This window comes from Columba livia, chromosome 8, assembly GCF_036013475.1.
Source record: "Columba livia isolate bColLiv1 breed racing homer chromosome 8, bColLiv1.pat.W.v2, whole genome shotgun sequence".
Lineage (NCBI taxonomy): Eukaryota > Metazoa > Chordata > Aves > Columbiformes > Columbidae > Columba > Columba livia.
In genome coordinates, this window is record NC_088609.1 from 2,624,944 (window position 1) to 2,685,891 (window position 60,948).

A 60,948-nucleotide genomic window follows, 5' to 3' on the forward strand; every position below is an offset into this window, starting at 1 on the left:
CAGACTACATCCCACCTCTCATTTGAGCCAGACCAAAAATTCCCCAGATCCTCCACAGAAGCACAAAAAACCTGAGCAGAAATGTAGGACATGGTGGAAGGGCCCCATACAAACAGCATACCTGTGTATAGTGAGTGTGGAACAGGCTAGTTTCATCTTTCTGGTTGGGGTGGGGGAGATTTCAAGTGGATTTAACAGCTCTCAGCAGCTATTTGATCTGTTGACTTGGAGAGGAGCTGAAGCAGACCAATGCTAAACATGCCCAACATCCATCTTCCCAGGGTTAGACCCAACCAGCACACAAAGTCATAATTTCCTTTATGTATCTGGGGAGCTCCCCCAGAAATCACTTGGAGAGCAGGACAGAAAAGATTCTTGGGATGTAAGAAACCAACAGAGGGTAATTTTTGAGGTGGGACATCTTTGCTCAGCTACAAAGAAGAGGCACGCTACCAGCCCTGATGCTGGGTCAACAGCTGCTGAGCATTGCTCAGCAGAGTCACTTGGAGAGGAAGAATCAGAAACACAAGAGGAAAGTTTGGATTATGTCTGGTGCTCCAGCAGTGTGAAGCAACACATCTGCTCTCACCACCCTACTTCAGTCTCTCCATATTGAAAATGGACATAATTGTCATCACCTGCCCCAGAGGTGTGTTGCAAGGGTTAACTCCTTAATCTACCCATCCAAAACAGCACATACCATGAAGAGCTTCGGTGCCCAGTGTCAGCACCGTTTACAAATCACACCCAAACTCCTGGACCAGGCCTCTGGGAATCAACAGAAAGAACACGGCGAGGTACCACTGCCAGCCTACAGAATCAGCAACAGAGCAGAGAGCAGCAGTCACACCACCACTGGCCCAGGCTTCACGTGTCACTGATTGACTCAAGTTTTAATTATGCCCCTATATCTCCCCATCTCCCAAAACACAAAGCTTTCAGCCAGGCAGTTCCTGCCAGCCAAAATTTCATAAAGAGCAGCTAGTGACTAAGACAGCCCAACCTTCAAGTCAGATGCTAACAGCTTTGGACAAGTGTGGGATTTTTACACCCCTATCTACAGGAAAATCTGATGTTTAGTGCCCTGGCTGTGAGCAGGTCACTCTTAAACCCCTGAACATCCCATGCAAAAAAATAAAAAAGAAAAAAAAAAAAGGAAAAAAAGCATGCCGGAGGGGAATTGTACTGGCTCTAATCCCTTCTGCCATTCTGCATATTCATGGAACATTGTCATAACACATCAGCGGGACAAAAGGTCTGTCGGCACCTCCTCCTCATTCCTTTGATAAACCACGAGACAAATGCTGAGTAAACACTTGGAATCCATTCACTGCACTATTCTCATCGGGATGAGAAAGGGCTCCTCTTTCTTGCAGGCCCAGAGCTGCTCAGCCTAATAAAGTACGGCCCACGGCCCGTGAAAAGAGAGGCCTATGGATGATGAAAACATGGATTATCTCATTTCACCCTCCTTGTATCAGACTCTGCTCACATTCTGAGTGCACTTGGTCTGACACGCAATTACACACACCAAAAAAAAATTATAATAAAATTAAATAAAAAAAAAAAGAAGGCGGGGAAAGGGGTGTTTAGCAAACGGAGGAACTGTCTGTGAAATGTCACAGATGACCTTTCCTTAGTGGGAAAGTAATTTGTTTCTGCCCCAGCCATCGTTAGGAGTGTTCTCATTAATATCAGCATTACCCCAAATATTGCTGTTATTGGGAGAAGAAGTAGCACTTAATACAAAGCTTTGCAGGTCACTTTAGTGGCTTGATTCAAGCTGGTGATGAACCCCTGAGAAGTCAATTGGGTGTTACTGAGCACCCCATAAACGTGTCCCCGTCCATGCCACTGTCTTGGCTCTTTGCTGCCTGCATGGCAGCCAGTATAGGCAAAGCTGCTTCTCCTCACATGGCTGTAAATCAGGAGTCCTGAAGTTGACCAAGTACCCAGAGAAGGACAAGTGGCTTCTGTGCCCACAGAGGGATGTGGGCACCTCAGTGGTTTGGCATCTCGGGGTACCGGGAGGGAAAGAACAACACAAGCCCAGCAGCTCAGGGCATGAGATTTCTCATGCTGGAGGTCAATGAGCCCCAGCATAGAGATGAAACCATCCAGCTCCATCAGCCTGGCTTGGAGCCCATCAGAGCAGAGAGTAGGCTGGGAGAAACAGAGCTCCTTCAGCCTTTATTCACATCCCCCAGACAGGCAGAGAGACCAGAGACACATTGTCAGGTAACCAATAACACCCCAAAAAAAGCAGCATAAAAGTTCTCCTTACCATTAGGTGTTCAGTGACTTCACCAGGGTTACACAGGACATCGATCACCGAAGTTATCCCCATGCATTTCCCAACACCTACAGCAGTCTCCTCCATTGCCCAGTTTTCTGGAGGCTGAACTAAAAATGCCTGCAATGAAAACAAACAAACCCCAAACTTTAACAACCCCAAACAGAGCAAAGAGCTGTTCTTTTGAAAAAATCATCTGAAAGAAATATTTTCCATTGAAATACTAATTTTTTTTTGGAAGAATATGAGCAATTTTCAAAGTGAAAATTAATTTCAGAGGTAGTACATGGGAATGATCACACTTAATGCAATTGTTCCCATGATAGAAAACAAGACATTATGGATTGCTGCCAAATGATTAAGAAACAATAAATAGACTGCTGATTAACTAGAGCCTCTTCTCTTTCAAATAAATGGCTCATAAACCTGTCCACTAACTGAGGGACGAGTGTATTGGTTGTAAACAGTGTATTCAATGCTTTTGTTTCTAGAAAATCCTGAAGTGTCCAACAACTGGCAAGAACAAGTCAGCAGTTGTTCCTTGGCCTAGCACATTACTTGTGAACGTTGCTGCTCAAATATTTGCATTTTACAAGGTGTTTGTTACAAAAGCTCCACGAGGACTCAGGTCAGTCTCACAGCAGCTCCAGTCGCTCGCTGGGCTGGAGTAAAACCCATGTGAGCCCCCAGCCAAGCGAGCGATGCTCTTTGTTTTCCCCAGGCAGGCAACTCTTCTCCCTAAGAAACCAAGATGCAAAAGCAAGTGTGAAACTTGCAGGGCTTCCAAGAGACTGTTTATTTTGCTGCCCAAAAGCAATTTCTAGGCTAGACTGTATTTGCACATGTAACGGCTGCACTTCCCTGCCACAGGACAGGTGATGAGCAGCCTGCTGCCTGCCACCTGCTAACATCAACGTCCAATTCACACAGCAATACAGCACAGCACTTCATTACAGTCTTAGACTAGTGCAGTGAATTCCTTGCTTAGATTTTTATTTCCCAGTTGCAGCACTACTAAAAGAAATAATCAGTAATGTTAAGCCCAGATCCTCTGAGATTACTTCGGCACGTAATTCCCATTCATGTCCAAATGACCTCAACCATCTTTGGGATACAAGCCTCGGAGAACTCATCGCTCAATATTTCTTGCAGACACAAGTCTCCGTGTAGCTTCTCCACGTACCCAGCAGCACCTCCAGCCTACAAAGCTTCAGGGCTCTGAATTCAGCCTCACTGGTGATAAACATTGGTTTTCAGCATGCAAAGGTGCAGAGCAATGTCTCCACTGCAGCCACTTGTACTATATGCCCTGGGACCCATCTGGGAGACACATCAGTTTTGAAGAGGAACCGGAATAAATCTCCGCCTGTTCTGGGTGGTTTTCCAGGGTGAGACCACATCTGGAATATTGTGTCTGTGGCCCCTCAGTTCCAGCAGGACAGGGAACTGCTGGAGAGAGTCCAGCGCAGCCACCAAGATGCTGCAGGGAGTGGAGCATCTCCCGTGTGAGGAAAGGCTGAGGGAGCTGGGGCTCTGGAGCTGGACAAGAGGAGACTGAGGGGTGACTCATTAATGTTTATCAATATATAAAGGGTGAGTGTCAGGAGGATGGAGCCAGGCTCTTCTCGGTGACAACCAGTGACAGGACAAGGGGTAATGGGTTCAAACTGGAACACAAGAGGTTCCACTTAAATTTGAGAAGAAACTTCATCCCAGTGAGGGTGGCAGAGCCTGGCCCAGGCTGCCCAGGGGGGTTGTGGAGTCTCCTTCTGTGCAGACATTCCAACCCGCCTGGACACCTTCCTGTGTAACCTCATCTGGGTGTTCCTGCTCCATGGGGGGATTGCACTGGATGAGCTTTCCAGGGCCCTTCCAATCCCTGACATTCTGTGATTCTGTGACTGCCACATGCTTTGCTTCAAGTCCCAGTGCTCCTTCAACTTTCCCCAATGTCAGGATATGGGCATCTGCCCTACAAACACATTCACCTGGGCTTTAAGCCCAAACTAAGGCTGATCCAAGGCTGCTCAGTGCTTTGCAGAGTAGGAGGCTTCATACAATTTGTTCCTGCCTATTGCTCTCTGGGACTGACTCTGGTACCCTTGAGAGCTGCTGGGTCCTGGAGAAGGGTCAGAATTTGTTCCTTGAAGATTGACAGGGAGTTTTTCCATCGATTCCTGCAGGGGATTGGTACCCACTGCATCCTGTCAGCAGCGCTCAGGTTAGCGCACCCAGCCTTAAATTGACAGCATTCTTCTCAAAACCCAATAAGTAATTGGAGGATCTGCTAATAGGGCTTGTCAAAATCAATTGGGGTTAAACACCTTTAGCTACAATAACAGTCATCTGACCCCAGGTTCCAGAAACTGCCGGGCTCAGAGGAACCTCGGGGGGTTATTCCTGGCTTCCCACTGCTTTGAGACAGATAAAAGAGCAGACGATGCAGAGCTGGTAATCCGTTCAACCCATCCCAACCATGCACTGAAGTGACAGCTCCCAGAGTTTCTGCAGAGCTGGCTCCTCCCGGGAATTGTGTGCAGAGGGGCCAATTTGTTCATCAAAACCTGGGCAACCAGAGTTTTCTTAAATTCAATTGCCTGAAGGAGAAGGCAAATAGCATTTAAGCAGAGGAAAGTGCATTAAAACCACATCTTTGATACAATGGCTGATATACCCCACGCTGCCAACGCCTGAAATGATAATATTTTTTTTCTTAAATAAATAGCTCAGCAGCAGGATTCCAGCCCCCCCCACCCCCCCAGCACAGGGAGGTTTCACGCTACAGCGGCTGCATTTCCAGCCCTCCAGGCCAAATCACTTCATGCTTCCCCCTCTTTGCTGGGCTCATCACCAAGGGTGGACCAGCTCTGGAGAGCCCAACAGCAGTGCCCACACTGTGCTGAGGATCCACAACATCCAGAGGGCACTTTCAGGTGATGTTTCCCAGCAGCTCCCAGGATGGAGGTGTAGAAACACCAGTTAGCATCATCAACCTTCCTGGATTGGTGCAAAGGGCTTGTCCAGCCCTTGGGAACTGATTGCTTTTAGATACCTCCCAGGCCTTGACACAGAGGAAGGCAGAGCAGGATGGGTTGGGAAGCAAAACAAATACTCAGGATTTGGGGCACCTACACAACCCAAAGGGCCTCTTGGTGTTCCTCCACCTGTGGGATGCACCACCACCTCCTCCTTCCTCGCAGCTTTTCATCTGTGCTTTCCCCCCCCCTCCATCTGGGCAGCATCTGTGATTGTGGGGGCACTGAGGACCTCAGAAGAGGGTCCGTGGGTATCCCAGGGAGGCTCCTTGGGGTCCTGAGACCCTAAGCTAGACAGAAATGATGCAAGGGAAGGGGACACAGCTTTCATGCTGTGCCCCAGGCAGGATACTTGGTGGCTGGCTGCTGGGTTGTCCCTTTGTTATCAGCAGCTAGCTTCACCCTTCAGTATAACATGTGGTATTTCAATTAAGTCTATAATGAGGGATTTCAAATTGTTCCACCTAGGCTCAAAATTTCTGTGAAAGTATGAGACAGTCAAAGAAAAGCATCCCTTGCCATGCCTCTGAACTGCAGAGAAAACTGCTTTCAGGCTGCCCTCCCTGCAGATTTCAGCTTGTCCTGCTTCTACCAAGATCCTAATAAGGTTGTCTCTTCCACACCAGTTGGGCATTTCAATTTCCCACGTTGGCTGGGGCCCAAAAATCCAGTAGCAGGGTGAAAATGAACAATACAGAGAATGAACAATTATCCCAGCATTTCCAAATGGGCACCTGTGAGGGTGGAGGGAGAACAGTGGTGATATCTGAGCAGAAAAGGAGATGAAGGGAAAGATGCCAAGGAATACTAACAGGAGAAAATGGGAAGGAAGTAACTAAAAGTCAGGGAAGGGATTCTACCTGTGAGGGATGTCACACCATGGACACCTGCATTGTCACCAAGAGCCTGCTCCAGATTTCCTCCAAGTCACTCCCCGCCTCTCTCCTGTGAGCCCAGCCCCACCTGGTAAAGACCAAACACCCACATGTGGGATCTCAGCATGTGAAACCTTCACCCCCAAAAAGCGATTATGGTCCCGGTGGAGGAAAAAGAGCTTTTCAGGGGGATCATCACAAATTCAACACAAAGAGATGCTGAGGAATACCTGGGGAAGACCAGCAGCAAAGGTGCCTGCCTGACCCTGGGGAACAGCAATACTTGGTCCTCCTTGAGTATGGGGTGCAGCCAGGACCAACCATGCAGTTACACACACATTGAGGGCTGTTAGTTATCTTAAATCCCAAAGAAAGTATTAAAAAATAAAATTGTAAGGTGTCTCTGCATCCAGAATCATCTCCCCTGGAGCCCAGAGGTGCTGGAGGGGGGTTACCTAGACCATGTGCGTGCTGGTGTAAATCAGAGGTTGCAGCCACCCAAACAAGAGGTAAAATTGTTCTGCTGTGATTACTTTATTCCCCAGGTAACATCCGAGGGGATCAGGCTTCAGGCAGCATCCTTTGGCTGGTCCTGGCTATGTGGATATGGACAGACAGGACAAGTGCTGGATGCTCCTCTTTGCCCATCCTCAGGCATGGGAGGAGGGCAGCTCTCAAGTTTGGTCCTCTTGTTCTGGGCTCACACAAGCGATGGGAAGAACCACTGGTTCCCAGACCTCTCCTGAATCACTGTGGCAAGGGAAGCATGTCCCCCTGTGCAGGAAGGGCTCGGTGGGCATCAGGGAAAGGGGACACCTGCCACACCACTGCTTGGGACAGAAGGCAGCTCACATGCGTTGCATTTTATAGAGTAAAAGTGGATCCTCCTGGTCCAACACACTTCTGGTGCCAGCAGCAAGAGCCCTCTGCAGGGAGGCTAGCCTGCACCTCCACCTGGCCCCTCTTTACCAAAACCCCAACAATAGCAAATGTGAAGGGAAATTCAGAACGAGTGGAAGGGCTCTGTACGGCCCCACTCAAAGGAGACTCCTATTTCTAAAGAAAGTCTAAACCAACTGTCATCGGCCAAGGGGTGCATTGTCCCTCGGAGCAGCGGCTGGTGCCACATAAGAGGTATTCAGTCTAAATTAACTCTCCCTGTAATACCTGAGCAAACATTTTCAGCTTGAGACTTAATATCCCTGGACATGTCTGCTGTCTCCCAGGTGAATCCCCAGATAAACAAGGTCAGTTCAGCTCTAATGCAGCTGTAAAAAGCTGTCAGTCAGCCCAGGAGGTCTGGCTGCAAGGTCAAACCAGTTCTGAAGGTTGCTGGGCCAAACCTGCCTGTCATTCATTTTAAGAGCATGAAGGTTTGTTTTCTTATCACAATGTCAGGGATCCCAAATTTAGGATTAGCTGTCAGCCATCACAACACTGTTCTTTTTAAAAACAAAACAACACCCACACACAACAACCCCTGAAAAAGCCCAAACGTGCATGCATGCTTCCCCATCCCCAAATAAATCTGTGTGCTGAGCCTGCCTGCAGCTGGAAGGTGAAAAGAAACATGCCCTTCAAGAAAAGAGAAAAAAAGACATTTCCAAACATTGTTTGACATTTTCTGGCACAAAAGAACCCCCAAAAGCACAGAGTAATATCCTTCAGTTAAAATACACACTTGAATTATATCTCCACCTGAATAATCTGCTTCTGAGAAGCCTCTTTGTCCAGAGAAATAGGAGAGAGGCAGGGCAGCCTCCATCTCAAGGGGAACAAGTGGAAGCTGTCCTGAGCCAGCTGTGTGCAGAACAGCTTTGCGTGGGACGAATCCTTGGTGCCACGTGTGAAAGGAATGCATAGTCTCTCCCAGACCCCACCAGCTGTGTAAGCATGGGGACCAGTTTGTCTCTCTGCATCCTTTCTCCCAGCTACACATCACACATGACCAGATGACACTCTGGGAACAAGGACCAAATCAAACAACCTTGGCTTGGTCCTCCCACCACCCTTCTAGTAACAGCAGCTCATCACAGAGGTAACATCCACAATCTGAGGGATGAAGGGGGGACATACAGATGTGGTCCCCAGGAAAAAAAGACCTCCATGGTACTTCTCTAACCACAACACCGTTTAAGGAGAAACTCTGCCTGGGGTGGTTACTGTGGGAATAAGTCCACAACGAGGGATGTTAAAGGACATCTTAAGGCGGTTCATCCCTTTCATAAGTACATCAATGTCTATCATAAAACTCACTTGAGCTTTTTCCTCCCACCAGCTCCTATGTCAACTGGGTTCAGCACTTCACCTTCTGCTGCTAAAAGCAGCATAAGTCAATCTGTGGCCACTTTATTCCTTTTGGGGGGTATCCACATTATTCCTCCTCTTCTCCCTTGGTGTTCAGACACAGCATTGATCCTGCAGATGTTTGGATGTGGTGTTTCTGCTAGTGCAGGGACCATCCAGGGCAGCCCAAGGCATGTGCCAGGGACCCTGCCTGCAGATGAAGAGCAGGAGGATTTATTCAGGAGGGATGGATGAGGAGCAGGGAGCTGCCCCAGCACTTCAGAACAAAAATGACAAAAAAGCTCCTTGGAGGAGGAACTATCAGACTGTGCACAAAGAGGTGAACCTGAAGAGACTTATGCCAGGAATGCCTGGAGTGAGACAGGCTCACAACTGACAGCATCACCCTCCCTCCACAGCAGATGTTGTGGCAAAGAGCAGGATAAGTACCTTCACCTTAGCCCCTGGCGTCGTCACACACCAGTGGAGGTTTGGTGTCCCAGTCCTCAGCTTGTGTTGTCATGCTGCAGCCATCTATGGAGACTAGTGGACCAGGCGGACTTTGCTGTGATACTTCAAAGAGATATATTGACCTCTGCTCCCATCACTAAGCAGATCCAGAGGTGCCCCAAACTCCACCAAGGACCCAGTCAGTGTTCCCAGGACAGCAGAGAGAGCAGGTAACCATTGTCTCTTCGGGGCACGAGTCTTCGCTCTCCAAGGTTGTCAAAAGACTCTCTTCGCCCACAGTGCATCTCTAGGTTTTGCTAGTAAGCGGCTATTTCAGCATGTAAATGACTAAGGAAAGCATCTCAGCCACCAGGATGATTCATGGGGAGAGATCATCTGAATGGCAGAATATTCATGTGCAACTATAGAAAGCCTTGGATCCCAATGAAATAACAAATTAAGAAATCACCATCCTTGGTGCCCACAGCTCCATACTACACTTCATTGCCATATCCCCCCCAAAAGGATTAGTTTTTAAGCAGGACCATTTGATTCTCCATCTAACTGCATAGCACAGGAGATGATCCATGGTATAGCTGCGAGAGCAGTTGGGCCAGGAAAGGCTCCTTTGGGTTTTTTTCAGCCAAAGTAAGTGAATTAATTATCTATGGACTTAAACAAAATTCAGTTGACACCACCTGCTGCCCATCCTGGAGCAAACTTCCCAAATGATTATCTCATGGTGAAAGAAACCTCCAGAACGCAAATAGACAACAAAACCCTGTAGAATGCCAAGGGTGACCCTCATCATCTGCAGGGCTATAGTATTTCCCCAGAAAGATTCTCCTCCGTGCCGTCCACCACAAGAACATCCCACAGCCAGCTCACAATATATAAAATTGTCGTATTTTTGTTGTTCTTTCAATTTTCAAGGCATGTTAATAATTTCAAAACAAAGAGAAGAGATACCATGTTCAAACATCCCAAATATTTCAAACTCAGCTTTGTTTCCCCAGAACTGTGTTTTTTCAACATTTAAACCAGTAATCTTTTTCAGATCCACGCAGGACCTTATCTAGATACAACATTTATCTTCCTGATCTCAAAGCCAAGGAGAAAACAGCCATTTTTTAAAAATTCTGCTCCTGCAAGACAATACTGTCACAACATTTGCCACTGCTTCCAACCCAGGCTGTCCGGGCACTCGGGTATCGGGCTTTCCTCATGCTGCAGCTCAGCTTAAAAGATCTGATTCTGTTTCACCCCATTACATCATGCTCTCAGCATCCTAAGAAAACAAACCAATCAACCAACTCCCACACCACAAACAGCCACTTAACCAAAAATCCGCTTCTTGCTGAGAGCTGTGAGAAACTCTCCCAGGTTGTCCCAGAGAGGTCTCAGGAGCTGCTGTCACCAGCTCCTTGCTCTGCTGGAGATCGCTGCATCCACTGAAGAAGGGGAATGATCTACCCTGCCACCTACTTCTTAGCCTAACTCATCACCACTTGACCATCAGAGCCCTTATTCATTCCTACAGCAGCTAACGTGTAGGTGTTGCTCCATCTTCTCACCTCTCTACTTCTCATGAATTTCTGCTGAATACAGATCCACTCTCCAGCAAAGGCACTGGAGCTAGTACTGATGCACTGCAGTGGTGGAGAAGCCTTGGCCAAAGACCAGCTCTCTTTCCCAAACGATGTCATTCTCCATCCTGGAGCGTAGCACAACGGATGTTTTCACCACCACCACCAAACACAACGCTCAGAGCAACACAAACACACTCACGGTTTACAAAGCATGTTCCTCGCCTCTCCTCCTGCCTTGCCTGCTTGAGTTCAGAGATGGCCAACAACTATTAAACACATCTAAGTAAATGTTAGTAGATTGCTTCTAATAGGAAACAAAAATGTTTTGAGCAAAGCTAATTGCCGGGAAATAAGGTCATTCCAATATTTCAGCAGGGGGTTATAAATCTCTAGGTTCCTGCCTCCTTCCAGCATTAAGGTTTTACAGATGTTGCTGTCAGAAGGAGAAGAATGATTTCAGATGGTTGTTTCCACTTTACATTAAAAAAAAGGCAGATACTGCCGAGTTTTCTTTCTACAAGAAAAACACACAAGTCTCAACAAACCAAATAAAGAAAATCTGCACTGGGACTCCTAAAATCTTATAAAGGTACAAATTACTCAACACACTGACAACTGGCAAACTTTAAAACGTAATTCCACTTGGCCAATTGCATTGACTGCTAAAATGCTGCTTCCAGTCCTCTGCTTCTTTTTACCCTTCTCTGCCACCAAATGTTCACTGTACATGGAGAGGGACCCTCCAGCATCACAAGGAGGTCAGGAAACAATCCAGTCCTTCCAGGGCTGGAAGAGGAGAAAGAGAAGGGGTTAAGCAGCCATGGAGGAAAGCGCTGTTCTCTACAAAACCTAGACACAAATGCAACCACCAAGAGGTCTCGGAGAGGGAAGAAAGCATCTATTAAGCACAAGAGGAAGCTTAGAGAAGAGAATAAGTCATGGTGGCTGCCTCTGAGTTGGCTGTGCAGGGGAGTTAACTATTTGCATGGGAAATACCCATCAAAGGGGCTGGCTCAGGTCCTTTTTCCTCACGCAGAATACCTGACAAGCTCTTGAGAGCCCCCAGACACCTCCAGTCTTAGGGTGAAGCTCCCCTCCCGCCCCATGCTGACAGCCCACAGTGCATACTGTACATGGACACAGGGTGTGCTCATCTCTTTGGAAACCATTTCTCAAACAGGAAAAAATCTTGTTAAAAAAAAATAAGAGCAAGGTCTATCAAATTGAAGTGCTCGGCTACATGAAGAATTCTCTCCCTGGATAAAACAGGGGAAGCGTGGAGAAGACCAAAGGCAGACAGACCCTCCAGGAAGGTGCCCACTGAGTTTCTCATCACTTTGTTAATTGAGGTAATGTAGGCATCAGGCAGGAAGATTACGCTATGGCTCCTGCTTAGCACCACCACAAGATCTCGGTCACCTCCCCAACCGAGCTGGCGTCCACACTGTCAGCAGCGTCTGCACCAGGAACCGGTCACACGAGGACTCAAGCTGGCTTCAGACGCCCGTGTCCAAAACTGCTGCTACAAAAGGCGAGGTGGCTCAAAGCGTGATGGGGATACATACACAAAAGCACCCCAGTTTTCTCGGCTTTAACTCACTGAGCTGATTTCACATTCGTGGGTATCAGTGTCACATATTGCAGCGTGCTAATGTGACCTTTTTCTCCAGAAAAGCACTATCCACTCATTCTCCTTCAACTTTACTTACTTTTAACTCCTTGACATGATCTAAAAAGGAGGAACCCACACTTTCCTCCCCCCATGCCTGTTACCCTCGGTGACCTCCTTGGGGCTCAGTGGCATCTCCCCCAAGGCACCAGCCTTGCTCCAAACACGCCTGATACAAGCCAAGGGGCCAGAACCTCTCACAAGAGGCATTTGGGCTGCTTTATTTTTCCCATCCAGCAGAAGCTGTGCCTCTCCTGCTGAGAAGCCTGGAGCCAGCTCTGAAGACTGTGAGTCTGTTCCAGATTTACACTATTTTTCCTTAAGCTCTGAGATCGCCACTGGGCTGTCTCTCATCCTGCTTTTGGCACCTTCTTGCATTTTAAACTGCAATTATACCCGCCTCCAAAAAAACATATCCAGGCAAGGGAGCGTCCAGTTCAGCTCTTCTTACATTCCCAGGACACCAGTATGACTTCTCCAACCATTGTGGGGTTATAACTTTGGATCTGATTTCCACAAGACCCAAGTGGCACCCCTAAAAAATAAGCCAAGCCAGTAATAATCCACCAGGACACAAGAGCTGAAGTCCAATATCTCTCTCATTCAAGCAGAGGGACTCATGTCTATCTTGGAAACCAGACAACCACCACGTATGAGGAAGCAGGTACGTGTCCATCTTAAATCTCATGATACTCACACATGGCTGGACCCCAACCAGAAGGAGGATGTATGGGGCTGTATTCATGAAACCCACATGGCTGTTCTTCTCATTTCTCACCACGTGGGATGCTTTGCAGGACCCACGGGTGGTGATTTTATTTAGGATAGCTGGACCATGGACCCATACTTGTATTTGGAGAAGATAAAGGTGCCGGGATGGCCCATTTCAGGATCAGCCTGTTCAAGCGCAGAGGCCAGCGTGGCATCCCCAGGTGTCCCTGCGTGGCAGGTCAGCACCTCCCAAGCCACGGGCTCAGCAAACCCACCAGCAAAGACAACACTCGCCACCTCCCCGCAGGGGATCGCACCAGCTCCTTGCAGGAGGGCCAGTTTGAGTGTCAGGTGTGCACCCTGGGGTGCCCATTTCAGAAAGGTTCCTCCCCCCCAAATATAAATACCAGCCCCAACTGCAGGTTCCTCCTCAGCTCGCCACGTTCTTCCAGCACAAGTGCCAAGACAAGTCCACGTGAGGCTCCGTAATCGGCGGTTTGTTGGTCTCCCGGGGCCAGTGAAAGCCCAGATTAGACTTTACAGCTGACTTGAACGCACAAGCAACCGAGCTCTGTTAGGGCCACAAGCAACTGTGGAATGATTTAGGAGATAGGCCCTTGAAGTTGCCAATTATTTATCTAGTTGATGACTCAGACAAGCAGTTTTACTATCCAAACCTTGGGGGGAAACATGTGGAACTAATCAGGCTACACTTAAAAAAAAAAAATACATATAAAATAAATTGCACGATGCACACAATACCAAACATGATTTTTCCTTCCAAATAGGCACCGTATCTAAGTGAGATGCGTTCTGTTGCTTATTTATTATTCTTTTGCTTTTAAAGGGCAATGAATGGCAGCAGAAGATGTTTCTGCAAGCACAACAAACCAATCTATTCACAAAGAAAGGCAATGGCTGTTTATTCAGCAGGTCCCTTCTATTCATAATGTTGCCATCTGAAAACCAGAATGTCACTAGCAGTAATAATAAACCAACACATTTGTGATTACCCTAGAAATACACCAATTTAGGTGTTAAACCAACCAACATAAACAAGAGTTATGCTAATAGGTACCTTGCATTTGTTGCCTGTTAGACTAAAAAGGGAGACAAGGTGCTTTGTTAGTTTAACGTTGGCTGGGTGACTTGGGGTCCTCTTTGTTTCGTGCCCCAGCACCCTTGAGAGACTCACTTTAGCTCAGCTCATCAGAAGCTGGATGCTCAACTCCAACAGAGATGCACATTTTTGGGATCTTGTGGGATTTGGGACCACTGCACCACACAGCGATGTCCGGAGCCCTCACGCTCACCCAGCCAGGCTCTGTGCCATGGTAACCCCTACTTCCAAATGTCTGCATACGGATAAAAACTGAAACTTCGCTTAAAAATTACAAATGTTTGCTGGAATTCCATTCTGGGGGAGGGTGACTCAAGCACCAACTACATTAAAACAACGTGCACAGAAACAGGTCTGAAAACTGTTGCACCCAGCATCAGAGAGGACAGAGACTTGAGTCAGCTTAAGTCAGACTCAGCTTCACACCAGCTCCGCTCCAAGCTCTCGCATCCCTCTCCAGCACCAGGGCAGCACATCCCCTGTCCCACCAGCCACCACCGCCCCTTGGGACCCCAGGGCTTGACTCTGAGCCAGAGGCTCCTGCTTGCCTGCCCATTCAGCTGCCTCCTCCTTGACGCAGAGCCTCTCAGATAATATCAGGCCAAGGCAACTAAGTACCCCCCTGGGCCCAGCAAACCAGATTTTCTGAGTGACCTGCCCAGATCACCTCTCATCAGCCTCACACACCGGTTGGTTCCAGGCATCTTCCTCTACAAAAGTCACCAGGTATTGTCTTGGAGCCAGACAGTTCCTCCTTCCTTGTGTTCACCAAAAGACTGACCGTGTCGTTTCTGGAGCCATTCATTTCACACATGCTCCAGCGATTCACAGCCCCACACCAGCATCAGGTCACTCCAACACTTACCCTTCCACCGTGCCCATCCTGTTTGCTTTCTCTTTAGGATTTGCCTTCTTTGACCAGGCAAATACTGAAGAGCGAGCAAAAGCACACCTGAAAACAGAGCAACCACCTCATGCAGCATCCAAGAGACTTATTTTTATTAAAGGGGGACAACTGGTATTCAGGCTGACTTAAAAGGTTGAGCAACATGCTGCAACTGCCATTTCAGGGGAGAAAGACAAAGGGAGAGGGCATTTGGATTCAAACTAAACCCTTGCAGCAGGTACCCATCAACATGTACACTAAGGTCACACAAGGGAGGCAGGTCCTTTCAAAGTAACAGGACAGCTTGGGGCTTTCTTTACCTTCAGAAAGGCTTTTTCACTCTGCTGACTGTGGCATCCCCATGGATGCCCACCTGATTAACCCATCCCCAGACAGGCTCTCACCCCTACAACACACAGCCCTGTACTGGCACTGCACTAGCATACTGTCCCCTATGTACATGACCTACTGGGGGGTCAGGCTCACGCAGCCTCTCAACCCATCCTTTCCACCTCCATGTACCTGTGGACACTCAATTTTAAGCCATATAAACCCGTAAAGACGTCTGATTTCCTTTGTTCACACCATTGTATGTTTCAAAGCAGCACAGATCAAGCCTGAGATGACAAGTTTGCTACTGGGGAGCGGTGGGTCTGTCCCCATGGCTGGACACAGCAGCAGCAGAGCCACCAGGTCCCACTGCAGCAGCACAGCATAGTGGCAAAGAGTTCTCATTTCTGTCACCCCTCTCAGGGCTTAGAAAAACACCCTTTTGAGGCAGAAAAGCCATAACAGTGTCTCTTGTACATGAGACAGAGAGCAGGGCTGGTGCTGCTGTGGGTGGGGACAATATGGGGTCACGGTCTTTCTGTCACAGATCCGCTGTGCATCCCAGAGCCCTGCAAAGGAATGGACAGGGTTTCCTCCTGCAGGTCACTTGCCCATTGCGTAGAGCTTGCTGCAACTTAAAACTGAGCTCAAAAAAGACAAAGTAACATGGCTCCTCCTCAGAACACGTGCTGGTACACAGGCAGAGCTGAGTCCTGGCAGGCAGAGCTGGTCACCAGCCCCATAAACCAGGGCAGCTCCTCCAGCAAGGTTCACCAGCTTGCTGCAGGTTGTCTGGCAACTCATTTAACCTTCAGCATTTCTCTTCCACCTCTCATCCTTTGCTCATTTTCTTAGTTTAATCCCAGAATGTCAGGGGTTGGAAGGGCCCTGGAAAGCTCATCCAGTGCAATCCCCCCATGGAGCAGGAACACCCAGATGAGGTTACACAGGAAGGTGTCCAGGCGGGTTGGAATGTCTGCAGAGAAGGAGACTCCACAACCCCCCTGGGCAGCCTGGGCCAGGCTCTGCCACCCACACCAAGAAGAAGTTTCTTCTCAAATTTAAATGGAGCCTCTTGTGTTCCAGTTTAAATCCATGAGTTTAAGTCTGGTAGCAACGCTCCCTTAAGGCTTGCAATACAGAAATTAGAGGGACTCGGGTAGGATTTTTTTTTCCCCCTATAGATGCAATTCTAAGAGATAATACAGAAATCTGAGTCTGCTTCAAAAGGCAAAAACAACCTTCCTACTCCTTGTGGTTATTGGACAGAAAAAAACAAACAAACAAAAAAAAGGGAAATCAGAAAGTAGACTGAAAAATACAAGCTTCAGATGACTTCTAACCAAGTTTCATGCTCTCTGAGTGCCTAGTAGGTTTTCCAGTCACACAGGCTTTGGGCCACCAAGGTTCTTTTGAGTAAATTCAAACTCCTCCATAACCTATGAGTTTTGGGAAAGGGACCAACAAACAGCACAGCAAAGCCCCACAACTGATGGAGGCCTCTACCCAAGGGACACCAAGGTTTTGTGCTCTAACTCTGCCTCCAGTGACACCCAAAAAAACCAAGGAAAGTACTCAGACACAGGTCATCAACGCTGCCTAAAAGCACCCCCAGCACATTCCCCACTCACAAAGTCCAAAGCAGCAGCTTTGCCCCAACCAACACAGAAATAACTAAAACCAGAGCTCTCACCTCTACTCTTTCCTTGGATCCCAAAGCAGGGGCTGCAGGACCAGCTCTTCTCTCCCTGGGTGTGAAGCCCTGAACAGCAGTTTGCAGTTCTGCAGCAATTTCTAGAGATACCCAGTTAGCAAGTGTCCCTCTGTCCTCACCCACCTGGGCTGAGTTCCCTGCTGGAACCAATTAGACCAATTAGCAGCACATCAGAGTTACCCTTCATTTGTAGCAAGGACTGTCACCTGTGGGTTTTTGCCAATGCTCTTACCCATTTCTGTGCCCTTCAGCATCTCCTTGGCTCTTTGTAGGAGGTCTTCTCTCCCCACTTTTATCCTTCTCCCCCAAAGCTCATGTTTTTATGGGGCTGTGCAGGTGAGAGAGGGAACAGCAGGGTAGATAATTGAGGAGTTAATGAATTGCTCATGAGGAAGAATAACAACAAAGCTAAATTAAGGCTCTTCATATGTCTCCTGTCATTAGGTGCTGTGCTGCCCCTCTGCCTGCTCAGACAGCAAAAACCTGCTCTCCCAAAGGACTCAAAGTCTCCCTTCTCCAGAGTAATCCCTATTGCAGCCTCAGTTAAGGGATGAGTAATTTTTTCACTCATTTCCAAAATTATTTCTTCATTTCCTTTTATGCTTCTTCTTATTATTAGGGTCCCTTGGGCCTTATCATTTTAATTAACTGATGCTCTCATTAACTTCTGAAAACACGTGTTATCTGAAGCCTCGTTTTCTAGTCTTTATTCTGCAGCAGAGACAGACATAAGCAGGTTGGACACGACCGCTGAGAGGTGTCACATCCCTCAAGGGCGACTGGGCTCCCAGGCTGGTTTTGCTTCTCACAATCTGCCCACACTGTGTTAACTGGTTTGTGAGGCATTTCCCTTCCAGCATGAGCCTTAAAAAATGGCATTGATGAATTTCCCGGGAGAAAAAATGGCTACTTTAAATACTTTGGAAAACAGAACTTGTTCAACATCCTGACCTAAACACCTGGAATAACTTCGAGGGTAAATGACTCTCAGCTCATTGAACTGACACAGTGAAGTTCTCCTAAACTTCAGTAAATCTGTCCTTCCTAAGCAACCGAATGCATCTGGTGCTCCTCCTCAGAGCCTATCCGTCAGCCAAAAATACCTGTTTCTTTATGGGAATTTTTTTAAAGTTATACAAAAATGAAAACAAAATGATTTTTTTTCAGACAAGTTAGGTCTTTCGATATATGGGAAATACTGTACAGCTTATGAACGATGCTTTCAGGCTGCATCCTCTCCTCCGTGAGACTTGCACCCCTCCTTGTGGCAGATTGAAGCAATTGTGTGAGCAAAACCCTCTGCTGGGCTTTGGCTTCCAAAAAGAGCTCAACTAACCACCCAAGATGGGCGTTCAGCTCTGGCATTGAGCATCGTCTTCTCCAGGTTGTTCAGCTCTGGCACTGAGCATCGTCTTCTCCAGGTTGTTCAGCTCTGGCATTGAGCATCGTCTTGTCCAGGTTGTTCAGCTCTGGCATTGAGCATCGTCTTCTCCAGGTTATTCAGCTCTGGCATTGAGCATCGTCTTGTCCAGGTTGTTCAGCTCTGGCATTGAGCATCGTCTTCTCCAGGTTATTCAGCTCTGGCATTGAGCATCGTCTTGTCCAGGTTGTTCAGCTCTGGCATTGAGTATCATCTTCTCCAGGTTGTTCAGCTCTAGCATTGAGCATCGTCTTCTCCAGGTTGAGAACATCTCTAAGTTAGAGCTATAAACAACTTCTCCTTCTCACTAGAAGTCAACTATAAGCATGCGTTTCAAACATAATTAAACTGAAGGGTGTAGATTTGTGTGACACATTGGAAGAGTTAAAATACCCAATCTTAATGTTTGTTTAAAGGTTACTTCTGGATGAAAGCTGGTTAGAGAATACATAACAGATGCTGAAGGCATCCATTATGTATTTTTGCAATTAGCAGAAAATCTTAGTACTTTCCTTAAAGAACATACATAATTTTGTGGGATGTTTATTGCTGGAAGCAATCTGCTTTCGCTGGCAAGAACGGCATCCAAGAGCCCAGAGGAGCTTCACAAGAAGTCACACATGGTGAGTCAAATGCCATCCTTGCTTCAGCAACAGCACTTAAAATCCTCAGCTCTCTGTCACAAGGAAGCGGTCAAATGCACTTTCGTTCCGCAGAAAATTTTAAATTAGAAAGAACATGGTAAAATTATCCCTGTTTCTATTTTCCATTGACATTTTGATTACCCAGCAAAAACGTGGCTGCTCATTATATTTCCATTTGAGAAACACAATCAGGATGTTTCGTGCCATTGTTGTCTTCCGTGCCCAAGGTTTCTCGCGTGGTTTGGCTCCCAGCTCCCCTGTTGCAGTAGGGAGATACTACCATACCTTGGGAAACCTTGTCCATCCAGGATGGAAAGTAAGGAAGCCACTACAGCTCCCAGAGAGCATCCACCTCTCACAGCAGTTTGTGTCTTTAGAGTATGAGATGGGGCAGCAGCTTAACTTGAGACTCTGACAGTCCTGCCCCTGAAATAAAAGCGCTGGTGATTTCCATCATATCCAAACAAAACCACAGGAGGTGCTCAGACCAGGACAGAGGTATTTGGATAGGAACACAGTGTGGAGCTCAGGATACTTGGTGTACACAGCTGTGGACTTCAGCTGGTTCTAGTTTAATCAGACAACAGGAATAACACCCCAAACAGCAACCTAAAGAGAGAAAGCTGTGCTCAGTCAGGAAAGGGGAGCACTGCATATTGTATCCTCCAAATATCTTGATATATCACAGAATGTCAGAATGTCAGGGGTTGGAAGGGCCCTGGAAAGCTCATCCAGTGCAATCCCCCCATGGAGCAGGAACACCCAGATGAGGTCACACAGGAAGGTGTCCAGGCGGGTTGGAATGTCTGCACAGAAGGAGACTCCACAACCCCCCTGGGCAGCCTGGGCCAGGCTCTGCCACCCTCACCAGGAAGAAGTTTCTTCTCAAATTTAAGTGGAACCTCTTGTGTTCCAGTTTGAACCCATTACCCCTTGTCCTGTCACTGGTTGTCACCGAGAAGAGCCTGGCTCCATCCTCCTGACACTCTCCCTTTCCATCTTGATCCCCAGGAATGAGTCCCCCCTCAGTCTCCTCTTGTCCAGCTCCAGAGCCCCAGCTCCCTCAGCCTTTCCTCACACGGGAGATGCTCCACTCCCTTCAGCATCTTGGTGGCTGCGCTGGACTCTCTCCAGCAGGGGCCACAACTGCACACTGGTAGTCCATGAAGAGCTCCATCATAGATTCAGCTCCGCTCCTAAGACTTGATCCCAGTGAGAAGCTATCCTGAAATCTCTTTTCACATCTCATGGCACTAAATACAAGTCCCTGTTGAGAACAGAGTTGAGGTTTGTGCAAGCAGAGCTGCTGAACGAGATTACCATTTCCACGTACTATCCGCACATCATTACGCTTTGGCAGTCACGCAGCAACCCGTGCCGTTTCTTACCATGAAGAAACTGCATTGTGCTGAAAAGCCCTGCAGAATAAAGCAGATAATATCTTTTGGGATGGTGCCTTGTATTTTCCAAGAGCTGTCTCACTGCAGCAGCTGTTACAAGAAAGTAAACCAAACCCTCCTATTTGTAAATCAGAAAGAAAAAGCACAACGCAAACTGGTATTTGGTTTAGGACTGTATGGTTCACACAGCGCTTAAGGAGCATTTTAGACAAAAGCAAGCTTTCTGCCAAAAATTCAAGGGGAAAAAGAACATTTCTGCTTTGCTGTCTGAATGCAGTTAGAAACCAAGCCGACAAAATAGCCTGGCATTGCTGCCCACTGTGAAATAAGCCGTGCGTCTCGTTCTTTACAAGCACAGCTCAATTTGTCTTCATCCTGCCCAGTTTAGCTTTTGCAGCTTTACCCTAAGGAGAAATTCCTGTCCCCACAACCCCTACTTTTGCTTTAATTTCTACCCAATATAATCACGAAATAGCTAGACCAAATCATGCACCGCTGCTGTGTGGAACAGATCTGTACCTAAAGCTGAAATCTGAGTAGTGAAGCCAAACTCATTTAACCTCTTCCAGCATCTTTCCTTCAGTTCTCCATCATCTCACTTGCTCCCATCGAAGCGTAACAGGGCACTGCTAGTTTAATGTCTAGCGACCAAGGGGCTTTTTATGCAATTGCTGCTAAGTACTGTGTCAAAGATGGACACATCTGATCTCACTCGTATAAAAGAGCACGGGTACTACACAGAGATTTTCTGTAGTTGGAAAAAAATAGCTTTGTCAGTTTTGTAACAGATTATGTCCCAAGCCCAATGGCAGAAACAGTAGTAGGTTCTGAATGCTCCAACTGAAGACACTCAAAGATTTCTGCAAGGAACAGAGATTGGGAAGAGCATCCCACTCCCCATCCCAAAGAGCATCTGCAATTCAGAAAGGTCAGAAAATGGCATGAAAATGCAGGAATAAGGAGGATGGAGAACACATGAGCTGAAGTTAGAAAACTCAGTAAAAACACCTATTGTTACCAACAAAAATACAGACCACAGGCTGAAAACCACTAAGCAATATATGAAAAACAAAGGAGAGCAGCAAGATTAAATTCATCTATGCCCCCGTCTCCATTGGAAGATTTATAAAGGCCTGCAGATAAAAAGAGTGTGAGAACTAGTGCTGTAAGAATCTACTAGTCTTAATGTTCTTGTTACTGTCCCCTTTTGTTACCTGATTAGCTGAATCCTCTTTGCAGCATCTTGCAGTTTCCATTATTAGCTGTTAAGGCCAGGATGTTGGGACTCTGGCACAGCCCCGGGTGCCCAGTCTCCAAGTCCCGCTGTCCCACATCTTGAAGAAACAACCTAATCCTGCCAAGGGGTCAAGTGTTGCCCCCCTGGAGCAGGCAGCCAAGCTGAGTAGACACAGATCAGAGCTTCAGAAACATCTGTATCGCAACAGGGACCAAACTGCTACTGAACTTCAGGCTAAACAGAAAAGTAACCCCCTAAACTGCAGCTTTCCTAAACGCCGGCAGCTAGAAACTGCCAACCGGTAACGGCAATTGGCAGCTCCAGTGTGAACTGAGGCTTTTTGTCGTTTAATTCTCCTGTTCCCCCCAGTCCACGCAGACGAACCCACTGCTGGAAGACACGGCATTTTGCACAAGACCTTGGAACTCCCTCATGAACCATCTCTTCTTACTGAGAACAAGTGTTGCTAGTGGGGAATATCTTCCATGAGGCAATTCTGAACGGCACGGTCATGGTCTTCTCCACAAGTGTCTCCTTCGCTTGCCGCCACCCCAAAAACTTGGCATCTTTTGAGGAGGGTTCTTCAGTTCAAGTGTCCCACTTGTGTGAGTGGGAAGTCCCTAAGGAGACTCCACTGCCTCAGGACAAGCTTTGAGAAGGTTTTACAAAAAACCATTTGGTCTAACATAGTTTTACCAGCAGAAAGAGACTCAAATTGCTGCAACCCCCCTGCTTTTCTCATCCCTTCACAGACCGGTTCTGTAAGTCTTTCCAGAGGAAGGTTTCAAGTTCAATGTGATGCTTCCTGACAACCTGTATGTGAATAATATGAGGATGAATTTTAAAATAAGCCCAGCAACCAAATGCTCAACTATACAAATAGAGTAATTTGACAAAGAGATCAAGAAGAGGTACCAATTCCACAGGCATTTGATTGATGTTATCCTGTGCCCAACAGGCTCTTCAGGAGTTCAGTTTTGCTATAGAAAGCTGAAGTTTTATACACACAACTGTGTTTATACAGGCTCACAAAATAGATAACACTAATAAATACACTTTATATAGAAATATATATATAAAATATCCCTTGTGACAGATAACCATAAGCCAAACACCCGTATTAAGCCACAGAACAAAGTTTATTGTATCTTCTCAAATTCTTTGTACAGTTTTGCTGCTAAACAGACACAACACAGCGGCATGTTGCCTTTAATCTTTATTTCAATCCTAAGTCCAACTTGAAAGAATTGGTAACACATTTAATGGCATCTTCAATAAATAAAATGACCCAAAAAATCTAGTCTTCGCACAGACACATTACAATCCACTCCAAATTCGATATTGCCAAAACATTTTGTTCTAAAAACTTGTCCGAAGGCGTTTTTTTGTTTGTTTCAGCGCTTAAATACACAGAAAAGTATATGATGAGAGAAAACAGATACTCGATTCTGAACAGAACTTGTAAAAAGCAGTAACTTAAAAACAAAAGATAATTAAATCTCTCTAAGTAGATTAAAGAATCCAGTTTGAGGTCTGTTTGGAAAAAATCCTGATTTTAACCTTCATATCAAAACACGTAGTTTTGCCAGATCCTATTCTATGTCAGCACACTTATACAATAAGAATTCAATGCCATGATTTCATTTTTAAGGGGAAATTCACAAAGCGAAAGCATTAACCTCCCACGCTCACTAAAGTAGCCGTGGTCCGTATATTGTGCAGCGGTAAGAGGCCATTTGTGCTCGGTCCATCCTTTGAGCTCCTACCATAGTGGAAAAGAGACTGTAGTTCACCCTTTGTTTCTGCATCCCAGTGCAGGAGCCTCAGGAACCTCAGCGAGCTGAGAATTCCTGCAAATACAACCCTTCCCGCACAGATCGGATTGCAGGATGAGGACCAAGGCGTCTGATTCTCATTAGAAGCCAGGCTTTATTTAAAGCTTTTCTTAGAGAAAACCATCACTGAAGAAAAGCTGACGCCCAAATTGCAATTCCCTGTGATTTCCAACATCTATTAGTATATCGCAAACCAATTACAGTGTCAGTTGCTGTAGGAAGAACCATTCTATCACTAAAATTAGTTAAAACACTCATCTTCAAGCCTTCTGGAGCCTTCTTCAGTGAGAGCTTAGGGCATGCAAGGAATGCACAGTTGGGCCCCCCCAGACCTATGCATAGTATATAGGGGAGAGAAAAGGTTACTTTAAACAGAAGGCAGAATTACACCACATCTGTGCAAACATTTAAACCAGTTTGTTTCATCTGGTCGCTTATCCCAACCACTTGTCTTGACTGTACTTGGCTAATTCAAGAGAACGTGATGAAGCACAACCCAATTTATTTAAGGGAATGGAACTTTTTTTCTGCGGGTGTCTTCCCCTCAGCTGACCCCATGGTAACAAAAGTGCAATAATTTACAATCTTTTCAAACAAACAGCTATTAAAATAACACAACTTCAGGGAAACCAATTCACTAGTTTCACCATAAAAATATTTCCCCAGGTAACAAACCTTAAAGCATTTGGTAACACAGTATTTCAATAATAATACAGAGAATCCCTTCCACTTGTTAAAAAAGAACTGTTATTTTACACTATTGAAGAGTTTCGCAATCTTGTGAAGACCGTGCTGTAATTAAGAATATAACTCTCATTTTAAATACATGAGTATGGAAATACTGGCCTGACTGAAATGATAGTCTCAAGCTTTTGCAAATAAAGACAAGGTAAAGGCCAGGGCCATGTCAGCCAGGTACTCGAGAACTTAAAAGACAGTTTATATCCAGAGTCATACGAAAGCACCACTTCTCATACTTTGTCAACCTGTTGCTGAACAGCATATTAAATGGTTTTGTGAGAACTGCTAAAGCAGATTCTCATACTAACAGTAGAGAATTCAGGTTTGGGGACAACAGGGAACTTTGACAAAATTGTCTGAAAAATTTCTGCTAAATTTGGTCCAAGCATCCAAAAACCAACCAAGGGCATGCACGTCCCTCATTGCTTAATGATGATCTTTAGTTATCCTTAAAACAAAAAAGTGTATGGCAATAAGGAATAAGGGCTGCCCACGATAGGCACAGAATAAATAGTCCCTTCAGAAAGACATTTCAACTGTGGTTTTGCCATGTGAGAAACTGAACTTGTACTAATCAAGAACCCTGAAATTTGTACATCGTAGCCACAAGAAATTTCCTATTTAAGAAACAGATCCATTTGTAATTAACTGCTTTCCCAATCCTCATTAGATATGTGAAAACCAATTAAAAAAATCTTTTAAAACAATTACAAAGAGTGGACTGCAGGGGCAGCTATTCAAGCAAGATTCAAGCACGAGTTGAAATGCACGTTCAAGCTGGGCATTAGCCTTCTTTGTCGAAAATTTGTACGACTTTTTCAAAAACCTAAAAAGAGAGAACAATGTTAATTTTATAAAGTGTCAGTCAACCAGCTACTTCAAACCAGCACACCCAATAACTGATAGTATTTTTAAAATACATAGTTTTTTCTTAGGACATTCACAATAATTCTTTAACAGTGAAACTGGCATCAATTCTGGGAAACTGAGGCAGAAGAGCAATACTACTGCAGAAAGGCAAAAGTTCCTGAAAGTCAATAAGACAAGACACTGCTAACCACAGAAACACTGAAAATTTAGCTCAGCTCATGTTCAAGCAGAACTAATTGATTTCTGGAAGTTATTCACATCTTAATCAATCCTTCAAGAGTCAAAATGAGAGTTCCACAGGCTCCCCCAGTAACACACATCAGTGCTGAATTAGCTTCCTAACCACACATCTCAGAAAAATGCCAAAAATATGCACTGCTGTCATCCCCATGGCTTTTTTGGCTGATACACTTACTTCATCAACAGATTTCGATGCATCCACTTTTCTGACTTTTCCCATTCTCTCATACAAATCTATTATAGGCCTGGTAGACTGCAGATATGTATGAATTCTAGGAGAAAGCACAGGGGGAAAAGCATTACACAGCAGAATATTAACAGAAGGGAACTGAAATGTTGTGGAGATAGTACCTCTTTTCCAGACTCTCCCGATTATCATCACTCCTACCACTGCTCTTGCCTCTTTCAAGACAGCGGCCAATACATATCTACAAAAAAAACACCAAAAAGATGATCACGACCAAGAACACAAGGTGCTATCTTGAAAGCGGGAACAGAACAAAAATCCAGAAAATCTAAATAGGCCTGACACACAAAATAGTATCCAGATCTGGTAGGTGTAACCAGAATTCATGTAGCAAGTTAAGAAAAAGGATGTTAGCTGCAGATAGCTTTAGATAGCTCTAGTGAGGCAGACTGCGAACTGGCTGAAGGGAAGAAGCCAGAGAGTCGTGGTCAATGGGCAGAGTCCAGCTGAGGCCTGGATCTAGTGCAGTGCCTCAGGGGGCAGTGCTGGGGCTGGTATTGTTCAATATATTCATCAATGACTTGGACGGGGGAATAGAGTGACTGTCAGCAAGTTTGCTGGTGACACCAAGCTGGGAGGAGTGGCTGACACGCCAGAAGGCTGTGCTGCCATCCAGAGACCTGGACAGGCTGGAGAGTTGGGCAGGGAAAAATGTAATGAAATATAACAAGGGCAAGTGTAGAGTCTTGAATCTGGGCAGGAACAACCCCAGGTTCCAGTACAAGTTGGGGAATGACCTATTAGAGAGCAGTGTAGGGGAAAGGGACCTGGGGGTCCTGGGGACAGCAGGGTGACCATGAGCCAGCACTGGGCCCTTGTGGCCAGGAAGCCAATGGTACCTGGGGTGGGTTAGAAGGGGGTGGTCAGTAGGTCAGAGAGGTTCTCCTGCCCCTCTGCTCTGCCCTGGGGAAACCACACCTGGAATATTGTGTCCAGTTGTGGCCCCTCAGTTCCAGCAGGACAGGGAACTGCTGGAGAGAGTCCAGCGCAGCCACCAAGATGCTGAAGGGAGTGGAGCATCTCCCGTGTGAGGAAAGGCTGAGGGAGCTGGGGCTCTGCAGCTGGACAAGAGGAGACTGAGGGGTGAATCATTCCCGGGGATCAATATGGAAAGGGGGAGTGTCAGGAGGATGGAGCCAGGCTCTTCTCGGTGACAACCAATGGTAGGACAAGGGGTAATGGGTTCAAAATGGAACACAAAAGGTTCCACTTAAATTTGAGAAGGAACTTCATGGTGAGGGTGCCAGAGCCTGGCCCAGGCTGCCCAGGGGGGTTGTGGAGTCTCCTTCTCTGCAGACATTCCAACCCGCCTGGACACCTTCCTGTGTAACCTCATCTGGGTGTTCCTGCTCCATGGGGGGATTGCACTGGATGAGCTTTCCAGGTCCCTTCCAACCCCCGACATTCTGGGATTCTGTGACTCCATCGGTTTATTAAAATGGGGGCTCTTAAAATGGCATTGGGATAAGTGGAAGCAAAAGCAACATCAAGTTTCTGGTTCAACTGCGTGTCCAACTTGAGGCATTCAAAGAAAAGAATTATCTGCTCTTCAAGGATGTGTTCAGACTGTCTGCAAAGCAGCACGGCAGATTCAACCACCACTCCACGCCTGTGCTGAAAGTCACGGTGGCCTCTCCCAATCATTTTCTAAGGCTACACACCAAGCTAAAAATGTTCTTACTTGACATTGCTATAATGAAGACTTAAAAATCAAATTATTTTCCCTACAAAGTACACCTATAGCAAAAAAAATAATACAGAAGATTGTGAAGGTGTTGTTATTTATTTTCAGATCTACTAACAAAATTAGAACCCTCAAATTAACACCCTACCAAGTGGAAAAAAAATTAATCTAAGTTTTTAAACAGAAAAAAGTAACCCCTCATTTGTTGAGATTTTAAAAAAATAATAATAAAAAGAAAAGGTAAAAACAAAATTCTCAGGAAATTGGGGAAAAGGGTAAAAGGATGAAAATTAGCTCAAGGTGTTGGGATCCTCGTATCAGTTTCCATGCCTCAAGGGCACTGACATATTAAAGTGACACCTTATCATGGGACTTGTCAAATTAATATAATGTATCACTGTCAAAATGCCCTTGTGATCTAATGACTAAAATGGTTGATTACTGGCTCTCTTATAGCACAGCTCGTAACTAGAAAATAAAGACGACTGCTGCTACCAGCACTTCCGAATTAAAACAGACATTGCACTCAAGTACATTTTGGACTAAACAACAGTTAAAAGCAAACCGAGTAATGTTTTTTGTAAATTAACTAAATGTTATATCATGTATTTAAAGTTTTTATAAATTTTGCTTAAGAATGCAATTGCCTGAAGTACTTCAATATAATGTATTCACACATGATTATACCAAGTGTCCTCCTGCTGCTTCAAAGACATCCAGGTTTTTATCTGCAAAGACAAATTGCCAAAAAATCCTTCAAACTCACAGACCAAGTTTTCCTTCTGCTCTTACATTAGTCCATTGACTACCTGACAGAGTTTATTGTTCTTCCTGAAGGATTCTCCCAATACAGCAAGAAAGGAAGTTACAGGATGACACACTTCATTACCTCATTGTCACAATCAAAAAAGAGAACAAAAGAAACATCCGCCTTTCCATCCATAGTCTTATTCCAGCCTTGAAGATTATCTTCATTCCTGGGAAATCCATCAATTAAGAACTTGTTCTTCTGGGAATTGGCAGCCATTGTTTGATCCATAGCCTGACAAAAGAGAATTCAATTCATGATCTCCTGTACATACAACCATTTATCTACTTACTAAATTACCCCCAAAACGCTGACATGGTAAATTGAGCAGCTTTTATCTTTGATTTACTGCAGATTTACAAGATGTATTTTTGTTTCACCTTCAATGCATGCTAATTAACTTCCTGATGCATCCATACATCCTTCTTTCAAACTGAATTGGCTATTTCATAAAGCTCAAAATCTTGTATCACAGAATCACAGCTTTAAAAGTTGATTTTCTACAATATACTGGAAAGTGCTGTTACACAATAAGATGCCAAAACATGACCTAGAGTTAATTCTAACAGAAAAACTCCAGATAAACTTAGTGCCATGAGCAACAGAAGCCTTTTCTGCCTTAAAGGAAATACTCTGGTTGTTTTCCTGGACATCTAATAAGGATAAAGGCTGGAGCTTTTCCTTCCATAGGAACATTACCAGGTGCTCTTCTCTTTCACCTGGCTATCTATTTCGATAAAACTGACATAAATTTACTACATCTAAGGCCTCTACCCTCCCGTTCAATATGACTGAGCTGACCAAGAGGTCCAAAAGCTAGTCAAGGGAAATAAGAAATCCAGAGTTGCACTGATTTCCTTAGAGCTACTAAAGAATAAAGTAAAATATGTGCACCCACGTGTCCACTGCTTCATACTGCTCGCACCAGAGGAAAGGCAGCTCTTCCAGAATGAGGCCACTGCCTTGTTGCTTAGTCTGCAAGAGTGAACCAGCAAGGAAATAGCCCTTTTCTTACCCTCTTCAGCAAGCTGATTGTTATTTCAACTGGTACAATTTCCCCCTCCTTAATGTAGTTCTCGATGAGCTCTCCATACTGTGAGCCCGGCCTTTTCCGTTCATCTCGAAGGAGGTCACCGGCAGAAAGGTGCGTGTAGCCATATTTCTGAAACGTGCAAAACAAACAGGCATAAATTCCCTTGAATTAGTACACATGCAAAGCTAAATGTGGTTGATACTGTTGACGTTATCTTCACACTACAACAGAAAAATACAGTGAGAGATCTATTCCACCATCAGTATGCAATCCGTAGCATACTCGGTATGCGCAGAAAGCACAGCGGTACAGAGATTCTTGGATAAAACGCTCAACAGGCTTTCGCTCAGGCAGTCATGTCCAGTTTTCAAAGGTAATTTTGCCATGTTTGGAAACTAGACTGGCTCAAAGTCCCTCCTGAAATGTTACACTGTGCAAGGAGACATTTAACAATCACCAGATCTGATGCAAGTAGTTCAACTGATTAACAATTAGAAGTGGTTATCAGTCGCTGGGGCAAGTCTTGATTTACAAAGTGAGAAAGTCAAGACAGTGCCTCTCCTTGCTATGTTTATGCAACAGGTTGGCAATTCTATGTAATTACCTACTTTTACTAAAAAAAAAAGCACATGAGGTGGTTGCAGGTCCTTTGGGTCTGGAAGGAGCAGTGTAGGGGAAAGGGACCTGGGGGTCCTGGGGACAGCAGGGTGACCATGAGCCAGCACTGGGCCCTTGTTTCCAGGAAGGCCAATGGTACCTGGGGTGGGTTAGAAGGGGGTGGTCAGTAGGTCAGAGAGGTTCTCCTGCCCCTCTGCTCTGCCTTGGGGAGACCACACCTGGAATATTGTGTCCAGTTGTGGCCCCTCAGTTCCAGCAGGACAGGGAACTGCTGGAGAGAGTCCAGCGCAGCCACCAAGATGCTGGAGGGAGTGGAGCTGTGAGCTACTGAAGAGCAGGCTCAGGCATGCAGGAGGGTGGCGACGGATGTCACCATCCTTGGGGAACTGCTGGAGAGAGTCCAGCGCAGGGCAACTAAGATGCTGAAGGGAGTGGAGCATCTCCCGTGTGAGGAAAGGCTGAGGGAGCTGGGGCTCTGGAGCTGGACAAGAGAAGACTGAGGGGGGACTCATTCCTGGGGATCAATATGGAAAGGGTGAGTGTCAGGAGGATGGAGCCAGGCTCTTCTCGCTGACAACCAGTGATAGGACAAGGGGCAATGGGTTCAAACTGGAACACAAAAGGTTCCACTTAAATTTGAGAAGGAACTTCATCCCAGTGAGGGTGGCAGAGCCTGGCCCAGGCTGCCCAGGGGGTTGTGGAGTCTCCTTCTGTGCAGACATTCCAACCCGCCTGGACACCTTCCTGTGTAACCTCATCTGGGTGTTCCTGCTCCATGGGGGGATTGCACTGGATGAGCTTTCCAGGGCCCTTCCAACCCCTGACATTCTGTGACATTCCAAGCACAGCACGAGTCAGAAATCCTTATGTCCCCGTTGTGGTTCTGACACCAACTTCCTCCTCCACCTGGGTCAAACCACTTATAACTCTGCAGCTGCACAGGTACTCCCCAAACCAGCCCCGTGCGCCCGTCCTTGCTGCCTCCCTCCCCAGGAGGAACAGGACAAACCGGGAGGGCAGCCCTGGGGGACACCGGTACCTTCTGATGATGATGATGTGGCAGATGAAGGTGAACAATTCCACCGGTACCACCCTGTGCCACGCCATGTACGGTCAACAGAGAGCAGTGAGATCACACCCAAATCTATCCATTTGGTGCCAGCAAACAGCAGTATTCTTTTCTTTCACCTCCTTGGTGCTTACCTAAGCTAGGTATACATCCAAAACAGATCACACCTGTACACACTCATCCTAAAGTTTTTACACACAAAAAGAGTGGCAGCAAAAAAACCTTCCGGGCTATCAGCTTGGCTGCAGCAACATCCAAAGCGAATTTCCAAAAAGGTGCCTGAGCAGCATAATAATGTGACTACAAACACTTTGTAAGGCCGTGAACTTGGGATTTAAAAACTTGGCTACTGGACTAAGCACAACAGAAATATTACATGAGCCACTAAGTGACTTTCAAAATATTTCAGTTGCTTTCCAATTTTGCCCACAAAAGCATGGCAAGTTAGTTCTGCCATAGTCATAATTTAAGGAGGGATATAATTACGTAAATCTCCAAAACTCTACACAGCTGGTGGAAAAAGGAAGCAAGATTTTGCTCTAAATAACTGTGAAGGAAAAGCTCCACAGACGTCCTCTATAAGCTCACTGTGCTCCTGCTTTAATGTGCACTGCATTTGGATATGCCTATTTCATTGCAAATCTAAATATTAACTATGAACTACAGAAGCCATAAACCAGAATAAATCTCTCCTTATAAGCAAGAAACCTTACTCTGCTGAACCCTAAATTAACATGTAGCTCCTCTTGCTGAAGTCAAAGAATTATATTTTTAACGTTAAATTTCTACAAAGGAGAAAACGGGAGGAAAATATAATCCTTTTGGTTTTAGAGGATTACCAAACCATTTAATTTTCCTTGGCATTTCCCTTTTCATGCATGAAAATGAAATCAAGTTAGGCAATTTTTGGAATTCTCTGTCCCAAACTAAAATAGGTTTTAATGGCTGAACGGGAAAGTAAAAGCAGTGTGCTAAAGTGCTGTTGCATAAACAGACTTGTTTTAAATAATAGTAAATTGTATTCTAGAGTAACCTTGAGAACGGATTAACCAGGCAACAAGAAAAACAAGCCTCTCCTTCAGGGGCAAAACATCTATTTGTTAACTGTACTGAGTCAAGAGCCAAAGACAACACATTGGTTTAAACAATGCGAACAAGCCCAGAGAAAGGCTTGGCTGCCGTTCTGAGAGGTGGTGCTCACGCTGCTCTCGCCCATTTAAATCAATTAATACAGGGCACAAAGTTTGCTTTGATCTTCAGAGAGATAAACCCTCAGCAAGCGTCCTGTATTGGACAAAATTGTCACATCCCCAAGAGCTCGCGGAAGAGACCGTGATGTAACTGCCCAAAAAATGGGGCGTCTTGCTGAAGTTGTGCCAGCAGAACCTCCAGCAGTGCCAAGCACATCTTGATGCAATCCCTAGAACGCGACTACTGCATAATCCTTCTCCTCCAAAATCAGAAAGGGAGCAGGACTGTGGCTGCCAAACTATGAAAGAGCTTTGCCCCCAGTTCTTGAAGGACGCATATATGCTACATTCGTAATGTCAGATTGAGGGGAAGATTTGAAATAGAAACTAGGTTAAAAAAATATGCCAAGCACCTTCAATCTGGATTTTTAGATGTCGAGGGTTAAGATTGCGGGGTGACAATAAAACCCTGGCAGATGTATTGTTAACCCCCTCTCCCCCCCCACACTTCCCCCTCCCTCTCCCCCCTTTTCACTAAGGAGAGGCGATTGGGAGGAAAAGAAGCACAGAGTGAAGAGAGTTGGAAAAAATTAAAGATGTTTTACTAATGCTACTAAGAAGAATAGAGAAAATAATACAAAATATACAAAACCAATCTTGAAAGTCTCAGCAACTGCAGAGCCGGCACCCGAAGTCCTGGACTGGACTCTGCAGCCAACTGGAGCTGGATTCAGTCTGTCACTAGGCCTCAGTTCTCAGGGACGACTAGCAAGGTCCTCTCCTAATGTCGGCCATAAGCAGAAGGGAAAAGGGAAAAGCACACGAGATCCTCGTGATCTCCCACTTTTATATGAAGTATTCACGTGAATGGAATGTTATACACAGTTGGTCAGTTTCTTGCTCACTTGTTTCTCGTCGCCCCTCTCGCGAGATGTCCATCTGTGCTTATCAATAAGTTTGCATTCCATTGCTAGATTTACCAAAACATGTGTCTGGTGCTCCAGGAAAATGCAGTTAATATGAAGCTTTAGCTGACAGGCAAATTCACTAAAAGAGAAACTTGTTTTTAGCAAAACCAGGACATTAGATTACAGAATTTTTTTAAAAAGAAAATATAGAATTAACTATTTAAACTTATTTCAGCAGTAATATTTTCTGCTATGCTTCACTGTGGGGGACTACGGTGGGTCTGTGGATTCTCTGATGGAGGGCATGGGAACAGAAATTAGCCTTGAAGATATTAAGGCCTACCCGTGAGAAAGATAAAGGAGTATCCGGAGATGTTAAGGATGCAACCGTGAGGGAGAAGGGAGTAAAAGAGTAACATTGATGACAGCAAAAATAGCCTATGAGATGCTACTGCTGGAACCTGTAACCAATAGTGAAGAGACACTTGAATTGGTAAAACTGTATAAAAATGCACTTGTGGCAATAAATGGCATCTACTACTTTCATCCTGGAAGAACCTGGTCCATGTTGTTTGTCCATCTCAACCGCGACACTTAGCAGACTGCTGTGCCATTCTAATAGAAGAAAAAAATACTAAATTGCTGTTATTTCTAAAGCTATTTTAATATTTGGAGAACCGTAATCCAATTATCTTACAAAAATTAGCTGTGAATGAATGAATGAGATAAAAATCAGCTGTCTTCAGCACCACTGTAGTCACCTGCTTCCTTTGCTTAAAAAAAGATCAATCCCAGTGCCACGGAAAGGCAAGCTCAACTTTCCATCGATCCCAGCACACAGGGGCTCATCAGCACACACTTAGTACCGTGTAGAGCAGGGCAAACCATCGCTCGCTTGTTGGACTCCCAGCGGCCTGGGAAATCAGTCCCCATGCAGCAGGACAAGCTGGGCCAAGCAGGGTGGATGCTCCACATCTCCAAAACACAACCCGAGACCGCAGCCTCCCTGCGATGCCCTTCTCTCCCCCGTCCCACAGCCACTTGCAGCTGTCTTCTGTCAGCCAGGATCTACAACATCCACTGCCCAGAGAGAACATTCTTTGCTTTCAGGAAACACACTAAATATACTGATATAACAGAAAATACTCAAGTCGTCTCTGTGCCGCGCTTGACCCAAGGAGGAGACTGCCGTAGCAATGTTCTCCGGGCAGTAAGAAAGGATCAGGAGTGTGCAGCTGCTGGGACTCCACTTTGGGGGCGATCTGGGTTTATTTCTGCTTCAGCCCTGTCTGGTCCAGCAACACATCCCTCCACTAAATACACAGCTTGAGACTTCCCTAAGTGAGCAGAAGCCAAGAAAAAAGCAAGAGAAACACAAATTACTACTTTGACCTTGACTCCTCTCTTGGCTTATCGTTGTTACTGCAAAAATGAAAGTCACAGGGCTTAAGATCTAAACACATAAAATACAAACATTTATTGCTCTTCTGACCTGTCGTATCTTGAGCAACCTTATTAAACAACTGAAGTTTGCTACATGTTCTCAGACACACCATTCAAGAAGTAGTTAAAATAAAAACAGAGCTGGGTAAAGCCTGCAGCCTGCGTGGTTTTCTTTTTTTTAAGCCTAAAAAGCTTTTGTCTGTTCTATTAGCAATTAACACATGGAATTCTAACTTTGGGGTATAAACTATAATGCAGTAATAGACCTTCTGTCTGCTTATTCCAAAAGGCGACATTTTCTTAGTTTGAAATACGTTCTTGTCTCTGGGGGAGGAAAAACAAACACAAAACCACATTAACAAAACAAAACGCACAAAGGAGATGCCACTGACATTGCCCCCAGGGAAGCGGGTGGGTAGACCAAGCACCCCAGGGCTTCAGAACACTCACATCAATCAAGGCAACCAGGGAAAGACTCAAAATCAATGCTCAGAATCTGTGTCCTGCAAAATTGAAGCATAGTGATAAATCTTTAGGGGGTGGGTGTGAATTTATACGATCACCCACCATGTCTAACAAAGCTCCAAAGTTCAGAAATATAAACTTATACTTCAAAAAACCCACCACACACTATGAGAACTTAAGGCTAAGTGGACTAATACTTGGCACTCTCAGAAGAGACTTCAGAAATTGAGTTTAAAGCAAACAATTCTAATAACGTTTTTATTTCAAGGAAGTTAACGCCGTCTCGGACTTCCAAAGGACATTTAACACATGCCAGCCAAGCCTAAATCCACTGCTACTTTCAGACGATTGTTTCTGATACAATAAGTTCTTCTTTGCATTGTTTCTTTCACCCTAGGAAATCTCCTTATCATATATCCCAAAGCAACTTAACAGCTTTTTCCACTTGGCTATTAACTTATGCTCTTATAAAACAAGAAGGCTCAGCATCCCACCTTGTGCAATTAATTTTAGATTTAACCACAAACATACAGGATAAGGCTGAGGTGGATGATATTTTGGGTATCCAGAGAGAGGTGTCTTGCACACCCCAAATCCCTACAGAATCACGTTGCCAAAACAAACAAACAAAAATACAACTTCAATCTTGCTTGGAATAAAGACAAATAACTTAGTTATTATTCTTTCCTCCAACCAAAGAGCTTTGCATTTCAGAGGTTGTAAGGAGTTAAATTTTAAATACATGAAAGCATAGTATGTGCAGATTTAAAGAACGTATTTCTTTCCCTTGACTTTTATAACCATTTGATAAGCAAAGTTCAGAAGTCAGCAATAAAACACATTCAGCTTGCCCTGCATTCAAGTGACACCATTCAACTACATGCTCAGATATTCTGCCTCACACTACAAGCTACACAACAGCCTTAGTTGATGGTAAACTCCACCTCACACGGCTGTGGAAGGTTTTGGGAGTTTATTGGCAGAGCTGGAAGGGAGAGGACAGGAACTTTAGAGGGAATTTGAGATAAATTCATCCCTTCCTAAAAAGAAAGAACTGGTCTAGAGCAGCAGTTCTGCCACATCTGCATTCCAGTGACGATTCTGTGAGTTTGTGAAGTGTACACACGAACCTTCCCTTCATATCAGAGAAAACCAGCCTGGTTCAGCTGTCTCCTCCAACCTTATCTGTGAAGATAAAGAAACCTAATCGCTTACCTGCTGTTCCCTTTCGCACACTGTGTCAATACCCATTTCCGCTTGTTATTATGTCGTCTTCCCTCAAATCATTTCTCCATTTGGTCCAAATTTGACATGAACACCTGCCATCTCCAGAATGAAGGACTCCAGCACACACACATGGAGCAGTTATGATTTAGGCTAGTACTTAAACACATATTTTGCTCAAAACATGTGATAGCCACCTCCCTTTTCTGGGAACGTAAACCACAGTCAGCAAAACAATTACAGCACTTCGAGAAATTGTTCCCAGGTAGTACATAATACCCCCTTACTCTACAAAACATAGCTACCCTTGGTTTTGTAATAAAATAATGTTAAAATCATATAAGATAGCAGCCTTCCAGTACCTCAAGTGGACCTACAAGAAAGCTGGAGAGGGACTATTACAAGAGCATGTAGTGATAGGACAAGGGACAATGGCTTTAAACTGAAACAAGGTAGATCTAGATTAGATATAAGGAAGAAACTCTTCACCATGAGGGTGGTGAGGTGCTGGAACAGGCCAGAGAAGTTGTGGATGCCCCGTCCCTGGAAATGTTCAAGGACAGGTTGGTTTGGCCTTCAAGCAACCTGGTCTAGTGGAAGGTGTCCCTGCCCATGGCAGGGGGTTGGAACTACAATAGATGATCTTTAAGGTCCCTTCCAACCCAAACCATTCCATGGTTCTATCTCACCTCAGCAAAGTGAGACTTCTCCCACATGTGATGTGCTCTGTCTCAGATCTCTAGTACAAATAGAAACTGAGAAACATTTATAGCTCATACTGGACTTTTTGTTCCGCACAAACTTCAGATTTCCAGCAAGATACTGGGTCAGATTCATTCCAAATGTAAACTAGCATCATTCAGTTAATTTACAAGGATGAATAAGGTTTATTATCACACAGTTACAGCCTCTCTTCTCTGTGGCAAGCTGCCAACAGGGTTTAAAATCTGAACAAAAATACACTTTAAAGCTAAAGACAGCACTGACTGCACACAGGCTGTTCAGCAGGGCTCTCCGAGGGGCTGCCAGGGGCCTGGCCAAGGCTGTGTGCTTCAAGGACAAGTTGCTCTCCAGTAGCTCAGCTGCATTTCATCCACACTTCCCTGTTCATGCCTCCTTTTTCTAGTTTTCCAGACTGCCATCAGTCCAGCTCTCCCTTCAAGCCTCTCCCTCAGAGTTCACCCAGTGGCTCCTGCAGAAACGTCCCAGAGAGTGAGAACACCATCCCTGGCAGTCTGCACGTGCCTTCTACTGGCAGCCCACTGACTTCAATTTACTTCTTCCCATGCAGTGAACAGGATTAGCAGAATTTAAGCAAATTTACATTTCTTAGTACTTGGACTTCCCTTTCCACGCTTAGAAAAGAAAATAAATACAGTACAAGCGAAGTTAACTTTCTTCTTGCATTTTGAGCTGCAAATACAACTCGAGTAGCAATGACTCATTTGAAGTTCTCCTAATAAAGTGGTCTTTATCCAATTATATTAGCATATCAAGCCAAAGGCAATTAAATTTCTAAACACAGGCCAGCAGCCACACAAGGTACTTTAGCCCTGAGGCTACACGAATGGTTTGGTGAAAGCCATTAATGACAGCCTACAAGATTCCCCTACAGTTTAAGCTCATTTGTTTGCTGTGTGCCAGGGGCAAAATTTGACCCTACCAAAAAGCTTTTAAGAGCACTACGAACCTTTCATCCCACAATTTAATTTAAGGAGTAAGCTGGTTTGAATGAGAGTCCGTAATTTGAGGTTAAAATCCTTCAGAACTAAAGTCATAACGGCATTTTTCAGTCTGGACCAAATTCGCCTAACATAGTTATACAACACTGACGATTGGGATATAATGGCAGCGTGAATAAACTGTAACAGCACTGCCAAAATAGATGACACACAAAATGCGCCTGTAGCAGGAGCTGTGGAGTTTTTTCCCAACAATAGTTTCAGAAACACGGTAATTGCTACAGTTCTTAGTCATTTCTTTCAGTACAGGTATGGATAAGCTTCGATCCTAAATGGCTTTCAATAGGAAAAATATATTAAACTGCTCAGAGGAGAAAGAAAAGGTGTTTCAAATCTGGCATACACACACTTGGAAGCATCCAGCGTTAACTACTCCTGGAATTATCCACCTGAACACAGTGCAATTATCTCCTTGTTTTTTAAAAGAACAATACTACATGCCATAGCATTTGCTGTTCTTTCTTAAATACTTGTTCTATCTCAAAGGGATGCAAAAATACATTTGGAAAACTGAAAATGTGAAAATTACAGCATAACGTGCTCTCAGACCGCAATGTCAGTTTTAAGCTCTTTTAAAAGAGAGAACAAGATTAACCATCCCTGGAGTCAGAGCATCCTTTGGCTTCTATGATATTCTGTCACATAACAAAAGTTTGGTTCTATTTTTAACATTTTACGTAAGCTAGCACCAGGTCAGAAAGCCAACACCCTGCAGTGTCTACTGTACCAGCTCTAACATTTACGGGACGGGCTTCAGAAGAGACGGACCTTGACCCCACGCATTCGAATTCAACACATTGCCAACCCCCGTAAACCACCTCGCCGGCCCTGCCACGCCAGCAGCACACGGGTGGCAGCCCTGCAGTCACCTCCGTGGCCACGCAGACGTGTACAGAGCCACCCACGGGGGCCGGGCTGCGAGACACCCAGCACCGCCCGGCCGGCAGCGGCTCCTCGGGACCGGGAATTGCCCCCCGCGCCAAGGCGCAGCAGGACATCGGTGCTCCCACCCGAGCCGCTGCCCGTAACGCCACGCTGGGGCGCCCTCCAAGCCCCAAGCGGGTGTCCCCCTGCCCAGGGTGGGTGTCAGTACAGGGAGACCCACCCGTGGGGCAGGATGCCGGGGGAAGAAAAGGCAGCAGGAAAGAAAAGGCCAGCCCCTGGCTAAGCCACCTGACAAGCTGGAGGCTGCCCCCGCCGCTTTACCGGCTAACGGGGAGACGTGGGGCTGGTGGTTTTATTTTATCGCTTCCAAGCGGCGGGACGAGGGCCCAGAGCACAGGGGGGATGCGGACCCGCCATCGGATGAAGGGGAACGCGCTCCCCCAAGGAGCGGAACAGACCCTTCGGGGAAAAGGGGGGCTACAGCTCTCAGCAGAGCTCGCAGACACGCCACTGCCGGAGCCTCCCGCCCCCACCAGCCGTCCTCACCTCCACGATGCGAGCGCACTGCGTCCCCTTGCCCGCCCCGGGCCCGCCGAGGACGAAAACGACGACGGGCTTCATGAGGAGTTGGAGACGGCGGCGGAGCAGCAGCAGGACAGCGACAGCTCGGGGGCGGCCGGGGGGGGCCGCGGAGCGGGCGGAGAGCGGCGGGCACCGGGGCCCGGGCTGGGGCTGAGACAGAACCGCCGCCGCGCACCCGCTGCTGAGCTGTCCCCACCGAGGGAAAGTGCTTCCGGGTCCCCGGCGGCGCGCGCCGACCGGGAGGGGCGGGGCGGGCACGTGCGCGCAGGGCCGGCAGCGGCGGCTCCGCCATCCGGTGCGCAACGGGCAACGCGCCGCGCTCCGATGAACGCCCGCTAGGATCGGGGCGAAGCGGCCGGGCCCTGTCGCTGCTCCTCGCCCCCGACGCGCCACCGGGCCCCGACCGGTTGTCACAAGCGGGCAAGGGTGCAGGCCCTCACTGACCCACGGTCGCCGTGGGTGGCGCACGCCCCGGGACACCCAGCTGGGAAAGGCCGAGGCCGGAGCGGCGCTCACAGCAGGACCGGGCAGGCGGGACGGTTGTGTCGGTTTAGCTTGAAAGCGACGTCAGCAGCCACAGTCCCTCCCGGCGGCGCCCCGCGCTGCCATGGCAACCGCACTGCGCCTGCGCGCTCCGCGCCCTCCCGTTGACCGTTCATCAGGCCGCCGGCCTTTTTAAATCCCCGGCGCGCGCGCTGACGGTTGGTTCCCCGGGGTGTGCTTTGATTGGTCGAGCGAACCGTTTCCCCCACCGCGCGCCGATTGGGTGGAAGCGCGAAGTGGGGGTGGGACGCGACCCATCGTGCCTTCTGATTGGCCGGCGGCTGTTGGCGGCGGGGAACGAGGGGTCGGCTGTGGGCTGAGGAACGCGCCGCGTCTGGTTGGGTCGAGTCCGGTCCTGCCGCGGGGGCGGGAGCCAAGGCGGTTCCTGGTGCCTCCCCGCAGGGACTGCGGTGCTAGTTAGGCCTTGGGGAGGGGGTGTCACTGGCCGTTCCCCTTTCTCTGGGAACGCTGGCAGGGCCCCTCTGGCGCCCAGCTGAGGGAGGGGCTGCGGCGGGCAGGCCCCGCGCCCGAGAGCTGCCCCACACCGGTGCCCCGCGGCGGGGACAAGAGGAGGGGACGAAGCTGCGGCCGCCTCGCATGGACCCCGTTCTGCCCGGGCCGGACCCGAGGTACCCGCTTCGCGTCGGGAAAGGTGCCTTGGGAGGGTCCGCTCTACCTCCGCGAGCGAGGGGCGGGAGGTGGAGCGGGGCCCCGGCCCCTTGGGGACACGGTGGGGCCGGCGCCGCTCTGGTTATGAAGAGCTATGGGGGGGCGGGGAGGGGAACGTGTGTTTGTAATCCGTGCTTGCCAAAAACTAGTGAAAACAGTGAGGCTTTAAAAAAGCTTCGCCTTTTACAAGCTTAAAGGAGGGACTTAGTTTCATGGACATTAGCCTCTTAATGAGAATCGATTAACTTTCGCTGGAAACGTGAGAGGTCGGTGAGCTGCTTGGAGGGACGCCCAAAAAACAGTTATTTCCTGAGAACTTAAGGAAATGTGAAGAAAGAACCTTGGCAAAGTGTAATGCTTCAGATACCTACAAAGGAAGTTCTTATTTGTTAGAAAATGTTGAGGTATTTGCCAAATGATGTGGACTGTCAAAGGTTTTGTGTTTTACTTAACATACTTGGTTTGGGCTGTAATCCTGTTTGTGTAAGTAAGTTTACATGATTACATACTAATTTCTTCAGGCCTCTTTGAAGTCTGATTGAAAATTTTGTGCTGTATTATTTGAGCCCAGCCAACGCTTTATCTCAGAAGTCTTCCAAGCTTAGGTGAATTTAGTGCTGACTTTAAAAAGTGACTAAAACAGGGCTTTTGGAAGCTGATCTAATGTTAAGTTTGCTAAATCAAGATTTTCTGGATGCCGTGGGAGTTTCTAATGATTTACAACATTTTTCTTTCCTACAAGGTAACCAGAGCAGTTTTTTCTTGAGCTTTATCTGCAAACTTGTAGTTTTGGTCTACACATCTTCCAAAGTTACATGAAGAAACCGTCAGGTGGAGAATGAAATTTATGTGTTGACTTTGTAGTTCATATCCTTGACAACTTCACAGAACAAAGTTTCTGCTTGATTGGCCTAGGCTTGAAACACAAAAAAGTGCCAACAGCTTATGTATGTTATTTGTTGGTTTTGTTACAGTGTTACTCCTTTGTTCTTATAAATGCTGTTTTAAAGTACTAAGCTTAATGCATTTTCCTTTCATATCTCTGTGACCTCTGCAGGTTTTTTGCTGAAAGGATGGTCCCTTTCAGTTTCCCACTGTCCAAATGTGCACTTTGGGACCCAGTCCCTATGGGTGATGTCATTGGCTCCCATATTGCCTATTACAGGTAGGAATAACCTTTTTTTAAGCTACTAAAGGTTAAAATAAATCCTGAATTGTGTGATTCAAAGCATCATTTTATCTTTTGAGTCTAATGTATGATAAGGCTCAAAGGAAAATAAAACAACTGGTGTGTTCATTGTAAGGGTAAAGGGATTTTCACTAGAAAGACTTGAGGATTTCCCTTTCTGTGCTGTATCCCAGCCAAGCAGGTTGGACTTGCCTCAGTCTAGAGTAACTTACAGTTTCTTTCAGTTTCCTTCTCACGTGGAAAGGTGTAAAATAACTGTGTACCTGTAGTTTTCTTTAACGTGTTTTTCCTTGTCTCTAAATATTTACAGAGGAAAAAATATTTTTGACAAACTGGATACATGTAGCAGATTCAAGTAAAACTTTAAATGTTTTGCTTGCTTCAGGAATCTGGATTAAAATGCTGGGAGCTCTGATGTGGTTTTGTTTAGAATGAGTCTGGAGGCAAATCTGAAGCACCTGTGAATGTCTAGGACAATATGGTCCAGAGCTGACTTGTAAAACAAAGGGAGGGTAAAAATGATCCTTATTACTTAACTGGTTAATTTTTAAGTAGATGTTATAAAAATCTTACTGTAGTTATTAAAGCAAGTATATGCACTTATGTGTATATAAGGTTGAACAGCCCTTACATGCAGGTCAGAGGGGCCTCTACTTGTCCTTGCCACATAGTGCTCTTGGGGTTAAAATGAAAACCTTCAAGTTTTAGTAAAGTTTAAAAGCAATTACTTTTATTTGGATGAAGGCACTTCACTTAGTTAATCTTGAGCAGTTAGTGTATGAGCCATCATCACAGTATTCACATAAACCACCAGCGTCACTTTCAACTCTGACCTCTTTCCAAGTCAGAATCATATACACTATCTCAAGCTAAAATAATATTGATGTATTGACTGCCCTAGACTCCAAACCGACTAGCTTTTTTTTTACTAAATAGTGATTTTATAGTTACCTAATCTTTCTCTATGCCTGCCTTCTTGTAGCATTGAGCCCAGTCTGCTGCTGCTTTAAGTATCCACGCTAAATGAGAGTGCTAAATGTGCTAAAATGAGAGAGCAACGTGCCAAAATTAGTTACGCTTTTTGGCCTATAATTCTCTTTAAACTTAGCAAACTGTTCTGTGTTTTGGTTTTAGTGATTCTAACTTTTCCCACCTTCTATTAAAATAATTCACTCGTGTTCAGCCCTGATCCTTGTGACAATGTTGACCTTCCAATGGAAAAGCTTTTCACTCCTTTTTGCTTATTCTCCATAGAAAAAAGCTCTTCTCTCTCCTTGTTATTTATTCTCCACAGGAAAAAATGTTTTCCCTCTGATGCTGGTTTATTATACTGATCAAGCCAAAATATTCATGTTGAGATGATAATACAGAGCATTCCGTGGAGCTGTTCTAGTTAAAATGTGGCATTCTTGAATATGAATAGTTGGGGCAATGCTCAGAACATGAGCTAAAATTCCAGTGACATTTTATACCATGTTGTTAATTCTTACCTTTTCCTTGCTTAGGGCTTTGGGCTGTTTCTGTATATTTTTTTTAAAGGACAAAAAATATTCCGGAAGCTATTCCAATATAATAAATACTTTTAAAAAAAGCATTAAACTTGTTTATTGTCTCTTTAGAAACCCGAAGTTATCTATGACAGAGAAAACCTTGCGGCTTGCCTATCGCCATGCCAAGCAGAATGAAAAGAGATTCTTTTCCTGTTTTTTGCTTGGGACTCTTGCAGTAGCTGAAGGTAACTTTGAACATCAGGTCGACAGACAATGTTGGTTGGTTGAGTAGGCTCTTATCAAGGAGCCTGAGTTATTGCTCTTGGACTAACTTCATTTATTTATTTCAAAGATGGGGAAAGTGTAATGCTGGCGATAGACCGCTTTGATCCTGGTCGAGAAGTTGCTGGTGGATCAGGCAAAATTCCAACGGCGTTTCTTCCTGGAGACTTTTTGATTCCATGTACAGTCAATGCCTGGGGACCTTCTGCTGATAATATTATAGTGCACACTGCTGAAGATATCAGTTTGGCTTTCGAGGTAGGCTCTGCGCAACTTTGCAGTCTCTTAATGAGTTGTCTTCTAGGAAGGATGCTGGACTATGCACAGGGCTTGATTTCCAACTGCCATAAGTTTCAAATACAGCAAAGTTGTGGCTGTGGCAAAACTATTTAGTTGGTTATGTGAAATGTGCTGCTCACGTGTCATTGAAAAATGTATCAGAAACTATTATAGTTAGCTTTTGCAAGTGTTTAAGGATCACATAGTCTTTAGTCTTGGACTAAAATCTTGCTGTCTGACCAAAGCTGTTCAACTGGTCTGACCACCAAAACCAGCAGGACAACAGTGATTGCAGCAAACTTATTTAAATGAGGGAAAAAAAAGCTTTATCTTTCAAATCTGTCATGAATGAGTTGCAATATTTCTATGGTTGTTGATTGAAGAAAGGTGCTGTTAGGCAAGTGACTTGCAAGAAAGCACGTCAGGTCTATATATGTTAGTTGTAGCTGAAACATGTGCTGAAAATGTGTACTCTGTTGCAGATATATAATCTAGGAAACACACCTGTTTGCCCATAGATATGGGTATTTGTGTATATATACAAATAATGCTTACTTCGCTTATAGACTTTCTCATAATGGTACCTCCACATGTTAAAATATAAATTTCCTGAATACGAGCAAAAAAAACTTTGACAGATTGTCTTGAACCTTCTAGTTGCCTGTTCTTTTATTGATTTTCTTAGAATTTAAGTAATCTCAGGTTTTTTTAATATAAAGCAATGCTAAGATATGCATAGCTTAATTTCAAGGGTATTTTATGTTATTCATTGTATTCAGTGTAACCACAAGCTTTAGAGACCTGGTTTAACAGCTTTTTATACAGGGCCTACTGCAGCAGTAGCTGTGATAATGATTTGAGTTTCTAGTGTAATACAACTTGAATCATGGTAGTCCTATGAAGACGATATTGTGTATTTGAACCTTCTCTTTTCCCAACTTCTAGGGTCTGCAGCGCAGTCTGTGCAGTAAAGAATCCCTGGATCTTTCTAAGCTGCTCACTGTTAGAGCTCACGTTGTATTCACAGAAAACCTGGATAATCTACATTTCGGTTTTCACTGGGCTTCTATTACTGCAGCAAATATCTTGGAATACACCCCTGTGAAGTCTGTCCCAATTATTCCCACAGCCCTAGCAAGAAATTTGAACAGTCCTATGAATATTGCACAGGTTCAAGGAACTTATAAATGTGGGTGAGTAAAGGTGATGCTAAAAATACCGAAGTTACTGGGCAGTTTGTTGTATTTCCTAAAGCAGGTAGGTGGGCAAGATCTCACCCAGTGCTTTGCTTTTTAGTTAAATAAGTGGCATAAAAATAAGATAACTTCTTGGACTTGGAAAAATTTAAAACGCCATAAACAAGAAACAGGAAATGGGGTGGAGCAAAAATTGGAACTAGTTCAGGAGGGGTTATTGATTTTAACTTGAGTAGAAGGATCTTCCACTGGGGGAGGGGGACACATCTCTAGTTAACATAATGACTATAAGCAGCATTGAGCATTTTAAACAGTGTCAACGCTGGCTCTAGAATGAATCAGATGAATGCAAGTCAAAGCTTTTTCCATTAATCATGCTCATAAGGTGTTATTGGGGAATCATCATCCTGACTGATAGCTAAGTTAGTGGGATGAACTAAGGGTAGATCAAAGCAATAATTGGAAGCAACTGAATGTCATGTTATTTGGACCTTGTGAATGCCTCTCAGAAAGTTATTCTTCAAATTGAACATGACTTGCAATTCTGGATTTGTTGTGACTACCATGATACTAAGCAAATATGGTCCTTGATAATTCTTTGATACACAGGGAATGGATGAGAAGCTGATTAATTGCTGTAAGTATGAAGGAAGAATAGGTTTGTTTTTATTTTTTCTGAATTTCTTACAGTATTTTCTAAACTTGTATTTGTCTCTTTGTGATTATTCTGAAAGATTAACTTCAAAAATAATAAAAACCAAAAAACTTCTGCTTTGTTTCAGCTACCTTACTATGGACCAGACACGGAAATTGCTTTTGCTGCTCGAGTCTGATCCCAAGGCTTACGCTCTGCCGTTAGTTGGGGTGTAAGTGTTTGTCTCTGTTTGTACAGATTCATATATATTGGTCTGGGATGTATTTGGTGCATTATATAGTGGAAACCGAACTGTCTCTAATTGGATGTTTCTTCTTACTTCTAGCTGGCTGAGTGGAGTTACCCATATCTGTAGTCCTCAAGTCTGGGCCTGTTGCTTGCGATATTTATTCAGTTCTTCAATTCAAGAAAGGCAAGTCACGTTTATCTACGAAACATAGAAGCTACTGGCTGCCTAAAAATGCATTCCACAGAAATGTATGGCAACGTGGTCTCCTTTTAAACATTTGAGGAAATTCTGTGATTCATGTAGGAGATGGGGCTATCTGTTTGAATTGTTCTTTCTGGTTTTAACTTCTGCCTCACAATTTTTTGATGACTGAAGTGTTAGAAAGCTGGGCAGGTATCTCAAAGACAGAAGAGGATAAACATTAATATTATTAAGGTCACTGCATTTTAGTTTAAAAAGGGCCACAAGCAGAAAACACTAGTTTAAACAGTGGTGGGGTTTTGAGCTTTTCTTATGGGTGTTTTATTTGACATAGGCTTTCTCCCCGATAGTATCTGACCAACGTATTGAAGCATATTGGTTTGCAGCTAATACTCTCTTGTTGTGACTTCCTGCTAAATATTCTGGTTGTATAGTTTTTTGCATTCTCATTTTTCAATTGCGGTGTTAGTAGATACCCATTGCTCATTCTCTACATCTTTTCACTTGTAGGATTTGCTATTTATAGGGAAGGTGGGATGGAGTTCAGCTGTTTATAGTTTAAAACTGCTCTTCAGGTAGATAAAACTTTACAATATACTGTAGGCGCCTGCTCGACCACACTTGCTTTTAAATCATCAAATGTGGTTTTATTTCATAATGACAGAATAGTCTGTTTTCCCTTAACAAGTTAAATATGCCCAAATACAGATAAGAGCCCAATTAGATTATTAGATAGGCAAGTTAGATGCTTGGCTCTCATTAACTTTTGCTGATTCCATCTTGGAAATGGATTAGACAGATTTGATGAACCGTGCAAACAGAATTAACCTCTGACTGCTTAATCTGCGTATCAAGCATTTTTAACTCTTAAGTCGTTAGGATGATTTTAAAGTTGTGTGTGAATGTATTTTTCAGACACCTTGTTCCTCCTGCTTTCTTTATCTCATGTGTTACTCAAAAAAACCCCAACCAAATACACACACACCTCCCTTTCCAACAAGTGCTTTACAAGTGCTATCAAATGAAAAATTGTTCTGAAAGCAGTACTACATTTTCCTGGAAATGCACATTATTTTCATTATCCTTGATCTTTTGTGTTACGTGTAGACTGTTTTTCCTTACTGTTCTTTGCCTGTAGACAAAACTTCAATGTAATTATTCTTAAAAAAAAAAATCTCGTTACTAATGAGCATTTTTGGAATATTTAGTGATAACTGAAACACTGTCTTTGGAATATGGCTTCAATTTTTACACCTTTTTTGTTCTTCTGTGGTATGATTGAAGCCTTCCTGGAATTCAACATACTGAGTGATCCTAAAGGTTTGAACTAGCGAATAGATGAATTGTTCCCATTTCTCTACTTTGTTTTGATCCTTTCATGTGGCATCAGCCCTAAGTCCCATCTGTCGAGCACCACTCAAAATGCACTGATTCACCAATTCGCTAAACCATGTGGCAGTTTGAGTATATTGAGAAACTAAGGGCCTTCTTCCTGTTTGTTAAGGTTTGGTTGCTTTTTGCTTTGTTTTTTTAAGATGCATTTTGTTTCTATTTTAGGGTTTTTTCAGAATCTGGGAGTTTTCTTATTGTGCTTTATTCACTGACACACAAGGAACCGGAGTTTTATGAGTGTGTTCCATGCAGCGGACAGACTGAACTAGGATTTCAGATCTTAACTTGCAGTGAAACAGTACACCTCTACAAAGTAGGTGCCTTGGTTTCCTACTGCATCACGGTACTTTAAGATGTGACTTTTAGTCTAAGTACATAAATGAGGCATCATTATAATGTGACTGAAATTGAACTGCAGTGTTTGAAAATGATGTGGTTCTAGAAAGCAGCCTTTTTGCAGCGATTACTGCAAATTCAGTTTGTATCTCAAATTGAGAGATGACCTCTAAAGTCAGCAACTGCTCACTTTTCTAAGAACATTAAGAATCTGTCTTTTAAAATGCAGCGTGCTGTGCTGGACCTGCTTAGTGCTCCTTCTTACTAGTGACCTTTTGGCTTTATGAGCAGAGATTCTAATTTCCTATAGCATTTGTTAATCTGGTGTTCTATGTGCATGCTGGACATGTCTAACAACTGCTATGGGAGATGCATACCGGTGCTTTCTGGAGAGCAAAGCTGGGTAACTTGTGCTTTGCCTGAAGTTAAATGCAATGCAATTCAGTGGCTACTAATCTGCAGATCTCTTGCTGCATTACAGTAACAGAACAATTTTATCCCTGTGCGAAGTAACTCCTTGAAAGAATTTAATGATGCAGTGTCTGGAAGATAACTAATAAGGTTTGAGGAAATTCTAGGAAATCTCAGCTCCTTATGTGTTTTCCTAGGCTTGTGCAGAACCTAAAGTTGAACTGCTATGTATGCTCCTATGCTCTGGTAGAGAAGCAGCTAGTGTAACGTGTGTCCTGTGCTGTTCTCTTGCCGATTAAGTTTCCCTGTTTGGAGCAGCCTTCCACCTTTGGCCTGGGCACAGCTTATTTTTCTCAGGATGACAAGTCTCTTAACACAGTTTCACTTCGGTTGTCTCCAGGACTTGCCCCGCTGTGCTGTGTGAAACACTAGAGGAACAGTTGCTGTTTCCTATGGTGGTGAAGGCTTGTGGAAAAGTATCTAAGCAGTTACAGCAAGGAAGCATCTGCTCGTGGCTATAATTAGCCCAATTACTTTACAGAGTAACGGGGGGAACAGTGTTAAACAGGAAGGGAAGTTGCCTCCCTCCTTGTAGTGGTGAAAGAATTGAGAATTGAAAGTGGAGGACAAGCAGCAAGTAATCAGATATAAATGTCTTTAAAACTATTTCTTTGTGAGTAGTGCCTTAGTGATTAAAAGTTGGAAGTTTTAATATCTAGAAAATTCCATTCCAGAATGTTGAGCCTTCAGACAAGAGCCCTATCCAGTTTGAGTTGAGTGCAGAAAACCAAAATGCAGAAACGGAGTTCTTCAGCAGGGTTTGCGAGAAACTTCCTATCAGAAGGTAAACCTTTCAGATGTCGTCCATATGCAAAAATGAAGTATTTATTAGATGAGGGGTTTTGGCCTCTGCTGTGCCAGGTGTCAGTTTAGCTGTGCATACAGTGATTTTATTGCATTCAAATCTGCATATGTGCTTTTGTTTATTCCTAGAGCTACTATTCTTCAAATCAGATGGTCAAGCTGACCAAACTCCAAGAGAAACTACTCATAGTTCTACTCTTGATACTGCTGGTTGTAATTTATACAGTTCATCGTTCTAAAAAGGCTTCATTGCTGATGGAGATTGGTTCACTGCATGAAGCTTTATGTGAGATCTGCCTTTTGAAGCAAATCTCTCATTGAAATCTACTGAAATTGGTAGAAATTCCTTTTTCCTTCTGACGTTTCAGAGCTGTGAGACTTGGATAGGTTGAAATTTGGGGATTTTTAAGAACCTGAGTTATCAATCAAATTATCTATGAATATAAGATGACCTTTATTTTCTGTTAAACAATGTTGCAGTCTTTACTGTATCTCTCCTTATCTTTCAAATATAAATCAGTGCTTTACTGTTAGAGTGTCACTTAAGAGGTATGTATGTTTGAGAGAAGGTTACTATCTTTTTGCCCAAAAAGCAGCGTTTGAATTTTCACTGTTTGAACTTAGAACTATTTGCTGTATGAACTCCTTGACTAATCAGGGAGGAGATGTATAGCGACTGCTTCTTGAAAAAATGATGCTCGTATTGCACTGTAGATGGCACAGTGAAAAATATGAAGATTGATGTTACTGTGAACAAATCTGACAAGCAAACATTTTTAGTTGGATTTTTTTGTTGGTTTTAGTCCTTCCCAAGGTTGTTCACCCAGCAAGTTGTCAGCAAGTGATCATGACTCTGGTGTAGAAGATGAGGATTTATCCCCCAGACCAATTCCAAGTCCTCACCCAGTGAGCCAACAGGTAACTAAGTAAATAATGTGACACTTAGAGCACCAAAACTCATTGTGATGGGACTGGAGAGTATAAAGCTCCTGTCTTAAAACAGTAGCAGGGGAAAACACGACTGAAGAAATGGACCAAGAGTCCTAACTCCTGCTCTAGTTAACCTGCCTTTTTTTCCAGTATTATAGACACTTTAATTCCTGTGTATGGTAGGATTTGGGAACAGAGAGAATAGGTTCTACTTTGGGAATCTTGCCACCATTAAATTGGAAGAATTGTGGTGTCTGAGGCAAAAATAGATGCAGCAAACGCTTTATCGTATATTCTGTATAAATGAAATAAAGATCTGATGGTGCGTCCTTTTTTATTGCAGCATATACAAATATCAAATAGCAGCCCTCATACAGTACAAGTCTAGAAGAATGTGGCAGTTGTGAATGATAAAATCTGATCTGTTGCACCTACCTTGTGGGTCTAAGAAAAGTAAGAGAGAACATGTGGTCCACTTCTTGAGGGGGAAAGATCCATACTGTGAAATGTGCTCTAGGATGACATGGAGCATTCATTTGGTAGACATGACTCTTAGGCCTTACGAAAGCAATTTTGTCTTTTAAGAATGATACTAGAGATCTTGCTGCTTTTTCTGTATCCAGATTCTCCAGTCTTTAGAAAAGTGGTCAATGTGTAGTTAGTTCAGAACTCGCAAGGGTCTATATTGATTTTTAAATGAAAGCATTTTCTTTGATGAAATTCTGCATGTGAAGAGCTGAAGGACAACGTTTTAAAATGATCTTAAACTTGTTTGTATAATTGTCCCTTCAGGTTACCAGGATCTTTCCTTCGGTTCCTGAACTGTCACTTGTTATGGATGGGAGTTTCATAGAATTAGGACAACCGTCTAAGCCCATGGGGACTTCAAATGCTAAAAGTCTACCCTCAGTGCTACATCAGCCTATTCTAAAGAAATGGTGCTTGGGATCGACATATTACCCCACGCAGCACTCTGAAGACAAGCAAAACTTTTCTGCTAATACAGGAGATCCCTCTTTGAGGCAATTACCAAATAATTTAAGCCAGAAAATTCCAACTTCACAGCCTTCCAGAGGAAAGCAAGCTCTACCACAGCAACAGTTGCACTGTAAGAAAGCTTTCCTGCAGTCAAGAAAAAGTTCTGGATCTTCTTCTCCTTCAACCCCTTGTAGTGGGTCTTCCCCAGATACCTCTGTACATCACCCCAGGAAGCCATCAGAAAGACTTGTATTAAATCCCAATGGAGTCACACAGCAGGGAGAGCCTCCAATTAGAAGAACATCGATACCTGGTTCTAAGCAGCTTCCTGCTGTTGCTCAGCCAGTCCTCCACACCTCTGCCTTTTCACCACAGAGCTGCAGAAGACCCCCAGAACTGCAGGTGCCGGTTCAGGTGCCGCCGTGTTGTCCAGCCAGGGCATGCAACTGTCAGTATCCTGCTTCGGTCCAATATAATCCCATAAACTCATGGCAAGGAATTGGTCAAATGAGCCCCAACCATGGAGCGGAAATCCAATCAGAGATGGCTCAACAGAATCCGTGTACGCTGCTCCATCAAAATATCATTTGCCCAAATATTTGCTGCAATCCAGGATATACCACAAGCAGCCCTGTAAGCACGAGATATCATGGGCAAACAGGGAACTGTTCTCTCGACAATAGCTTATCACCTGCAATAAGACTGCCTTCAAGTGCAAGCCCCTCTAGTCCACAGTTCTGTGCGGCCCACTCACCGTGCGTGCACGTCCCTGCTTCTAAAGCGGGATCAGATAACGGAATGATGGGATTATCTCCAGATGCGTACCGGGTTCTTACCGAACAAGACAGACAACTCAAATTACTTCAAGCTCAGGTCTGTGAAATGGCAGCTTTCTCCTCTGCCCTCGTAGTGATTATGCTTTGATAGTTCCCCTGCCAAAGGGATTAAATTAACTGTTGTCTGTCCTTGTTAGAACAAGAGCCTGTTGTGCCAGCTGCGGTTTGGGGATAGAGAGGGGTCCTGATTAGGTCTGCTAATTGGTGTCCCTTAAATGAAAACTATTTGACTCTTGCCTAATTAAATTTTGCATTTATTTTTATTGTATTTCCATAACATGAAGGTTTCCCTTTTTGCAGACTGTTTTATAATGCAAGCCAATATAACTTCTGTATAAATGCTTTCCCATATATATTCTTGTCTACATAAAAAAATCACTGCATAGGCTACAGACTTTGGAATTGCTGTAAGTGTACAGGTGGAGCACAGAATGTCTTGTGTTGCTTTGCCAACCTTCAAGCCTGCAGCTTCCTGAGCTGTTGAGACTGTTGCTTTTGGAAATTCCATTGCCTGCAGCAGACTGGCAGTGTTCACCAGGTGTTTGTTGCTACACTGGACATTAGGCTTTGGTGGTCTTGCAAAGTTCTGTTTTGATACCAAATTAAGTTTCTTCAAAATATCGGCCTCTTGACTTATACTGCTGGCCTTGTGTTTTGCAGGGTATGATTTAGGGCTGAAGAACCAGAGTTTCAATTTTGCTGCTGGTGATGAATAGTAGGAGTAGGAAAGTTGCTCACAATACATATTTTTCCCACTGAAATATGCTTTAGATATAGTTCAAATCAAGCTCTCAAAGCGTGGGTTGTGCATGAGAGGTGGAAACCTTCCGTTATTGTGTTAATGCAGACTTCACTGTTATGATATTTCTCCATGGAGCTGTGAACTAATCGGTGAACAAGGTAGATCCAAATACTACAGTGAAGATTGCCTGGGCAACCGTAATGTTTTCATTTAAGTACTTCGTTTTGTAATTAACATAAAGTTTGTTTAGCATGGTGTAGGGACAGTTGGCATATAAATGCTTGGCTGGTAAGTCAGTAATAGGCTTTGTATATGAATGAAAGGGACAGAGAATATTCCAACAAGTGTACCGCAAATAGGCTTTACTCAAGTTGTCTTGGTGTAGCTCTGCCAGCGTGCTTAAAAGCTCTTCTTTGCTAGCTCTGCCAACATCAAAGTTGATGTTTTGATTTATGCCGCATGCACTGCTGGAAACTGGAAGGTTATCAGACTTCTGTGGCAATGCAACCTTGATTTGAATCCAGATCTGAGAGGAGCCTAATTTAATGATTCACTTCTGCCTGTTATACTTTATATTTTATTGTACAAATTCTAACTTGTTGATAACCATTACAGATCCAACGCTTATTGGAAGCTCAGGCTTGTCAGGCAGGTTCCTCTGGCCCAGCTGCAAACGCTCCACAGCCTGGGGAGCAAGGGGACCTTGTTTCTATGGAAACACAGTCCTCACCGGCTTCGCACACGAGGAGACGTGTGAGCATTGCAGTGAGCACAGGTAACACTTTATTCTTTAAAAATAGACTGACATCACTTTTTCTGGAGGTTTCTGTGATTTGTTTGGGCACGGAGGGAATATTTTGCAGAAATGCCGAACACACACAAGCGTGCACTTGGATACAATAAGCAGCCAGGTTCTCTAGGTGTTATTTGGAAGTTTAGGCTGGAGCTGGTTTTGTCTTTGGGCTGCAATGGCAGTGATTGCCATCACTGGAAGAATTATTTTTAAAATAGCTTTAGCAAGGTCTTCTATTTTAAATTGTGCCTTATTGCAAGAAAAAATCCACATCTTTTCTTGAATGAATATGTTGTTTTGAAAAGCAATAGCTTCTGTCCTATCTGCTGTTCTGTTAAATACATTATTGATGCTTTTTGTAAGTTGTGCGTTTACATGCATGGAGAGGAGACTGTATTTGCTTTAATTTTAGCAAGTTAGGCAGCTGTGTCTGTAAAGTTACATATTACCGTATTGGTTTCTGTTAAATCCATGGAAATACTGTGGTTAGTCTGGAGGAAATTTTCAAACTGGCTCAAGGTCAATGCATTGAAATGCTTTAATACAACCATTTATTTTCATCAAGGATGCTTTGGCAGAAATTAGGATTCGAATAGTGTTTTGGCAACTTTTAGTTGTTCCAAACCCTCAATAACTTTTAAAATGGTGAAAAAATGTGAACGTAAGGAAATGACTCCTAGCTTTAAAATGCCAAAGGGTCTCAGAAGATAGTAATGACTTTCCTTAAATGGGTAAATCTCCCATTCTCTTCTAGGTGCTAGCTTATTTTGGAATACAGCTGCAGAAAAACAAAACGACTCTGTATCGCATGGAAAAAAAGAGGATGAAGAGATTTCTAAGGAAGACATAAGCATTTCAATTAATGCTGAAGAAGATACAAGTAATACAAGTATTGCTTCTTCCTTAAAGGTGGTTGACATGCCCAGCTTTGTAGACAGTGTTCATCTTGTGGAAGAAGGAGCTAACCAGAACACCCTCCAGTAAGTAACCAGAATATCTTCTGTTCACGTAATATGCTGAACTACCTTTCATAAGTTACTACTTTCATACTTCTTTGTTTTTTTTTTTTTTTCAGGAATTATGAATAGCCACCTGACTTGAGTTATTGTGTTCTTTCCCTTCTTTGTTTTTAATTATACATCGAACTGTACAGCTCACCAAAACACAGTTGCCTTTAGAGTCTGCGTTTATCAGTGTTGCACGTTTAGCTAGTCTACCTATCAGCAGTAGCTGATGGCAAAAGCCTTTTACTTGGAAAATATGTAGAGTGTTGGCAACATTCCCTTTCTTACCTTAAATCCGGAGGGGGAAAGGGAACGCTGCTGGAGCCAGTTGTTTTCCTACAGAGGCTTTTCCCTGTCAGCATTCAGAACCCTTTCAATTCTGAGGGGCTTAGGACAAGGGGTTTATGACTGTTTCCTGGATTTCTGTATGTTTTACACCTAATTACTTGGTGTGTAGTGAATGCAGGTATCAATTTCACTGCTGTTAATTAAATTAGTTTTAAGATCGTATTTTTTTATAGTGCAATGACTAATCTCAGACTAGTTTGGGAAGCGATTCAAAGATATTTTTAATTATCTATGTGGATGTTATTTTTACATAGTGAATAGCTCAACAGTTTAGCATTTTGAATGATCTAGTATTCTCTAAGTATAAAAAGCCAAAGGAGGGGGAATACCCTTCCAGCTAAATTAGGTTTCCAAATTGGGAAAGATGATGATAATTAAGCTATAACTTAAATATTCATTGTCCTTGATAAAAGTATTATCTGCAAACATATTCTGCTACCATAAGTGTTACTGATTCAAATCAGTCATTTGAATGTTATATTTTAGAGAGATGCCATCTTAGGATTCTCCACAACTTAGATTCGTAAACCTTTAAGATAGTTGTATAAGTATCTTACAGTAAGAATGTAAAGCACCACCCAGATCTATTGGAGGAGGACGGGAACATTTTGGGAATGAAGAATAATTGCTAGTGGAACAGTGACTGATAACCTACATTGTCTATCTGCTATGTCATGTGATTGGAATCTTAGCGCTTTCAACACAGGTGATTGATCAGTTGAGTTCTGAAATTCCTTTATCTTACACTTGTCTCCTGAGGAGGGACAGGAGGGGAGGGCGGCCGCTTAGGGATCTCCTTGGGCTGGTACTACTATCAATAGGTCTGGTCTCAAAAGATTTACACAATGCACACACCAGCTCGCTGGAGGGGACGCAGAGCATCGCGTTGTAACTCATTCTAGAATATGTACCCCCTTTTATCTGGAGACTTCAGGAGAGATTGTTTCTTCATTCAGCTATTCATTCTGCTATTGAGAAATATTTCAACTAGGTGTTTGTTCTCAGTCCGTGATACACAGTGTGCATTGTGTATGTGCGTGCTTGCAACAGTATCTTTAAGAAGTTTTTAATGAGATTCCTGTGGCAGTTTAAAAACGCTTTATCACTTAGCTTGGTAAAAATGGCTTTTTGAGTAGGTCATATGGAAGACACTTACTCCTAAAGGCTTTTCAGTGGCCATAGAAATGCTGGAAACATAAGACAAACTCCAAGTTGTTAATAACTTTAATTTAATCTGCTTTAAGGTTAAGTCATAGAGTGTTATTGAGTTTTGTCTGGTCCAGAGAAGCCATCGCCACAGTCAAATCATATTCGGAAAGAATAGGCTGTTGTAGTTCCATGCTGCAAGTTGTTTCCTCAGTCCTCAAGTGCCTTTTGAAAGAAAACGACTGCAGAAAGGAGCAAAGTGTCAAGTAGTAGACAAACCAATAAATATTAGGGTCTGTTTCCAGTACTCATTTTTTCTCCTCTCCTGGTGTTCATGAAAACATCAGATACACATAGTGATACTTGTGCTTTTTCTGTTCCAAGGAAGTATTAACTATCTCGGTGTTCTCTTTCAGAAATGGAGACGTTTCCCAAGCACTTGTTCGTAGTTCATCCTCAGAAGAAAGTCCTAGTGTGTCTTTACAGAAAGACCCAACAGAGGGAGCCAGCAACCATGTGGTGGTAACAAGTGAGCAAAACTCAGAGCCACCCACCTCATTGCTGCCTCGGCACCCGGCAGAGGATCAGAAGCTTTACCAGCACTTACTGGTAATTCGTGTATATTTGATTGTCTTCGCTGAATAGGACAGTCAAAGCAGCGCACTGCTGAAGCTGTGATGTGGTATTGGCATGAATGAAAGTTGCATGTGGTTTTCAAGTTCACGTGTTGTGTTCTACAGAAAAGTTCCTAGTTTGTGGTGGTTCTTAAGTGGGTATTCTATTCTTCGCTCTTCCATGCATACACGAACTACTGTCTGCTGTTTAATAAAGAATAATTATTTAGTTCAAAGATAAATGTGAATTGGTAGCTTCCCAAATTAATGCCCTTTAAAATAGCACAGCATTTTACCTCCAAATCCCTTAAAGTGCAAGTACTTTAATATTGAAGAATATCAGTTTGTCATGTGTTTAAATTCAGAATGGACTCTTACAAAAAGCTTGAGATGTAAGATATTCCAGTGTTTGACTACAATGCTGTGAATTTACATGACTGTATCTGAACTGAATCTGACTTCTTTGTAAGAATAAGCTGTTAACCTATCCAGTAATAGATAAATTAAATTGTACAAGAATAAACCAGGATTTTGGTTTTTGCCACCTCCTGCATGTCATGATGGTTTTGTCTATGTGGTCTCTCCCCTGCTCCCTTTTTCTGCAGGGCCAAGTAAACCAACTCTTAAAGTCCTCGGAAGACCAAGATCACTTGCCTGTAGAATCAAGATTCGCTAATGATGATTGTCCTGAGCATCAGGATATTGATGATACAACAGAAACAGCTTCAGAGACTGACACAGGAGTGGTGGATAAAGAGAGTGTGATTAGTGCTACGCTCAAACAGCTGAAGAGTCTTGGCGTGATGATTGACTCACCTGGCAAAATGAAGAAGGATACACACAAAGTGGAGAATGCCAGGTAAATAGTGGTGGTTTTGAGTGCAAATTTGTAGATCCAGCCGAAAATTAAGATGGGCTCGACCAGCAAAGAGAAGGAACTGTGTGCAGTGCCACTGGGCCCTTGGCAACTTGATCCATGTTTCCTGCAAAGATGAAACACTGGCTCATGCTATGGGTATTTCAGATAGGTTTAAGAGCTCTGCTAGCAAAACTCAGATTATTTAAATACAACACAAATAGCTCTAGCTGTTTGAGCATCTGGTGATTCTTAAAGCACTGTGCATGCAGTAACACGAAATTCCCTACAATAGTAATGAAGCTGCTTGAGTAATTTCAATCCTTTGGGCTATGTCAAAGTATTCCAGAGAAACACTGGACTTGAGGCTGAACGTTTAGCAGCTGTATATCTTGTCACTGCTTCTTAACCTTTGTCTTGTGCTTCACCACTAAAAGTGAAGTTGTTATCTTGGTTTTGATGCATAATCAAGACTGGTTCTATGTAATCACTTGTTATTGTGAGTGCCTTGGCCTGAAACAGGGAGGCTTCAGTGGTTGGGGAGGGGAAACAGCCTTGATTAAACAATAGAAGGAGCAGAAGTAATTTCTGAATAAGGTGTTTGAGGCACAGGAATTTACTTATGTAGCTGCTTAGCCATAGCCTGGCTGCCTGGTACAACTTCACTTCCATCCTTATTGGTTTCTTGATACTAGTGTATAACTGTTAGATAGAAAAATAAATTAACCATCTCCTAATTTGTCTTCAGCTATTTGTCAAAAGCTGATTCCAATCATACAGTTCCTAAGCTCTTTTCTCTTCATTTGATTTCATAAGGCATTTTTCTGGAATTTCTAGGCTGCCTTCCCGACTGGAGAGTCTGTCAGGGTTCTTCTAATGTCAATAATACTCTAATAAGTGAACACATAAGACAAAACTGTAATTCTTGGGGTTTTTTCTTCAAACTTGGAGAGCAGGGTGGGATTCTTCCTTCTGCCACCTTCATGACTGATCAACAATTCTGAGAAAAGGTCTGCAGCTCAGCAGAGAAGCAAACAACAGTGCAGCTCCACCGCGTAGTCAGTGCTTGTTCATCTGAGCCGGGAGTTTACTCTCCCTAGGAAAACTTCAGAATCTGTGCTCAGCTCGAAATAGAACAACTCTTTACTCTCAATGTTAAACGTGAGGTTTATGAACTAGTGTATGACACGTGTACTAAATGCACTGGTTTATAACCACTACCAGTGTACCAGAGCTTGTCCTTTCAGTCTTGAAATACCAAATGTATACAAGAAATCAGTGTAGCGAGCAACAGAATGAATGAAGGATGCCTTCGAAAACTAGAACCTTGCAGGCTTCTGGAAACTGATACTATGTCAGAGTTCCTGTAAAAATCCAGGAATTGGCATGCATTGGGAAAGAGGAAATGTTCTGGTATTGGGCTTGTATTGTCTATCTAGGTGTAAATTTGGGGTTGGATGCATCTAGAGTCTTAGGATCAGAGACATATAAAGTCACATTCACTAGTGAGAACAGACCAAGAGCTCAAACCTGCTTTAAAAACAAAACCAACTCCAAAACCTGCTAGAGGTGGGTGGTTCTTCATAGGAGGGTTGTGGTTAGTATTGAACCAGATGGCAATATCAGCAATTCTCTAACACAGTGTTTGGATAGTGTTGGAGTGAGTAACTGGAGAGCTGCTTTTTACTCTGTGCAGAATGTATGTGGCACCGAACAGCCTGATTGAGCTGTGGTGTTCAGAAGGAAGGAAAAATGGGACAGCGAGCAAAATGAAATGATCAGATTATATTGTGAAATGTATACTTTGCCTGTAATGCTAAACTGACTTTTTGATGCTTTATTTCAGCATCTTAGCCTGCATAAATCCTGAAGCAGTGGTTCCTGGACTAAATTATATGTCATTTGCCAACGTCAGCATGTGTGGCTTAACTCCTAATGTTGTTGATCTGAGCATGGAAGCAAACGCTATAGCACTCAAGTATCTCAGTGAAAATCAGTTATCTCGACTCTCTCTCAGTCACTCAGGCCGAAATCCTCCTGGGGATTTCTCTTTCCAAGACGTCTTGCATACAAATATGGACAAGAGCATGGTGGGTCTTAGCTTAATTTCACCAAACAATATGTCTTTTGCAACCAAGAAGTACATGAAGCGATATGGGCTGATACAGGGCAACGACAGTAGTGAAGATGAAGAGGAACCGCAGGTCCAAGATGGAAATTCTGGCACTGTCAAAATCGAAAGCGTGCTGGACAGAAACTGCCCCCCTGTGTCAGATGGCTACAACCACCGCACTGAATTAGCCAAAAGAATTGATGGAAGACTTCCCATTCATCTAAAAAATCACAGCAGAGAGCTGACTACTAATGCTTCTCCACCAGAACTGAACAGCCCCGTATTAAGAAATATTACAAATGAAATTTTTCCTCCCAGGGCAGATCAAACAGATGAAAACTCAGTTCAGGTTTTAAAGGATTTAAAATCAAACCTGAAATTGTTACCTGGGAGGGTTGAATTCACTGAACAACCTGGCAGGAAAGATGAAGGAGATATTCAAGTCTTCCCTGGCAATCTGCACACTCCAGCCCTGGAAACATTAAACCAGTCCAACAGCATTAATTCTGTTGGCACCATTCTTGATGTGAAACAACTCAGGCAGTTGCCAAAGTTGTTCTGAATGTCCCCCGAGATGGTTGGCAACCTCTATTTCGACTCTGAGAGAGACCCCTGAGTAAAGCACTACAGGGAAGCCAGGATTAAGCTGTCTTTGAAGAGGTCACTCTGTTTTAGCAACATAAAACTGAGTTTTCAGCCCAGGTTGGGGACAGGTCCCCCTAGATGCCTGGTTGAGTTGGTGCTGAGCAGCACTGAAGTACGTGTGCACTTTTGTTTACAGTTTGGCGTGATTTTAAAGTATCTAAAAGGTGAATCAACTTGAACCCAAGACTTGCTCTTAATATCCTTTTAACAATGATGCCTATTTAAACGTTATTCTGTTTCCTTTTTTAAAACACTGACTTTCCCGTGTTTGTGCCAGCTGTGAGCCATCAATGCTGTGTGTGGCAGAGCAGGGGTAACGGAGCTAAAGCACTAATTTCTAGACATTTGCTGAAATGGTTGAATTACTGTGGGGGGGGTTGTGTCTGATGGGAAGGGAAGTATAACTGTGGCCTTACTTTGCATACCATTATTTGGAATTCAGCCAAAATGGCACATGTAACTTTTCTGTATCATGAAATCTTGGAAGGAAATTGGAAGAATTAGCACTTTTAAAACTTTTTTAATGTTTTCTATTTATTTGAGAAGTACATATTGCTTATAAAGGTCAAAGTTTCCATTAAAAAAACAAACACAATAAACTTCAGTTGCCTGCTGTAGCCTTTATTTAAGACATGCCACCTCCCAGTCCTGGTGTAGAACGGCTAACTGGAAATGTCAAGATGTCACTTGCTACTGAACTCATCAAGAACTCCAACACTGGGTGGTGTGTGCGGAAAAATAATTAGTTTTAACGAACAAGTATTTGGTGAGAAAGCGCTACAGTCTATTAATGAAACAGCCTTTTTCCATAACGCTGTGAGGATAGTGTTCCACACGTGGAGGAATTTAGCGATTCCCTTTCGAAGTCCGTTTTTTGGTGTTGAGGTGGTTTTTGTGGTTACAACGTGTTGCCAGTGCCGTAGAACCCGCTGGTGCTGTTCTGCTCGCCCATGGCCAGCGGGTG

The 60,948-nt window shown here is 44.2% G+C and overlaps 2 protein-coding genes and 1 long non-coding RNA gene across 4 annotated transcripts; 1 reads left to right on the plus strand and 2 right to left on the minus strand.

Annotated features, from left to right (window-relative positions):
* Positions 1 to 22,779: 22,779 nt before the first annotated feature.
* CMPK1 (cytidine/uridine monophosphate kinase 1) lies at positions 22,780 to 39,751 on the minus strand. The gene is made up of 6 exons (XM_005511662.3): positions 39,208 to 39,751; positions 29,100 to 29,246; positions 28,166 to 28,318; positions 25,697 to 25,773; positions 25,521 to 25,617; positions 22,780 to 25,061 (listed from the first exon to the last, which is right to left on the minus strand). Exons 1-6 carry the CDS (start codon positions 39,280 to 39,282, stop codon positions 25,020 to 25,022), a joined length of 591 nt encoding a protein of 196 aa, XP_005511719.1. The 5' UTR covers positions 39,283 to 39,751; the 3' UTR covers positions 22,780 to 25,019.
* Positions 34,545 to 36,157, minus strand: LOC110365609 (uncharacterized). The gene is made up of 3 exons (XR_002425264.2): positions 36,026 to 36,157; positions 34,796 to 34,848; positions 34,545 to 34,669 (listed from the first exon to the last, which is right to left on the minus strand). It is a non-coding gene; the product is annotated as an uncharacterized LOC110365609 (long non-coding RNA).
* Positions 39,752 to 40,099: 348 nt separating the features above from the next.
* STIL (STIL centriolar assembly protein) lies at positions 40,100 to 60,583 on the plus strand. 2 transcript variants are annotated; one of them, XM_021300077.2, is made up of 16 exons: positions 40,100 to 40,415; positions 41,513 to 41,620; positions 43,264 to 43,379; positions 43,487 to 43,674; positions 44,641 to 44,888; positions 45,674 to 45,757; positions 45,872 to 45,958; positions 47,534 to 47,681; positions 48,850 to 48,959; positions 49,783 to 49,897; positions 50,702 to 51,760; positions 53,081 to 53,240; positions 54,013 to 54,238; positions 56,173 to 56,365; positions 56,976 to 57,229; positions 59,073 to 60,583. In XM_021300077.2, exons 1-16 carry the CDS (start codon positions 40,384 to 40,386, stop codon positions 59,899 to 59,901), a joined length of 3,957 nt encoding a protein of 1,318 aa, XP_021155752.2. In that variant the 5' UTR covers positions 40,100 to 40,383; the 3' UTR covers positions 59,902 to 60,583. The 2 variants fall into 2 exon arrangements, with proteins under 2 accessions (XP_021155752.2, XP_064927514.1); XM_065071442.1 differs by lacking the exon at positions 41,513 to 41,620 and having other exon boundaries at positions 40,209 to 40,415.
* Positions 60,584 to 60,948: the final 365 nt, after the last annotated feature.

Bases quoted from the DNA above. Each gene is read 5' to 3' on its own strand.
- STIL (XM_021300077.2), top strand. From the start codon at position 40,384: ATGGACCCCGTTCTGCCCGGGCCGGACCCGAG. The intron at 43,675-44,640 runs GTAGGCTCTGCG...CCCAACTTCTAG, and splicing joins ATATCAGTTTGGCTTTCGAG to GGTCTGCAGCGCAGTCTGTG. The intron at 57,230-59,072 runs GTAAATAGTGGT...GCTTTATTTCAG, and splicing joins CACAAAGTGGAGAATGCCAG to CATCTTAGCCTGCATAAATC.
- CMPK1 (XM_005511662.3), bottom strand. From the start codon at position 39,282: ATGAAGCCCGTCGTCGTTTTCGTCCTCGGCGGGCCCGGGGCGGGCAAG. The intron at 25,774-28,165 runs GTAATGAAGTGT...TTTTTTTTGTAG, and splicing joins TTTTTGATTGTGACAATGAG to ATATGTATTGGCCGCTGTCT. The intron at 25,062-25,520 runs GTAAGTGTATCA...CTCTCTTTTTAG, and splicing joins CATCGAAATCTGTTGATGAA to GTTTTTGAAAAAGTCGTACA.